The sequence below is a fragment of the Anarhichas minor genome, unplaced genomic scaffold (genome assembly GCF_050575085.1).
Source record: "Anarhichas minor isolate MPS153535 unplaced genomic scaffold, ASM5057508v1 ptg000011l, whole genome shotgun sequence".
Lineage (NCBI taxonomy): Eukaryota > Metazoa > Chordata > Actinopteri > Perciformes > Anarhichadidae > Anarhichas > Anarhichas minor.
This window is the reverse complement of record NW_027466457.1, coordinates 7,551,545-7,623,633: the sequence shown is the minus strand read 5'-3', so window position 1 is coordinate 7,623,633 and position 72,089 is coordinate 7,551,545. Positions and strand designations below refer to the sequence as shown.

Below are 72,089 nucleotides of genomic sequence, written 5' to 3'. Positions count from 1 at the left end.
CCCACGATACAATATTATCGCAATACTTAAGTCAAGATACGATATTATGGCAATATGCTGACTATTGCAATATCAAACATTGCGATATATTGCCATTTATTACTGCAAATTATGCAGTTTGTATAATGAGGGTTGAATTAATGACACTGAGCTACATTCACAAATATTAATTATAGTACCATACACAGATAATAAGATCACCCTTTGTAACGTGAAGTTAGCCATCCTCTTTTACTTTTTCTGCTGTGTTAGGTCTGAAAACAAACTATTTAGAACTGAACAACATATATTGGGCTAGCGCAACACAATACTGCCGTGATGACGGGACTCACAGCGTTGGGGAAGTTCAGATAGCAGATCTGACATGGCATGTCCTGTGCCGATGATCTAGTGTTGATTGGAGGACGGATGCGAGGCTTCTTACTGGGGTTGATGACATGACACTCGGAGAAAAGCTTGTCCAGATTGCCATCAAAATACCTGTATAAATTGAGACAAAAAGGTGTTGAAGAAAGCATTAAGAAATGGGTTATTTCGGGGACTACTATGCCAGCTTCTTAACTTGTATTTCAGAGATTCTTACCTTTCCATAAGCTTTTCCTTATCCCAGTTGAAGTGACTGAGAAGGATGCGTGTTATTGTCGCAGGATTCTAGAGGAACAAGAAAAGAGTTGGTCAGAAATAAAACTGAAATTTACATTTAACTACTGCCAATTTTCACTGCAACAACAAGGAGTAAATGTGACATGAAAAGCCACTTTCACAAATCTTTCGTGGAACAACAGGAAGCCTAAAGGCCCAGGCTTTTAGGAAATTGATTAAGCCTCGTAGTAAATTAATGGAGTGATTTGAAATAGCTAAAGCTAGTTGTAGATTCAATAGTCCTCACATTACCATTTATTGTCCACCGATGTAAGTTAGTAGAAACATCTGAAACACCTTTACTCATGTTACGATCCAGTAAAATACCACCACAAACTACAACCATAGAAGTCCAAAATGTGGAAAGTTCTCGATTCTAAGGTGCACTGCGATGCGGACGACTCTGCATCGACGAAATATAATAAAAAGTATGGCTTCATGTCGGCTTAGGTTGAGTCTTTACTGCTTTTTGCCCTGTGTCGCGCTTCTTTCTCTCCCCCCTCTCTCTCTCCTCTACTGATCTTGGTGTTTCACCGAGCGGAGCTCTCACACACTGTGTGCACGGAGCACGGAGCACACAGGAGACCTGTGATGTCACTACCAACAGCATCTAAAAACCGTACATGCCGGCTGAAATTCAACCGTGGTGTTGTTAACCTCGTCGGCAGAGGCAGTAAGAGCAGAAGAGCTTATATTACTTCTTGAAAAAGTAGCCATGTGCATTGTTTTAGAAAATTGAGAATATGATACATTGAGAATTCAAAAGGATTGCTGTGACGATTGAGTGATTAATTGAATCATTGTATGTCATAACAACCCTGAACTGGAAAGCCAGTATTCATTTACGTAACTACTTGAATTGCAACTTAAGATGATGCTGGGTAGTTTATAGCATCATATTGTAATAGTTACATTTTGTGAGCTAAATCTGAGTCTGCAACACAACCAGTAACATTTCTCTGTCAGGTAAATGTAGTACGACAATGTTTTCATCTGAAGTAGTTGAGCTGCATATTTTGAAGTGCCTTGGGGGCCTTTTGCAGGTTACTTTGTGGAAGAATGAGTTAGAATAGTAACATAATTCAATATTTAATTAATCTAAACAACATAGTAAATGCCGCTATATAAAGCGGTTTGTGACCCTGAACCAGTGTATTTCACTGATGATATTTCTGACAGCGTAGACATGACTTTAGTTTGTGACGCAACAACTGTATGTCATGGCAGATGTATTACTGAGGACCTAAGAAAGCTCAGTGTCAAGTGTCAAGTTGTTTGTCTGACAGTTCTCGAGAAAGCTGCAGAACCAAAACATGAAACATGAGGCCTCATTACAGAAACTTCCTAAGTCTGAAATCCTAACGTATCTCAGTTTAGGATGACATTTAGGTATTTAAAGTAGTAAAATGCACTAATCCCCCCACACCCCCATCAAAACTTGCTGTTGGTTTATTTTATGTCAAACGAACTTGTTTACACCTTTTGCTGTATGAACAGTAAACTGATGAAAATGACTTTTTCTGGCTACTGAAGTCAGATGAGAAGTGTGATGATACATATCAACCTCAAAGAGTAGTAAACACACATATGTATATTACATGGTGATAATACAAGAGAATAAGCATTTTACATACCATTGTAAAATCAGAATGATGGTGCAACAGTAGAGTACATTGTATCACCGTGCCATAGTTCAACAGAGCACCTATTGTTTTCAGCAATTGCAAGATTAGATAAGGGAATTGTTTTATACACAATGCTTCTTTTTTTTTTTTTTTTTTTAATGTAGCCACTTTCACAATAAGTCTCCACCACATCAATTAACTTAGCTGCTAGGTGCTCAGCTGTGTGTCTGCCGGCATACTCGGTCAATGTTAGCAAGTGGTCAGTCGAGAGAGACAGAGTGTGTGTGAAGTCCACCGCTGTGTGAACGTAAATTTGTCGATTAATAAATGCTCCACAACTGCTCATGACCCAAGCGAAGTGTGTGCGTCTTGCTTGCCACCTGTTGATTAAAGTGAAGGAGGTTAGCCCCCGAAATTAGCAATATTTTCGACTACTAGCCCACTTAAGGTGGGTTGAACTTTAAGGTGGACCAGCGCTAGACTCTTTAAGTGACAAGTTGCTACTCTACTACTAATTCTAATATTACTTTTAACGGTTTAACTGATAGCATTAATGGGTCAAAATACGTATTGTCGGTAAACGGTTAAAAGGTTTATCATTAACATCCCAAGACCGAAACAGACCTGGTACCAGTAGTATCAAACCGTCAAAAGATACCTGCATTTGATCCTTTTTTTAAACCCAGATTTTGAAAAAAAAACACTATGTGTAGGATTTTTATCGCAGCCAATGACCGCAAGCACTCTTTGATATAATGCGCCATGTGATTGGCCCACTACCGCAGCAGCTTCAACCCCCACAGTCCGTGGTGTGGTGAAGCCAAGCACTGTGTATCTGACGGAGTTGGCAGTTCAGCGTGCTGAGATGCCACCAAAACCTTTGAAAGTATGACTTCATGCCTGTGGTGTCTGATAAAATTGAATGCGGTAGTGGAGTCATTTCAAAAAATTGAACGCTTCCATTTACATGAAGGGCATCACCTACTTGAGTCACCTACTTGCAATAAATCCTACCTTCATAAAGGCTACAACGATGTTAAGAGAGAGGTGTTGATTCAATGTGATACTCACTTTAGAGGCTGCCGTTTGTGGCGTTGTTGAACTGTATTGGTGGGAGTTGTTCCTACAATTTGGTCTACACTCACTGATATAAATGGGGTGGGAAATATTGGAAACATCTCTTAATATATTCATGGACAATCTTCCTTCAAGTGTTGCCTGTGTATCTGAAGTTTGCAGTGGAATCTTTTGACAGTCAACAAGTTTCTTCATATGAAATAAATCCATCAGCCGCTGTAACTTTACCCCTTCAGAGGCACATCCAGTCACTCCACATGTGAATGCACAGTCATGAGAGGCATTCACAAGGAAATTAATTTCCAGTTAAGTTAATTATCCTTCTGTCTCATACTACACATCGAAAACTTAAAATTCTGAGAACAGATGTGGTGGTTATTTAATTTGCTTAAAAGGTTATTTGTTGGTGCCAAAAAAAAAACACCTTAATATTAAGTAGGTAGATGTAAATCCTATTTTTAGAAGAATGACCATGTCAGTTGTTTCTGCTGCCATGCGGCTGTACCGGATCCACTGGACTGATTTTTATTTTTTTACCAATTTTGGGTTTGGTTAATAATGGCACTCAAAATCACCGCGTTGTATAAAATATAACGTTATTTCTCAAACACATTAATAGTGCCCGGTCTATCAAAATCACTTTTTATTCTGTACTCAACTGTAAGTTAGTTAGCTAAGTGAAATGAAATGGAGGCCCAAACCGAAACCGAAGGGCTCCAATGAGTTTGCCCTTATATTTAATAAACGCTATTAACTATTAGCGGTTGACAGATTATAACGTTCTTGCGATCCATACAAACGTATGTGGACGCGATGATAAGATAGTGTGTTAACGTTCACGTAATTAACCCTGTGGCATGTTACGCTAACTTGCTAACCAACTCGATGACCAAGCCTTTCGTGCAACATTAAAATATCGTCAACGATTGTTATTTTAAAACATTTGACACGTTAAATATAGATTGCTTGGTTAACACACTCCGCATGTCGTCTCGCACGAGTTAATAGTTAGCGTTACCTAAATCTAACACCAAAGACGTGACGCTTTTTGCAGTAAGGTGCTCGATTAACGGTTACATATGGCTAGTTAGCCAGCTAGCTGACATGCAAGCTAACATTAGCTTAGCAAACGGAGCTGCCAACTTCTCAATTGGGATTAGACTACTTCCTGGCACTCGTATGGAAATTATTACTTAAATGTAAGCATTTAACATAGTCAATACCTAAATTGTAAACACTACCCACACAAAAAGAGAGCTACATTGAGAAATAAATCATTTTAGTGTTGTGTAAATCGTATCACTTGTGAAACCGCCAACTTCCAGCAAGTAAACTACTCCTTACGAGGCTAATGGCTAAGCTAACGTCCATGGCCTGTTTAAGCTCCAACCAAGCCTGGACCCCGGTCTTTCCTGACGCCGACACACCAGAATACCTACCTGGATGACCTCGTTGACCTCCCTGATACACTCCACCATATGCTGGAGGATCAGCTCGGCAGTCAAAACCTCGAAGCGGTAGTCCTCCTCCTCTTCCTCGCCGTGACCGTGGCCACCTCCGCCAGTCTCACCGCACTCGTCTCGCTCTCCACCGGCCACCACGGGATCGACCAACTCCACCTCTCCGAGCTCCAGGGTGTCGTCCTCGGGCTCCTCTTCGGCGCTATCCTCGCTACATTCCTCCTCTTCGTCGTCGTAGTCATAGTTATAACCCTCGTCTGAGTCCATTCCTAGGGTGGTTATCAACTCGTGACAAGCACACCTAAGTCTACAGTGTGTGAAATGTTGATTGCGGAACAATACGAAAACCAAAATTATCCGAGCCTGTTTTTCGGCTGCAGCGAAAATAACAACAAAACGTCGCCGCTGCTAAGCCAACAAAGAGACACAGCGTCACCGACTGACGACGTCCTTACGTCAGATGGGCTGTACAGGAACATGTAAAAAAAAACAAAAAAAACAAATTGTACTTATATGGAACGCTCTTGTTTCACATTAATATGTATCGAAACTATTTTTCAAATACGCAATATATCATTATTATTATTATATGCCAATTTTACAACACTTGCAGCTCAAGTCAGCGGCAAGTGAACACTGCTCCCTCATAAAATGTAGGCAGGGTCTGCGGTTGAAACAATTACACGAACTATACGATTCTGAGCTTGCTCATAACTTAAATGCTGCACACATGTTTTGACTTTGTAATAACTGTCATCAACCAGTATTTGTCAGCCTTATTTGCCCACCTCATGATAGTTGTATCTCCCACAGTTTCACTTTACATTTGCGTCAATCGTCACATTACGTTAATGTACTCGTATAAGTAGAATTAATGTTGTGTGTTATGTAACTATACAATAACTAAATATAGATATACGACAGTTGCAAACCGTATAAACCATTTACTTTACCTTTAGTATAAAATAATAATAAAAAAATAAAATCACCCACACCGTGTGGCCCCAGTCATGTGACTTTTATGCTCTTGTCCACCTGACTGGCGCTGCGTCACAGTGCAGTCTGCCTTTGAGTGAAGTAGGATGGAAGCTGTGTGTATGGTTAGTTTTGGACGATATACTCGTCCACATTTTTATTTACTACTTATTATCCTCCCGCTTGGCCTACACACAGTGGAGGGAGTGTGGCCATTACCGCAGACTTTCACCTCCTCAATCGAGCGATACCCTCTGAACCCTCAGGCTTTCTACTTTGGATACGGAAGACAGTCAGCCGCACAGCAGGGCTGCTCTGTTCTGGATTCTGCATTCATAAGATATTTTTCTCTTATCTTTCCAGACTACACTGGTAAGTGATAAAGTGAGGTGTCTTAAAGACTATTGCGGGAGTTAAAAGGTCCAGTCATACTAACAAAAATGGTAAATATTAACAAAGGGTTTCTATGATTCAAATATGTAAGTATGATTTATTGCGACTGCGGTCAAGTCAGCAGACACTCAGATCTCCGTGGTCAACTCAGCAGACACTTACATTTTAGTGCGCCTATATGCTGAAACGTTATATATCATAGGACCAGAATTAGCTGTGCCATGAATATGTCATTATAAACACAAACAATGTTCAAACTATGCATGTAAATCCTGTGTTTTTAAATTGTAGTGTTAACATTAGGAGTGTGATGATCTGAAGATTCACACATGTAAGATTGCATAATGGATGCACACAAATGTAGAACAAAGTGCTCACTGGTTTGGTTTTGAATGTTCTGTTTGTCATGTTGGCTTTTAAAGAAGATCAATGGGCTTTGTAGAGACAGCAGTTCATCAGTCAGCCCGTGTAGGCCTACCTACCCTAAAATCCCTCAATGACAATGGACCAGTACAGCACAGCGTAATGTTTGTGTTTTAAAAAATACCATATTTATAGAATGATGGCAGTCTTACCATTGTCAAACCATTTGACCATTGTCAAAATGAGAGTGCAAAGGCAACACTTCTACAACGATCTGTGCATGAAGTATAATTAAAATTAAAAAGATAAACTATAGGCCTACTTCATGCACAGACCTACAACGCTACAAACTGTGATAATCTCACTTTTATGATCAACAGGAAATGGTGTTCTGCGATTCTTTGAGGATAAACCATTTAACATTGAGATCACTGTTGACCATGATGATTGTGAGAGTTACCCAAATGAGGACTCATCTGAGAGATGTAAGTATCAACACATTTATCTGAGACAGAGCATGACATGCGAAGGTCACAGTGGCAACAACCATTCCCAATCAGTGGGGTTTGATGCGTTATCTAACTCGCTTCTATTTGCGTTTCAGATAATCTGAGTGTCTCTGCAGGACAAGCATCACTGAATGCGGAAACCGTGTGGGGTGCATTAAGAGGTGAAAAAACATGTGTACAAAAGTACACATGAATAAAACAGACATTTTAACAATCAGCTACAGTTAGCAAAGGAAAGGCTATGGTTCCATCAAAGCCTGTTAGCAAGTTGTACTGGATTCCTCATACCACCCAAAGTTTAATAACTGATCTCTCACTGTTATCTGTGCAGCTTTAATTGATTGCTTATTATATGTTATATATCCTCTGATTAAGCGCAGGTCTGGAAACCTTCAGTCAGCTGGTGTATCAAGATGATTTTGGCTCAGTAAGTCTGAATTGTACAATGAGTTCTCTAAAGCTTTTACTTATTGAATACACATTGTTACCATGATATAAAGATTGATTCGTGTTTGTAGTAGATCAATCAAGCATTTTCTCACCGTTTGTTTCTCCTTTTAGTATTTTGTGAACAAGACTGAGATTGACGACTTCCCCAGCTTTCAGTTCAGGGGAATTTTGTTGGACACTTCACGTCACTATTTACCAGTGAAGGACATTTTGAAAACTCTGGTAATAAACAGATGACATAACCTGAAATGCAGCCTTCTGTTTTCATTCAGTGGTACTAACATATATCTTTCTTGTTAGGATGCAATGGCCTACAGTAAGTTCAATGTGTTTCATTGGCACATTGTGGATGACCCCTCCTTCCCTTACCAGAGCCAGACCTTTCCAGACCTTTCCAGTAAGGTATGTCTTGCGGATGAAGTAATGAGAACGAACAAGCCACCTAGACTCATGTGCACCATTATTCTGCACATTCTAATTTGAAAATGTATCAGCGTTTTAATGATAATAACTTTGTTAGTTTATATTATCCTACATTTTTAACTAGCCTACTGCATGTGGATTCATGATTTGAAATACTGAAAAGTTGCATCCATCCTGAACAAAAACTTCTGGCTCTGATTCAGGGGGCTTTCCATCCAATGACTCACATCTACACACAATCGGATGTGAGAAGGGTGATCTCACATGCCAGGCTGTGGGGAATAAGGGTTGTTCCTGAGTTTGATTCACCCGGCCACACCAAATCATGGGGAAAAGGTAAAATTTACTCTTTAAACAACTGTTTTGTCCAAATGATCCCAGCTTCTTGATCTTCAACATATAAAGTATTTGGCATTATCCCTGGTTTGGTCAAACCTGCAAGCCAAGACTACAAATGCTAACAAGATACTGAATCTTGTGTTTGACTCCCTTCTTATGGGACTTGTATGGCTACATCAGTAGCAACAAATGTCTGCACTCAACAGAAAATACAAGAAATGTATTTTAACAAAATGCTGAACTAAATCTGATTGATTTATTTATTCCCTAGGGCAGTCTGACCTGTTGACTCCCTGCTACAGCGGGAGCACCCCTTCAGGTGCTTTTGGTCCTGTTAATCCAGTGTTGCCCTCCACCTACCAGTTCATGGCGAGACTCTTTAAGGAAGTGTCATCGGTGTTTCCTGATTCCTACATCCACTTAGGAGGGGATGAGGTGGACTTTTCTTGCTGGTAGGTTGAAATGTGACTGATCATTTAAATTCCTGCTGACTGTTTGCTCTGGTTTTGATCACTATTGTTTGTTAATATTGCTACTAAATTTGCACACACACACACATCTGTACATTTGTTTTTATCGTTTAGAATTGGGGGTTTTTTTAAGCAAGGGGAAGGTAGATGATGTAGGTACATGTTTTTAAATTTACCAACAAAAAAAAAAAGATTGTCACTGCTTATTTCCATAGGAGTTCCAACCCGGATGTCCGAGCATTTATGCAGAAGATGGGATTTGGAGTAGACTTCACCAAACTGGAGGCATTCTACATGGAGAAGTAGGTTGTGAAGGGGAACATACTGTGCAATGTAAAAAGCTCGGGGATGTACACCAACCAACATGTTTAAGTTACAAATGTCATTAATGTCTCTATTATTATATATTTCCAGCATTGTGAATATCGCTTCAGCCCTCAACAAGACAGTTATTGTCTGGCAGGATGTGTTTGACTACCATGAACGAGTAAGTACACCCCAACAAATATCAACTCTGTGATATAATATACAGTATACATGAATACAATTACATGAATATAGTAGAATATGTATCAGTGGTGTTCATATAGGCTCACATACATTTTAGATATTGTTTATAATATGATACATTTTTTTCTGCTAGTGCAGGGTTGCATTATATTGCTTTTTACAGATAAGCAATGATTTACATGCTCACAAATGTTAATATTTTAAATGCTGAAAATGTTCATATCATTGCAGCACCACCACGTGTTTACTTTACACCAATGAAGTTTGTTATTACAAATGCATTTAACCATTACTTGTAGCTTGGTGCAGATCAACGCGTCTAAAACAAGGCCTGCTTTATTTTGTAGTACTTGTCCCATTTAAAAAAAATATTTCAGCTGTTTCATATTGTGTCAAAGTATGTGCATTCACTGAAGGAGATATTTAAATTTAAACACGTAGCATTTAGTTTGTCACAAATATTTCACACATCTTTGGTCTGCATTTTTTCCCCATCTGGTCTTTTCAGTTCACAGGCTAGTAATTGTCACATAATATGGATAAATACATTTTTACTTATGTATGACTGTAATGTTTTTGTTAGATACCGATATATAATGTTGAGCTCAGCAGATTCAGTGGTGACCAACCATTTTTAACAGTATATTGTCTTATAAAGAAAAGCTAATGTATCTCACAATCATTTATCGTAAGTCTGATAGTCGATAGCATTGTGTTGCAGCGTAGCTCTCTATCAGTGGTGGAGAGATGGCTGTTACCTGTGTGAAGTGCACAGGGTGGTGAAAGCGGGGCTCAGGGTGATTCTCGCCGCTCCATGGTATCTGGACCAGCCAGGGCCCACACACAACTGGGCCCGCTTCTATACTGTGTGGCCCCTCGCCTTCGAGGGTCAGAAAAGATTGTGCGTGCTGTGTCTAGTTGAAGTCGTACTTTCTGCTGTGGTTTTTGTCTCTAATAATGACTTGTTTCCTCTAAAATACAGGATATCCACGACCAAACCTTTTTGAGTGTGCAACACAGAATGTTCTATTTGTAGCTATATCACTAGGTGGCAGTGAAGACTGCATTCATGTTACAGAGACATCGTCTGTGTCCAAATTTCATATGGTATACTAATTCTATACAGAATGTACAGTACAGACATTTTAATAGCATATAAATCAATGTACTTTTTAATAACTTTTCCAGTGTGAACACATTACAAACAGTACTCAACTTAGAATTAGTAAGTAGTATGGAATTGGGACACAGCGACTGAGAGGTCTGATTGCTCTGGTACAAGCTCTGAATGCTGTCTTATGCTCCCATTGAAACATGCACAAGCTTTCCCTACACACAGAAGTATAAAAATATTGCCATTGGCAGTAATTTCACAAAGTTCCTTGCTTCAAATTATTAAAGCAAAGGCCCAGCACAGGAGAAATATGTAAGTCAGTCAAAAGTGGTCCGTAGTTGTTTCACAGTCAGGTTGCTTATTAGATAAACTACCGATAAATCATGTTTCATCATGCTGGTTACTACATTTTCCAGCTAAAAACTGTGACTTGCCTATTGGGCATTTCTGTTGGTTTAAAGATTGTAGTCAGCTCTGCTAACTAGATTGACTAATTCAAAATAAATGAACCAATTATCAATTTTAGATTTACACAATCTTGCAAGCATAGATTTATACAATTCAGTTCCCATCTTCTTTGGTTAAAGTAACATCATGTACTGTGCACACTGTATCCTCCAAGAAGGTCATATTTTGTAAAAAGGATATTCTGGGCGAGGCTTTTAGTTTTATTAACAGACTAGTTTTGGAGAGACAATGCCTTTGCGGCATAAGAACTGATTTATGAATCCATCTGAATCCAAAAGTTCAGATGCTTTGCCCGATTGGAGGGCTACAAATTCTGAGAACCATGCAAGTAAATGCTTGCCCTTGTTGATAAAAGCTCATTAAGGAGTTTTTATATGTGCCTATTTTCTGATATATAAAACACTATATGTAAACAGTCATCAGATGCAATATAGCACAGAAGGGCAAGACAGCATGTTGTTTATCACCCTGTTCAGATTCCTAAGGACACAGTGCTGCACATCTGGAAGGGTATCCCAGCTAGTTATAAGGCAGAGCTCAGCAGGATGACCAAAGCTGGCATGAGGGTCCTGCTAGCTGCCCCATGGTACATCAACCACATTTCCTATGGCCAGGACTGGCGTGACTACTACAACGTGAAGCCACTGAACTTTTCTGGTGTGTGCATGCCAAAGTAATATCATATTGTATAACCTGCCTCAGGTATGTGCTGGTGATGTAGAGGCATATTTAAACATTGACTTGCAGTTTTTATGTGAAGTGGTGTGATACATTTGAAGTGAAGATTCTGATTGATTGTAAATTCATTAACAGCCATCATATAATTGAAGCAAAGCTTTTCACCATCCCCTTGCAGGTACTGAGGAACAGAAGAAGCTGGTGATAGGGGGTGAAGTCTGCATGTGGGGGGAGTATGTGGATGCCACTAATCTCAGTCCACGTCTTTGGTACAAGATTAAAAAAATCTCTGAATGCCTAATACTAATCAATTTAATATAATAAGTGCAGCAACAATTGCATGAAATTACTCTAAATAATCACTGGTTGCACCCACAATTACAGGCCAAGGGCGAGTGCTGCGGCAGAGAGACTTTGGAGTGAGGAGAAGCAGACCTCCAGTCTGGGCAAGGCGTTTCCTCGCCTGCAGGACTTTCGCTGCAAGCTTGTGAGGTAATTTACCATTTCTATCCAGGACGTGTAAAGAGCTATGGGCTGGCATACCTCAACAAGACACGGGGCACTTTTTCACATGTTTACTTGTTATATACTGGTGTTTCTGCTTCCCTTTCTCCTCAAGGCGTGGCATCCGAGCAGAGCCACTGTATGTTGGACATTGTAAACATGAGTACCAAGGTGTTTGAAGATGTTGGATGGATTAACACTGAAAGGTTTTTCCCAGGGGATTAAGTTCATAGTTGCCTTCTTTTAAAGTGGTGTAAAATCTTTGATAAATTGTTTCTATAGTCTTAAATACAGAATTTGAACATTAAAATGCTTTCTCAGGGACTTATCTCATACCTATAATTTCTCTCTCCTTTTTTATAAAAACTATAGTTATTTAATTGTGCTTGAATTTTGCATGTTTAGCAAATCACAATATAGAAATGTTCCCAAACACCTTGTTTGGAAGAACCTGAGGTGCTTCACTGTAATGTCATGTTGAATTGTACTTGATGACGGCAAAATATAGAATGTAGATTTTAAATTTAAAACTTGTACTGTTGGACTGCAACATGATAAAATAATGTTGTTGTGCAGATGTTGTCATTTTTTTTTTCTGCAAAGACAACTTGCTTGAGACAGATTGCTAGCCTAATCCCAACGCTAATCTAATATAGAAAAATAAAGACATTGACAGCCTTTTTCCACACATATTCAATTCAATACAATTTATTTTTGTATAGCCCAAAATCACAAATTTGCCTCAGAGGGCTTAACAATCTGTACACATACGACATCCTCTGTCCCACGACCCTCACATCGGAACAGGAAAAACTCCCCCAAAAAACCCTTTAATGGGGAGAAAATAGGAAGAAACCTTAGGGAGAGCAACAGAGGAGGGATCCCTCTCCCAGGATGGACAGAAGTGCAATAGATGTCATGTGTACACAATGAACAACAACAGAGTTACAACACATTCAATGCATATGACAGAATCACGGCAGGAGGCAAGAGCATGGTCCAGGTATAACCAGGATCCACAGAAACCTGCGAGGCGAGAAAGCACAGACTTTAAACAATTTCCCCGTAAAATAACGGTAATTTACTGGCAGCAGGGATGACGTTTTATCTCGTCTATTTTCTTGTTTGCATATATGAAAGGCTTTTTAAATGACAATAAAGTGATTTAGTATTTACTGATGTGCCCTATATATATATATGTATATGTATATATATATGTATACCACTCTGATTCAATGGCATATACCAATAATATGAACTTTCAAGCGGCACCTGCCTTCAGGAAACGGTGTGCCGTTGGAAAAGTACTGGCATACCACTCCAGGGATCGGTACCTCCCGCTGAACAACAGTAGCACACCACTCTAGGGAGACTCCGGTGAAGAAGCAAAGTCAGTAATGCGCGTTAATGGTATGGGTAATATAAAATAGTAATGTGAGTAATAATAAAAATGATATTAGCAGTGGGAGTCAGCAGGGCCATGGCAGGAGGAAGGACCAGGGTCCAGATGTAACCACGATCCATGGAAACCTGTGAGGAGAGAAAGCACAGAGACTCCGGGGAAGAAGCAAAGTCAGTGATGTGCGTTAATGGTTTCGGAAATAGAAATAATGTCAGTAATGAAAAATGGTAGAAGCAGAAGGTGTCAGCAGGGACACAGCAGGAGGCAGGACCAGGGTCCAGATATAACCACGATTTTGGCATATATTGGCAGTTTAGGTTGTCAATCCTTTTGTCTTTTTGGAGAAAACAAGTAGGAAACCCAAGCACATGAAGAACAACATGTACATTTCACACAGAAACTGAACAGAAGGTGAACACAAGAGACCTTCCAAGGCTTACAGGTGTCTTCACAGTGACAATAACAGATATTTAAACATAAAAAATGAAAATATAATGGCTATTATGAGACAACTCTCTAGTGGCCAAGAAATACTCCAAAAACTATATTTTTGTTCGAAAATATTTCTTGGGAAGATGAACACAAGAGAGACCTTCTTCCAAGGCTTACAGGTGTCTTTACACTGACGATACGATATATTTAAATATAAAAAATGAAAATAAAATGGCTGTTATGACACAATGGCAAGTGGGCAAGAAAATCTTCCAAAAATATATAATTTTTGTTAGAAAGTATTTCTTGGGAAGATGAACACAAGAGAGACCTTCTTCCAAGGATTACAGGTGTCTTTACAGTGACAATAACAGATATTTAAACATATCAAATGAAAATATAATGGCTATTATGAGACAACTCTCTAGTGGCCAAGAAATACTCCAAAAAATATATTTTTGTTCGAAAATATTTCTTGGGAAGATGAACACAGAGAGACCTTCTTCCAAGGCTTACAGGTGTCTTTACAGTGACGATACGATATATTTAAATATAAAAAATGAAAATAAAATGGCTGTTATGAGACAATGGCAAGTGGGCAAGAAAATCTTCCAAAAATATATTATTTTTGTTAGAAAGTATTTCTTGGGAAAATGAACACAAGAGAGACCTTCTTCCAAGGCTTACAGGTGTCTTTACAGTGACGATAACAGATATTTAAACATATAACATTTAAATATAATGGCTGTTATGAGACAACTCTCTAGTGGCCAAGAAATACTCCAAAAACTATACTTTTGTTAGAAAGTATTTCTTGGGAAGATGAACACAAGAGAGACCTTCTTCCAAGGCTTACAGGTGTCTTTACACTGACGATACGATATATTTAAATATAAAAAATGAAAATAAAATGGCTGTTATGAGACAACTCTCTAGTGGCCAAGAAATACTCCAAAAAATATACTTTTGTTCAAAAGTATTTCTTGGGAAGATGAACACAAGAGAGACCTTCTTCCAAGGCTTACAGGTGTCTTTACAGTGACAATAACAGATATTTAAACATATCAAATGAAAATATAATGGCTATTATGAGACAACTCTCTAGTGGCCAGAGAAATACTCCAAAAAATATATTTTTGTTCGAAAATATTTCTTGGAAGATGAACACAAGAGAGACCTTCTTCCAAGGCTTACAGGTGTCTTTGCAGTGAAAATAACAGATATTTAAACATAAAAAATGAAAATATAATGGCTATTATGAGACAACTCTCTAGTGGCCAAGAAATACTCCAGAAAATATACTTTTGTTCGAAAATATTTCTTGGGAAGATGAATACAAGAGAGACCTTCCAAGGCTTACAGGTGTCTTTACAGTGACGATACGATATATTTAACTATAACAAATGAAAATAAAATGGCTGTTATGACACAATGGCAAGTAGGCAAGAAAATCTTCCAAAAATATATTATTTTTGTTAGAAAGTATTTCTTGGGAAGATGAACACAAGAGAGACCTTCTTCCAAGGCTTACAGGTGTCTTCACAATGACAATAACAGATATTTAAACATATAACATTTAAATATAATGGCTGTTATGAGACAACTCTCTAGTGGCCAAGAAATACTCCAAAAACTATACTTTTGTTTGAAAATATTTCTTGGGAAGATGAACACAAGAGAGACCTTCTTCCAAGGCTTACAGGTGTCTTTACAGTGACGATAAGATATATTTAAATATAAAAAATGAAAATAAAATGGCTGTTATGAGACAACTCTCTAGTGGCCAAGAAATACTCCAAAAAATATACTTTTGTTCAAAAGTATTTCTTGGGAAGATGAACACAAGAGAGACCTTCTTCCAAGGCTTACAGGTGTCTTTACAGTGACGATACGATATATTTAAATATAAAAAATGAAAATAAAATGGCTGTTATGACACAATGGCAAGTGGGCAAGAAAATCTTCCAAAAATATATTATTTTTGTTAGAAAGTATTTCTTGGGAAGATGAACACAAGAGAGACCTTCTTCCAAGGCTTACAGGTGTCTTCACAATGACAATAACAGATATTTAAACATATAACATTTAAATATAATGGCTGTTATGAGACAACTCTCTAGTGGCCAAGAAATACTCCAAAAACTATACTTTTGTTTGAAAATATTTCTTGGGAAGATGAACACAAGAGAGACCTTCTTCCAAGGCTTACAGGTGTCTTTGCAGTGAAAATAACAGATATTTAAACATACTGTATACAATTTAAATATAATGGCTATGATGAGACTACTCTCTAGTGGCCAAGAAATACTCCAAAAACTATATTTTTGTTAGAAAATATTTCTTGGGAAGATGAACACAAGAGAGACCTTCTTCCAAGGCTTACAGGTGTCTTTACAGTGACGATACGATATATTTAAATATAAAAAATGAAAATAAAATGGCTGTTATGACACAATGGCAAGTGGGCAAGAAAATCTTCCAAAAATATATTATTTTTGTTAGAAAGTATTTCTTGGGAAGATGAACACAAGAGAGACCTTCTTCCAAGGCTTACAGGTGTCTTTAAAGTGACAATAACAGATATTTAAACATACTGTATACAATTTAAATATAATGGCTATTATGAGACTACTCTCTAGTGGCCAAGAAATACTCCAAAAACTATACTTTTGTTTGAAAATATTTCTTGGGAAGATGAACACAAGAGAGACCTTCTTCCAAGGCTTACAGGTGTCTTTACAGTGACGTTACGATATATTTAAATATAAAAAATGAAAACAAAATGGCTGTTTTGACACAATGGCAAGTGGGCAAGAAAATCTTCCAAAAATATATTATTTTTGTTAGAAAGTATTTCTTGGGAAGATGAACACAAGAGAGACCTTCTTCCAAGGCTTACAGGTGTCTTTACAGTGACGATACGATATATTTAAATATAAAAAATGAAAATGAAATGGCTGTTATGAGACAACTCTCTAGTGGCCAAGAAATACTACAAAAAATATACTTTTGTTCAAAAGTATTTCTTGGGAAGATGAACACAAGAGAGACCTTCTTCCAAGGCTTACAGGTGTCTTTACACTGACGATACGATATATTTAAATATAAAAAATGAAAATAAAATGGCTGTTATGACACAATGGCAAGTGGGCAAGAAAATCTTCCAAAAATATATTATTTTTGTTAGAAAGTATTTCTTGGGAAGATGAACACAAGAGAGACCTTCTTCCAAGGCTTACAGGTGTCTTTAAAGTGACAATAACAGATATTTAAACATACTGTATACAATTTAAATATAATGGCTATTATGAGACTACTCTCTAGTGGCCAAGAAATACTCCAAAAACTATACTTTTGTTTGAAAATATTTCTTGGGAAGATGAACACAAGAGAGACCTTCTTCCAAGGCTTACAGGTGTCTTTACAGTGACGATACGATATATTTAAATATAAAAAATGAAAATAAAATGGCTGTTATGACACAATGGCAAGTGGGCAAGAAAATCTTCCAAAAATATATTATTTTTGTTAGAAAGTATTTCTTGGGAAGATGAACACAAGAGAGACCTTCTTCCAAGGCTTACATGTGTCTTTAAAGTGACAATAACAGATATTTAAACATATAACATTTAAATATAATGGCTGTTATGAGACAACTCTCTAGTGGCCAAGAAATACTCCAAAAACTATACTTTTGTTTGAAAATATTTCTTGGGAAGATGAACACAAGAGAGACCTTCTTCCAAGGCTTACAGGTGTCTTTACAGTGACGATACGATATATTTAAATATAAAAAATGAAAATAAAATGGCTGTTATGACACAATGGCAAGTGGGCAAGAAAATCTTCCAAAAATATATTATTTTTGTTAGAAAGTATTTCTTGGGAAGATGAACACAAGAGAGACCTTCTTCCAAGGCTTACAGGTGTCTTTACAGTGACGATAACAGATATTTAAACATATAACATTTAAATATAATGGCTGTTATGAGACAACTCTCTAGTGGCCAAGAAATACTCCAAAAACTATACTTTTGTTAGAAAATATTTCTTGGGAAGATGAACACAAGAGAGACCTTCTTCCAAGGCTTACAGGTGTCTTTACAGTGACAATAACAGATATTTAAACATACAGTATACAATTTAAATATAATGGCTATTATGAGACTACTCTCTAGTGGCCAAGAAATACTCCAAAAACTATACTTTTGTTTGAAAATATTTCTTGGGAAGATGAACACAAGAGAGACCTTCTTCCAAGGCTTACAGGTGTCTTTACAGTGACGATACGATATATTTAAATATAAAAAATGAAAATAAAATGGCTGTTATGACACAATGGCAAGTGGGCAAGAAAATCTTCCAAAAATATATTATTTTTGTTAGAAAGTATTTCTTGGGAAGATGAACACAAGAGAGACCTTCTTCCAAGGCTTACAGGTGTCTTCACAATGACAATAACAGATATTTAAACATATAACATTTAAATATAATGGCTGTTATGAGACAACTCTCTAGTGGCCAAGAAATACTCCAAAAACTATACTTTTGTTTGAAAATATTTCTTGGGAAGATGAACACAAGAGAGACCTTCTTCCAAGGCTTACAGGTGTCTTTACAGCGACGATACGATATATTTAAATATAAAAAATGAAAATAAAATGGCTGTTATGACACAATGGCAAGTGGGCAAGAAAATCTTCCAAAAATATATTATTTTTGTTAGAAAGTATTTCTTGGGAAGATGAACACAAGAGAGACCTTCTTCCAAGGCTTACAGGTGTCTTTACAGTGACGATAACAGATATTTAAACATATAACATTTAAATATAATGGCTGTTATGAGACAACTCTCTAGTGGCCAACAAATACTCCAAAAACTATACTTTTGTTAGAAAGTATTTCTTGGGAAGATGAACACAAGAGAGACCTTCTTCCAAGGCTTACAGGTGTCTTTACAGTGACAATAACAGATATTTAAACATACAGTATACAATTTAAATATAATGGCTATTATGAGACTACTCTCTAGTGGCCAAGAAATACTCCAAAAACTATATTTTTGTTAGAAAATATTTCTTGGGAAGATGAACACAAGAGAGACCTTCTTCCAAGGCTTACAGGTGTCTTTAAAGTGACAATAACAGATATTTAAACATACTGTATACAATTTAAATATAATGGCTATTATGAGACTACTCTCTAGTGGCCAAGAAATACTCCAAAAACTATACTTTTGTTTGAAAATATTTCTTGGGAAGATGAACACAAGAGAGACCTTCTTCCAAGGCTTACAGGTGTCTTTAAAGTGACAATAACAGATATTTAAACATACTGTATACAATTTAAATATAATGGCTATTATGAGACTACTCTCTAGTGGCCAAGAAATACTCCAAAAACTATACTTTTGTTTGAAAATATTTCTTGGGAAGATGAACACAAGAGAGACCTTCTTCCAAGGCTTACAGGTGTCTTTACAGTGACGATACGATATATTTAAATATAAAAAATGAAAACAAAATGGCTGTTATGACACAATGGCAAGTGGGCAAGAAAATCTTCCAAAAATATATTATTTTTGTTAGAAAGTATTTCTTGGGAAGATGAACACAAGAGAGACCTTCTTCCAAGGCTTACAGGTGTCTTTGCATTGAAAATAACAGATATTTAAACATATAAAATTTAAATAAAATGGCTGTTATGACACAATGGCAAGTGGGCAAGAAAATCTTCCAAAAATATATTATTTTTGTTAGAAAGTATTTCTTGGGAAGATGAACACAAGAGAGACCTTCTTCCAAGGCTTACAGGTGTCTTTAAAGTGACAATAACAGATATTTAAACATACTGTATACAATTTAAATATAATGGCTATTATGAGACTACTCTCTAGTGGCCAAGAAATACTCCAAAAACTATACTTTTGTTTGAAAATATTTCTTGGGAAGATGAACACAAGAGAGACCTTCTTCCAAGGCTTACAGGTGTCTTTGCAGTGAAAATAACAGATATTTAAACATACTGTATACAATTTAAATATAATGGCTATGATGAGACTACTCTCTAGTGGCCAAGAAATACTCCAAAAACTATATTTTTGTTAGAAAATATTTCTTGGGAAGATGAACACAAGAGAGACCTTCTTCCAAGGCTTACAGGTGTCTTTACAGTGACGATACGATATATTTAAATATAAAAAATGAAAATAAAATGGCTGTTATGACACAATGGCAAGTGGGCAAGAAAATCTTCCAAAAATATATTATTTTTGTTAGAAAGTATTTCTTGGGAAGATGAACACAAGAGAGACCTTCTTCCAAGGCTTACAGGTGTCTTTAAAGTGACAATAACAGATATTTAAACATACTGTATACAATTTAAATATAATGGCTATTATGAGACTACTCTCTAGTGGCCAAGAAATACTCCAAAAACTATACTTTTGTTTGAAAATATTTCTTGGGAAGATGAACACAAGAGAGACCTTCTTCCAAGGCTTACAGGTGTCTTTACAGTGACGTTACGATATATTTAAATATAAAAAATGAAAACAAAATGGCTGTTTTGACACAATGGCAAGTGGGCAAGAAAATCTTCCAAAAATATATTATTTTTGTTAGAAAGTATTTCTTGGGAAGATGAACACAAGAGAGACCTTCTTCCAAGGCTTACAGGTGTCTTTACAGTGACGATACGATATATTTAAATATAAAAAATGAAAATGAAATGGCTGTTATGAGACAACTCTCTAGTGGCCAAGAAATACTACAAAAAATATACTTTTGTTCAAAAGTATTTCTTGGGAAGATGAACACAAGAGAGACCTTCTTCCAAGGCTTACAGGTGTCTTTACACTGACGATACGATATATTTAAATATAAAAAATGAAAATAAAATGGCTGTTATGACACAATGGCAAGTGGGCAAGAAAATCTTCCAAAAATATATTATTTTTGTTAGAAAGTATTTCTTGGGAAGATGAACACAAGAGAGACCTTCTTCCAAGGCTTACAGGTGTCTTTAAAGTGACAATAACAGATATTTAAACATACTGTATACAATTTAAATATAATGGCTATTATGAGACTACTCTCTAGTGGCCAAGAAATACTCCAAAAACTATACTTTTGTTTGAAAATATTTCTTGGGAAGATGAACACAAGAGAGACCTTCTTCCAAGGCTTACAGGTGTCTTTACAGTGACGATACGATATATTTAAATATAAAAAATGAAAATAAAATGGCTGTTATGACACAATGGCAAGTGGGCAAGAAAATCTTCCAAAAATATATTATTTTTGTTAGAAAGTATTTCTTGGGAAGATGAACACAAGAGAGACCTTCTTCCAAGGCTTACAGGTGTCTTTACACTGACGATACGATATATTTAAATATAAAAAATGAAAATGAAATGGCTGTTATGAGACAACTCTCTAGTGGCCAAGAAATACTACAAAAAATATACTTTTGTTCAAAAGTATTTCTTGGGAAGATGAACACAAGAGAGACCTTCTTCCAGGGCTTACAGGTGTCTTTACACTGACGATACGATATATTTAAATATAAAAAATGAAAATAAAATGGCTGTTATGACACAATGGCAAGTGGGCAAGAAAATCTTCCAAAAATATATTATTTTTGTTAGAAAGTATTTCTTGGGAAGATGAACACAAGAGAGACCTTCTTCCAAGGCTTACAGGTGTCTTTACACTGACGATACGATATATTTAAATATAAAAAATGAAAATAAAATGGCTGTTATGACACAATGGCAAGTGGGCAAGAAAATCTTCCAAAAATATATTATTTTTGTTAGAAAATATTTCTTGGGAAGATGAACACAAGAGAGACCTTCTTCCAAGGCTTACAGGTGTCTTTAAAGTGACAATAACAGATATTTAAACATACTGTATACAATTTAAATATAATGGCTATTATGAGACTACTCTCTAGTGGCCAAGAAATACTCCAAAAACTATACTTTTGTTTGAAAATATTTCTTGGGAAGATGAACACAAGAGAGACCTTCTTCCAAGGCTTACAGGTGTCTTTACAGTGACGTTACGATATATTTAAATCTAAAAAATGAAAACAAAATGGCTGTTATGACACAATGGCAAGTGGGCAAGAAAATCTTCCAAAAATATATTATTTTTGTTAGAAAGTATTTCTTGGGAAGATGAACACAAGAGAGACCTTCTTCCAAGGCTTACAGGTGTCTTTACAGTGACGATACGATATATTTAAATATAAAAAATGAAAATGAAATGGCTGTTATGAGACAACTCTCTAGTGGCCAAGAAATACTACAAAAAATATACTTTTGTTCAAAAGTATTTCTTGGGAAGATGAACACAAGAGAGACCTTCTTCCAAGGCTTACAGGTGTCTTCACAATGACAATAACAGATATTTAAACATATAACATTTAAATATAATGGCTGTTATGAGACAACTCTCTAGTGGCCAAGAAATACTCCAAAAACTATATTTTTGTTAGAAAATATTTCTTGGGAAGATGAACACAAGAGAGACCTTCTTCCAAGGCTTACAGGTGTCTTTGCAGTGAAAATAACAGATATTTAAACATACTGTATACAATTTAAATATAATGGCTATTATGAGACTACTCTCTAGTGGCCAAGAAATACTCCAAAAACTATATTTTTGTTAGAAAATATTTCTTGGGAAGATGAACACAAGAGAGACCTTCTTCCAAGGCTTACAGGTGTCTTTACAGTGACGATACGATATATTTAAATATAAAAAATGAAAATAAAATGGCTGTTATGACACAATGGCAAGTGGGCAAGAAAATCTTCCAAAAATATATTATTTTTGTTAGAAAGTATTTCTTGGGAAGATGAACACAAGAGAGACCTTCTTCCAAGGCTTACAGGTGTCTTTACAGTGACAATAACAGATATTTAAACATACTGTATACAATTTAAATATAATGGCTATTATGAGACTACTCTCTAGTGGCCAAGAAATACTCCAAAAACTATACTTTTGTTTGAAAGTATTTCTTGGGAAGATGAACACAAGAGAGACCTTCTTCCAAGGCTTACAGGTGTCTTTACAGTGACAATAACAGATATTTAAACATACTGTATACAATTTAAATATAATGGCTATTATGAGACTACTCTCTAGTGGCCAAGAAATACTCCAAAAACTATACTTTTGTTTGAAAATATTTCTTGGGAAGATGAACACAAGAGAGACCTTCTTCCAAGGCTTACAGGTGTCTTTAAAGTGACAATAACAGATATTTAAACATACTGTATACAATTTAAATATAATGGCTATTATGAGACTACTCTCTAGTTGCCAAGAAATACTCCAAAAACTATACTTTTGTTTGAAAATATTTCTTGGGAAGATGAACACAAGAGAGACCTTCTTCCAAGGCTTACAGGTGTCTTTACAGCGACGATACGATATATTTAAATATAAAAAATGAAAATAAAATGGCTGTTATGACACAATGGCAAGTGGGCAAGAAAATCTTCCAAAAATATATTATTTTTGTTAGAAAGTATTTCTTGGGAAGATGAACACAAGAGAGACCTTCTTCCAAGGCTTACAGGTGTCTTTACAGTGACGATAACAGATATTTAAACATATAACATTTAAATATAATGGCTGTTATGAGACAACTCTCTAGTGGCCAACAAATACTCCAAAAACTATACTTTTGTTAGAAAGTATTTCTTGGGAAGATGAACACAAGAGAGACCTTCTTCCAAGGCTTACAGGTGTCTTTACAGTGACAATAACAGATATTTAAACATACAGTATACAATTTAAATATAATGGCTATTATGAGACTACTCTCTAGTGGCCAAGAAATACTCCAAAAACTATATTTTTGTTAGAAAATATTTCTTGGGAAGATGAACACAAGAGAGACCTTCTTCCAAGGCTTACAGGTGTCTTTAAAGTGACAATAACAGATATTTAAACATACTGTATACAATTTAAATATAATGGCTATTATGAGACTACTCTCTAGTGGCCAAGAAATACTCCAAAAACTATACTTTTGTTTGAAAATATTTCTTGGGAAGATGAACACAAGAGAGACCTTCTTCCAAGGCTTACAGGTGTCTTTAAAGTGACAATAACAGATATTTAAACATACTGTATACAATTTAAATATAATGGCTATTATGAGACTACTCTCTAGTGGCCAAGAAATACTCCAAAAACTATACTTTTGTTTGAAAATATTTCTTGGGAAGATGAACACAAGAGAGACCTTCTTCCAAGGCTTACAGGTGTCTTTACAGTGACGATACGATATATTTAAATATAAAAAATGAAAACAAAATGGCTGTTATGACACAATGGCAAGTGGGCAAGAAAATCTTCCAAAAATATATTATTTTTGTTAGAAAGTATTTCTTGGGAAGATGAACACAAGAGAGACCTTCTTCCAAGGCTTACAGGTGTCTTTGCATTGAAAATAACAGATATTTAAACATATAAAATTTAAATAAAATGGCTGTTATGACACAATGGCAAGTGGGCAAGAAAATCTTCCAAAAATATATTATTTTTGTTAGAAAGTATTTCTTGGGAAGATGAACACAAGAGAGACCTTCTTCCAAGGCTTACAGGTGTCTTTAAAGTGACAATAACAGATATTTAAACATACTGTATACAATTTAAATATAATGGCTATTATGAGACTACTCTCTAGTGGCCAAGAAATACTCCAAAAACTATACTTTTGTTTGAAAATATTTCTTGGGAAGATGAACACAAGAGAGACCTTCTTCCAAGGCTTACAGGTGTCTTTGCAGTGAAAATAACAGATATTTAAACATACTGTATACAATTTAAATATAATGGCTATGATGAGACTACTCTCTAGTGGCCAAGAAATACTCCAAAAACTATATTTTTGTTAGAAAATATTTCTTGGGAAGATGAACACAAGAGAGACCTTCTTCCAAGGCTTACAGGTGTCTTTACAGTGACGATACGATATATTTAAATATAAAAAATGAAAATAAAATGGCTGTTATGACACAATGGCAAGTGGGCAAGAAAATCTTCCAAAAATATATTATTTTTGTTAGAAAGTATTTCTTGGGAAGATGAACACAAGAGAGACCTTCTTCCAAGGCTTACAGGTGTCTTTAAAGTGACAATAACAGATATTTAAACATACTGTATACAATTTAAATATAATGGCTATTATGAGACTACTCTCTAGTGGCCAAGAAATACTCCAAAAACTATACTTTTGTTTGAAAATATTTCTTGGGAAGATGAACACAAGAGAGACCTTCTTCCAAGGCTTACAGGTGTCTTTACAGTGACGTTACGATATATTTAAATATAAAAAATGAAAACAAAATGGCTGTTTTGACACAATGGCAAGTGGGCAAGAAAATCTTCCAAAAATATATTATTTTTGTTAGAAAGTATTTCTTGGGAAGATGAACACAAGAGAGACCTTCTTCCAAGGCTTACAGGTGTCTTTACACTGACGATACGATATATTTAAATATAAAAAATGAAAATAAAATGGCTGTTATGACACAATGGCAAGTGGGCAAGAAAATCTTCCAAAAATATATTATTTTTGTTAGAAAGTATTTCTTGGGAAGATGAACACAAGAGAGACCTTCTTCCAAGGCTTACAGGTGTCTTTAAAGTGACAATAACAGATATTTAAACATACTGTATACAATTTAAATATAATGGCTATTATGAGACTACTCTCTAGTGGCCAAGAAATACTCCAAAAACTATACTTTTGTTTGAAAATATTTCTTGGGAAGATGAACACAAGAGAGACCTTCTTCCAAGGCTTACAGGTGTCTTTACAGTGACGATACGATATATTTAAATATAAAAAATGAAAATAAAATGGCTGTTATGACACAATGGCAAGTGGGCAAGAAAATCTTCCAAAAATATATTATTTTTGTTAGAAAGTATTTCTTGGGAAGATGAACACAAGAGAGACCTTCTTCCAAGGCTTACATGTGTCTTTAAAGTGACAATAACAGATATTTAAACATATAACATTTAAATATAATGGCTGTTATGAGACAACTCTCTAGTGGCCAAGAAATACTCCAAAAACTATACTTTTGTTTGAAAATATTTCTTGGGAAGATGAACACAAGAGAGACCTTCTTCCAAGGCTTACAGGTGTCTTTACAGTGACGATACGATATATTTAAATATAAAAAATGAAAATAAAATGGCTGTTATGACACAATGGCAAGTGGGCAAGAAAATCTTCCAAAAATATATTATTTTTGTTAGAAAGTATTTCTTGGGAAGATGAACACAAGAGAGACCTTCTTCCAAGGCTTACAGGTGTCTTTACAGTGACGATAACAGATATTTAAACATATAACATTTAAATATAATGGCTGTTATGAGACAACTCTCTAGTGGCCAAGAAATACTCCAAAAACTATACTTTTGTTAGAAAATATTTCTTGGGAAGATGAACACAAGAGAGACCTTCTTCCAAGGCTTACAGGTGTCTTTACAGTGACAATAACAGATATTTAAACATACAGTATACAATTTAAATATAATGGCTATTATGAGACTACTCTCTAGTGGCCAAGAAATACTCCAAAAACTATACTTTTGTTTGAAAATATTTCTTGGGAAGATGAACACAAGAGAGACCTTCTTCCAAGGCTTACAGGTGTCTTTACAGTGACGATACGATATATTTAAATATAAAAAATGAAAATAAAATGGCTGTTATGACACAATGGCAAGTGGGCAAGAAAATCTTCCAAAAATATATTATTTTTGTTAGAAAGTATTTCTTGGGAAGATGAACACAAGAGAGACCTTCTTCCAAGGCTTACAGGTGTCTTTACACTGACGATACGATATATTTAAATATAAAAAATGAAAATGAAATGGCTGTTATGAGACAACTCTCTAGTGGCCAAGAAATACTACAAAAAATATACTTTTGTTCAAAAGTATTTCTTGGGAAGATGAACACAAGAGAGACCTTCTTCCAGGGCTTACAGGTGTCTTTACACTGACGATACGATATATTTAAATATAAAAAATGAAAATAAAATGGCTGTTATGACACAATGGCAAGTGGGCAAGAAAATCTTCCAAAAATATATTATTTTTGTTAGAAAGTATTTCTTGGGAAGATGAACACAAGAGAGACCTTCTTCCAAGGCTTACAGGTGTCTTTACACTGACGATACGATATATTTAAATATAAAAAATGAAAATAAAATGGCTGTTATGACACAATGGCAAGTGGGCAAGAAAATCTTCCAAAAATATATTATTTTTGTTAGAAAGTATTTCTTGGGAAGATGAACACAAGAGAGACCTTCTTCCAAGGCTTACAGGTGTCTTTAAAGTGACAATAACAGATATTTAAACATACTGTATACAATTTAAATATAATGGCTATTATGAGACTACTCTCTAGTGGCCAAGAAATACTCCAAAAACTATACTTTTGTTTGAAAATATTTCTTGGGAAGATGAACACAAGAGAGACCTTCTTCCAAGGCTTACAGGTGTCTTTACAGTGACGTTACGATATATTTAAATCTAAAAAATGAAAACAAAATGGCTGTTATGACACAATGGCAAGTGGGCAAGAAAATCTTCCAAAAATATATTATTTTTGTTAGAAAGTATTTCTTGGGAAGATGAACACAAGAGAGACCTTCTTCCAAGGCTTACAGGTGTCTTTACAGTGACGATACGATATATTTAAATATAAAAAATGAAAATGAAATGGCTGTTATGAGACAACTCTCTAGTGGCCAAGAAATACTACAAAAAATATACTTTTGTTCAAAAGTATTTCTTGGGAAGATGAACACAAGAGAGACCTTCTTCCAAGGCTTACAGGTGTCTTCACAATGACAATAACAGATATTTAAACATATAACATTTAAATATAATGGCTGTTATGAGACAACTCTCTAGTGGCCAAGAAATACTCCAAAAACTATATTTTTGTTAGAAAATATTTCTTGGGAAGATGAACACAAGAGAGACCTTCTTCCAAGGCTTACAGGTGTCTTTGCAGTGAAAATAACAGATATTTAAACATACTGTATACAATTTAAATATAATGGCTATTATGAGACTACTCTCTAGTGGCCAAGAAATACTCCAAAAACTATATTTTTGTTAGAAAATATTTCTTGGGAAGATGAACACAAGAGAGACCTTCTTCCAAGGCTTACAGGTGTCTTTACAGTGACGATACGATATATTTAAATATAAAAAATGAAAATAAAATGGCTGTTATGACACAATGGCAAGTGGGCAAGAAAATCTTCCAAAAATATATTATTTTTGTTAGAAAGTATTTCTTGGGAAGATGAACACAAGAGAGACCTTCTTCCAAGGCTTACAGGTGTCTTTACAGTGACAATAACAGATATTTAAACATACTGTATACAATTTAAATATAATGGCTATTATGAGACTACTCTCTAGTGGCCAAGAAATACTCCAAAAACTATACTTTTGTTTGAAAGTATTTCTTGGGAAGATGAACACAAGAGAGACCTTCTTCCAAGGCTTACAGGTGTCTTTACAGTGACAATAACAGATATTTAAACATACTGTATACAATTTAAATATAATGGCTATTATGAGACTACTCTCTAGTGGCCAAGAAATACTCCAAAAACTATACTTTTGTTTGAAAATATTTCTTGGGAAGATGAACACAAGAGAGACCTTCTTCCAAGGCTTACAGGTGTCTTTAAAGTGACAATAACAGATATTTAAACATACTGTATACAATTTAAATATAATGGCTATTATGAGACTACTCTCTAGTGGCCAAGAAATACTCCAAAAACTATACTTTTGTTTGAAAATATTTCTTGGGAAGATGAACACAAGAGAGACCTTCTTCCAAGGCTTACAGGTGTCTTTACAGTGACGTTACGATATATTTAAATCTAAAAAATGAAAACAAAATGGCTGTTATGACACAATGGCAAGTGGGCAAGAAAATCTTCCAAAAATATATTATTTTTGTTAGAAAGTATTTCTTGGGAAGATGAACACAAGAGAGACCTTCTTCCAAGGCTTACAGGTGTCTTTACAGTGACGATACGATATATTTAAATATAAAAAATGAAAATGAAATGGCTGTTATGAGACAACTCTCTAGTGGCCAAGAAATACTACAAAAAATATACTTTTGTTCAAAAGTATTTCTTGGGAAGATGAACACAAGAGAGACCTTCTTCCAAGGCTTACAGGTGTCTTCACAATGACAATAACAGATATTTAAACATATAACATTTAAATATAATGGCTGTTATGAGACAACTCTCTAGTGGCCAAGAAATACTCCAAAAACTATATTTTTGTTAGAAAATATTTCTTGGGAAGATGAACACAAGAGAGACCTTCTTCCAAGGCTTACAGGTGTCTTTGCAGTGAAAATAACAGATATTTAAACATACTGTATACAATTTAAATATAATGGCTATTATGAGACTACTCTCTAGTGGCCAAGAAATACTCCAAAAACTATATTTTTGTTAGAAAATATTTCTTGGGAAGATGAACACAAGAGAGACCTTCTTCCAAGGCTTACAGGTGTCTTTACAGTGACGATACGATATATTTAAATATAAAAAATGAAAATAAAATGGCTGTTATGACACAATGGCAAGTGGGCAAGAAAATCTTCCAAAAATATATTATTTTTGTTAGAAAGTATTTCTTGGGAAGATGAACACAAGAGAGACCTTCTTCCAAGGCTTACAGGTGTCTTTACAGTGACAATAACAGATATTTAAACATACTGTATACAATTTAAATATAATGGCTATTATGAGACTACTCTCTAGTGGCCAAGAAATACTCCAAAAACTATACTTTTGTTTGAAAGTATTTCTTGGGAAGATGAACACAAGAGAGACCTTCTTCCAAGGCTTACAGGTGTCTTTACAGTGACAATAACAGATATTTAAACATACTGTATACAATTTAAATATAATGGCTATTATGAGACTACTCTCTAGTGGCCAAGAAATACTCCAAAAACTATACTTTTGTTTGAAAATATTTCTTGGGAAGATGAACACAAGAGAGACCTTCTTCCAAGGCTTACAGGTGTCTTTAAAGTGACAATAACAGATATTTAAACATACTGTATACAATTTAAATATAATGGCTATTATGAGACTACTCTCTAGTTGCCAAGAAATACTCCAAAAACTATACTTTTGTTTGAAAATATTTCTTGGGAAGATGAACACAAGAGAGACCTTCTTCCAAGGCTTACAGGTGTCTTTACAGCGACGATACGATATATTTAAATATAAAAAATGAAAATAAAATGGCTGTTATGACACAATGGCAAGTGGGCAAGAAAATCTTCCAAAAATATATTATTTTTGTTAGAAAGTATTTCTTGGGAAGATGAACACAAGAGAGACCTTCTTCCAAGGCTTACAGGTGTCTTTACAGTGACGATAACAGATATTTAAACATATAACATTTAAATATAATGGCTGTTATGAGACAACTCTCTAGTGGCCAACAAATACTCCAAAAACTATACTTTTGTTAGAAAGTATTTCTTGGGAAGATGAACACAAGAGAGACCTTCTTCCAAGGCTTACAGGTGTCTTTACAGTGACAATAACAGATATTTAAACATACAGTATACAATTTAAATATAATGGCTATTATGAGACTACTCTCTAGTGGCCAAGAAATACTCCAAAAACTATATTTTTGTTAGAAAATATTTCTTGGGAAGATGAACACAAGAGAGACCTTCTTCCAAGGCTTACAGGTGTCTTTAAAGTGACAATAACAGATATTTAAACATACTGTATACAATTTAAATATAATGGCTATTATGAGACTACTCTCTAGTGGCCAAGAAATACTCCAAAAACTATACTTTTGTTTGAAAATATTTCTTGGGAAGATGAACACAAGAGAGACCTTCTTCCAAGGCTTACAGGTGTCTTTAAAGTGACAATAACAGATATTTAAACATACTGTATACAATTTAAATATAATGGCTATTATGAGACTACTCTCTAGTGGCCAAGAAATACTCCAAAAACTATACTTTTGTTTGAAAATATTTCTTGGGAAGATGAACACAAGAGAGACCTTCTTCCAAGGCTTACAGGTGTCTTTACAGTGACGATACGATATATTTAAATATAAAAAATGAAAACAAAATGGCTGTTATGACACAATGGCAAGTGGGCAAGAAAATCTTCCAAAAATATATTATTTTTGTTAGAAAGTATTTCTTGGGAAGATGAACACAAGAGAGACCTTCTTCCAAGGCTTACAGGTGTCTTTGCATTGAAAATAACAGATATTTAAACATATAAAATTTAAATAAAATGGCTGTTATGACACAATGGCAAGTGGGCAAGAAAATCTTCCAAAAATATATTATTTTTGTTAGAAAGTATTTCTTGGGAAGATGAACACAAGAGAGACCTTCTTCCAAGGCTTACAGGTGTCTTTAAAGTGACAATAACAGATATTTAAACATACTGTATACAATTTAAATATAATGGCTATTATGAGACTACTCTCTAGTGGCCAAGAAATACTCCAAAAACTATACTTTTGTTTGAAAATATTTCTTGGGAAGATGAACACAAGAGAGACCTTCTTCCAAGGCTTACAGGTGTCTTTACAGTGACGATACGATATATTTAAATATAAAAAATGAAAATAAAATGGCTGTTATGAGACAACTCCCAATCCCAAAATCTCCTAGTCTCTTTTAGTCACTGAAAGAAAATCAAACTCTTTTTCGAGCTCCATGATATGATTGAGCATCCTGACTGAGAGACTGCTCCTAAAACCAGAATGTATATTTCACACGCCTCAGCTTTTTATGCAAACCTGCATATAATATATTTAAGAGCAATACTACAGGCTACAAAAGCACTTTAAGTATTAACACTATGGGTACATTTACATACCACCTGAACCCTCCAATGTTTCAGTCATTATTGGAGTATTATAGGCTTACTATAGAAGATGCATAGCCCACGTATAATAATGTAACAATAAATAATAATGGTAATAATAATAAATAATAATAATAAATGGATTATGAATGTGGCAATAGGATAAAGAAAGAATACATGAATAGGAATAAGATACCAGCCAATACACACACCAACATTTGAATAAGGATAGAACTGGCACTTTTTTTTCCCACCTCAAGCACTGAATATAACGAAATCACAATAAAACAAAATCAAAGACAAATAACTTACCCCACCAGGTGTGTGTGTGTCTGTGAGAGAGAGAGAGAGAAAGAGAGAGACCGCGTATACCTGCTGCTAGACTTAAACTAATCAACAAAAGCTAATCACGACTGTCATTAAACGCCAAAACATGAAAAGGAGCGTCGTCTTCTCCCTCCACAAACGATGAACATTTCCTGATGTTTCTTGATGATCCACTGGTTTCAGAAAGTTAGGCATAGTGAGTAAAAACTGCAAGTAGTATCACCAATCCTAACAGCTCCACTGTGTGTCTGCCAAGAGGTTTTGACCAATATGTAGAGAATACGTTCCAGAATACTGTGAGTGTTCCATTCTGGAACACAGAATGGAACATGCATAAATTAGAACACAGAACAATTGTCACACACACACATAACTTCTGATACTATATATGTATGTATATATATATATATATATATATATATATATATATATATATATATATATATATATATATATATATATATATATATATATAGTCTCTGCAAGCCTTGCACAATCAGTGTTTTTTGTGATGGCACTATGCTGCTGTAGGTGTGATACAATGTTTCATAATCATCAATGTCTGTCAAATCCAAGGTGGGAGGTTCACTCACTTGATCTGCGCTGTCCTCCCCTGCACGCAGATCATTCGGTTTCCCTTCTGACCATAGTCAGAAGGACGTCTTCCCTCTGGGCAGTTGCGTCTTGGGTGGCCAGGTAAGTGGCACAGGAAACAACCTGTTCTCTCGACAGTGTGTGAAGGCAGAGTGAGAGCCGTCTTTACAAATGGAACAAGGCATCTCATTTTTAAATTCATGTAAATAAAATAGCCGAAATAGAACAGAAACTGTCTCTCTCTTACAAGTATGAGGAGAAATACAAAAAAATATATAACCAAAAATATATTTATACAGATGTATCACACTGGACTGTTACCTTTTTCATTTTATAATAACAATTATACAACTGAGTAAACATGTAGACTATAGAAAATACTCATCAGCATTTTTAAAATAGTATCACACTCTATAGAACAACATACTGTAACATACCTGCATTTATGACAAAGGACAACAGTTCATCAGTTCATCACTTGTGGACAACAGCGCGTGCTCTGTTCAGAAAGACGGCATTACGTTAATGTTAACTGCTATATCGGAGACATTTTTACTGGCAATAAAACACATAAAAAACGTAGAGCTAACTTAATGAAAACATGACAAATATAATCTAAGACAAATAATATACAACAAAATAAAGCCAGCTCAACTCTTTTGTACTTTTAAAGTTAGTTAACATTATATTGTCCACGGACATTCACGGACCCGTTACCTAGTAGTGAATCCTCCGTTGCTATGACGATTACCCATAGTCCTTTGCGTCTTCTATTCAGTGCAGGTACAAATTTATAACAGCAGGTGGCGTAGTTTTCCCATTTAGCGGGATTTAACCTGAACCTTTTCAACTATGTTACACCAGCTGTATTTTTTAATTATTGAGTTGTGTTAACATAATTACCTTGCTATTACTGAGAGTAGAGTCCTGAATATAATACATTATTTCAGACTTTAAATTTTGTTGTACTTTTACTGTTAGGCTGTGGTTTTAACATTTATTCACAGAACCATAAGTTAACACAAAAAAAACAGTCAATGGCTAACGGTGTGAAACAATTACTTTAAGAAAACTAAAAGATTTCAAGTTAGAAGCAATGTAATCATGTCAATGTTATTTCACATTAAAGATTTCCGTTATTTATTTTGAATGTTCTGTTTTATTCATGCCAAAGAGTATGTGCTTTTATTTACAAGACATAACCAAATAAGCTGTTCAGTTCTTTTGTCAGCAGTAACATGGATTTTCTCTCACTGATGTTGATTCTCTTGTTGAATTGAGCTGACATGACTTTAGGACTTAGACAACTAATTTCTCATTGTCTGGATTACAGTAGTAGATAGCAGCAGATGGCAAGGCGGGGCAATCCCTGGTTGCCATTGTGCTGACACCTCAATCCTTCCACTTCATCTGACTTGGGGGTGCCCACAATTGCTGAAGTGAAACTACAAAGCTTAACCATGCTTTCGTGTCCATTCTCCACAGCTACTTGAAATCAGATAGACATGCTGAGTGCAGAGTAACAGAAGCTTACGATGGTATAACAGAGCATGCAGGAGATTATCCTGCCAGATCATACTGCCTTCATTCATTAGAAATTGGTAATTTAGTAATTTATAAAGTTTCGTTTCAGAATGTTGTCCAGTTTTGCTTGTTTTTTTTATACCAAAAGTTGTCTATTGTTTTATCATTGTCCTAAATGTACATTAATTTAGCTCATAATTAGGTAACAAAAGAAGAAAAAAAACACAAAAACCCCTCTCAATTAAGACATACATATGCTTTTGGAACTTGAGGCACCTGCTCCATGTGCATGAAGAGGGAGCCAACAACTTTAGAAGTTAATCTCACTCTAGCTGTCATTAATGGAGATTGTATAAAAAAAAAGCTGCTTAGACTGATACAAAGATTTGTGTACAGCGTTCAAGGGCATCATCTGAAGGACAAAATGAATCATGTCTTACACATGTGTGCCTGCTGCGGTGCATGTACCTTTTTAATGTTTGATGCACTGCAGCTGACGACAGCGAATAGTACTTGAAACTTGTAATGTGTAGAAAGATAACGACACTGTTAACTAATCAACAGCTGATCTGCCAAGCAACTGAGCTAGAGTTTTACTAGTGACGTGTGTTCATATTCACAATCACAGAGTAGGTTTAGATGGTGTTTTGAATGCAAATGTATACTGCCACCAAAGTTTAATGTAAATGCAAATGCAACGTGGACCGCAGTGAAAGACTGTCTAGTGTGCATAAACTTCCCAAACTTTGTTTATTATGTCAAAGTTGCGAAATTAAATCGTATCACAAGTAGTTATTAAAGGTGCATTTGAGACATTCGGATGCCACCTTTGAACTACTGTAACTCTATTCAACTGTTTTAACTAGTTTCACATCCAGTGGATACAAGGTACTGTAGGTCACCTGCCGGGCCTGTTGGCCACAAGTGTGTATATCTGTATAAACTCTGGCAGGTTAATTTGCTTTGAGCATGTATGCTATAGTCAAATTGCTGTTTGTTGTACACAGGGAAAAGCGAGGGAAGTTTGTGTGCCCCTTTAAAACACAAACACTGCTTTACATAACAATAAATGTAAAGTGCTTTACATAAAGCGACGACATGCATTACAACAACACTCTGAACTAAATGTACAAACACAATAAATGACTGTTGCACCTGCAGTCTATTATAACTTGCCGCGATAGCGATGCTGGTATTATTTTTCTGTGTCGTCATGGCAAAATGTCCTGGAGACACTTACTGTGGGGGGAACTACCCCAGAAGCGGTTTTGAGTACTTTGTCAGGTGTTTATTTGTCTGTGGACGGATTCTGTCATCACGACAGCGTCACAACCGTGAAAGATGCAGTCACAAAACTTTACAGGTGTGTAGGTAAGATCAAAACAAATGCAAAATTCAAAGATGGTTGTGGGCCGAGTAAAGACACTGAAAGTAGGTGTTAGGAAGTGGAGAAGTGGCCATCGGTCCCCCCAACTTTACATCCCTGGCCAGATTTGGCGTTGCAGCTGGTGCGATCCCATCTGGTCTCTAGTTTCACTTGTGATGACGTACTGTATTACTGAGGTGCATAATACAAAGCCAATTCAATGCATACTATTAACATACATTCCTACACATAACATATCTGTACCTACACCACTGATTCAAACAAGTGCAAATGTCTCTGTGTGCATAGCCCTTGTACTGCCTCTATTGTAATCCTTTTATACACCAATTTAGGCCAACAGAAGGAGCTCTGTTTTCCATACTACATTGTTTTCCTAAAATCAAGAGTGACTTAAAGGGATTACAGAAATCATTCTGTGGACACAGCAGGCAGTCACATTGTATCTTTACTGTCTTTGCTACATTTGATCTGATTAACGAGCTGAACTAGATGCCATTAGCTATATGCTATAATGACTTCAGCCATAGCTTGAGAGACCTGTACAAAAAATAACGAGCACAGGTGTTGATGTTTCTGATATTTCTTTGTGGTCATCCACTGTGTAATATCCTAAAGTGAAGAGAAATGAGAATATTAGGATTTGTGCTATGCAATAACAGTTAATTGCACATGGGTTACTAGTTAGGCAGACGGAGGCTCCTCACCATATGGCAGAAGAATGGAATTAAGGGTCAACTTGTTGCTGCTCTTTCAATCTCTGCACTAATTGTTTTTCTTCTCATCACCCCCTTTCGTGATCCCCCTCCAAGAAGGAGACCACATTTCATGGAGGGTTAAGCTACTTTGCTGATTTGGGGTGGCTGTATTCTCCTGAAGCCATTAGTGTCATTGCCAGGGCCAATATGGCGCAGAAGGAATGTCTTAAGTGAGGTGTAAGACTACACTGTTAACCGGATGGTGAGGATCATACATACATGTGTACTATGAGTGGAACACATAGTCCATATTGCTATGTTTTGTGTCTTGTTGATTAGTTAATTGGTTTACTTGTCGTAAATAACTTCTAAAACCTCAAGTCAATACTGTGGGCAGTAGTAGAATACTCTTTATGATTTTGGCCAGCAGACTTACAATAGGCTAGACAACCATAGAAGCATCTTTGCTTGTAGACTTACTTTATCTTTTCTTATAATAACTGTATGTTTACAGTGAATTAGCTGATTTGAGAAAGGCATTATAAGTAAACAATTAACAGGGTAGAATTTAAACAGATTGCTCTCTGGAGACTCTGAACTTTACCATGCAGTCAGCAGCCACATTCATGAAACCATTTTAAAGTAGTGTGAGTGAGAAGTAAAATGTTTTCTTTTTCTTTTTCAGTGGTCTCCTTTGTAGATTTGAGTTGTGCCTGTAAGTGGAGTGACTGATTGATTTACCCTTATTGACAGTAAAGATTAAGAAGATGACAAATCAGCATTTGCTTACACAGCGCCTGGTGCTAATCTCCTTGTCTTCCTTCAGAAAGCCCCCAGACAGCTCGCACTCATTCTGGCCGGGAGAAAGAAAGAAGAAGTAAAGAAGTGACTCTGTTGACCCCCCCAGTACATCAGAAACGACCAGAGAAAGGACAACAGCACTGGATCGATATCATCGAGCATTCCTGGAGTAACTCTCTGATGACCTCTGAAGAAATTAGGCTTTAATTACAAGCTTTAATGCAAATAACTACAATTTTGTGTTTTAGGGGACTGCCATGTGTCAACACTTCACATGAAGGATGTTTTGATCCAGCCAGTCAACTACACAAAAAAATACTTTATAATCTTTTGTTTTCTTCTTTCTATTTTCCGAGTAATCTTCTATTTGTCTAAACACTGTTTATTAGGCAAAGTTTAGACATTAGAAGATATCTCAAAATGGAGGACCACATGACCAAAATTAACATGTTTTCTTCTGACATGTCTAATGACTTCACTGATGGACCTCAAGCAGGTGAGCCAATGCTTGTTGTAATATGGAACTGTTTTAATATAAAAGATCTCGGTGTGCACAATGACAACTAAAAAAAAAACTTTAAATATCTTAAAATATAAATATTTTTCTGTACAGCACATAAAAGAGTAATGCTATTGATAATAGTTGTGTTTATTGCATGTATAGTTAAAATAATGTCTAAAAAGAAAAAGAAAAAAAACTATCTGTACAATTAAGACGTTTGTTGAGCCTTAAAAGGATGAGAAAAATGTTGATTATTTATTTCTGCTAACTGTCCTCTACAGAAATAAGTTCAGTCCCTGGTAAAGCACATGGCCAAGGTCTGCTATGTAAAGTGTGTTCTGATTCAAGCAGTGGTAAACACTATGGGATCTATGCCTGCAACGGCTGCAGTGGCTTCTTCAAGCGCAGTGTGAGACGAAGACTCATCTACAGGTGAGCTGAATTTTTATCTAACAGGGCAGTCACAATTACAATTAGTTTAATGGAGAAATACAACTTGTGTAACAAGAAATTCTTCGTATATTTAAACTTTTAAGATTTTTTTTTTTTCTCAATATCACAGGTGTCAAGCTGGATCAAGCAGGTGCCCCGTTGACAAGGCCCATCGGAACCAATGCCAAGCTTGTCGACTAAAGAAGTGTCTCCAAGCTGGCATGAACAAAGATGGTGAGAAAAATCTCAATAACTTGACAGTGGAGAGTATATTATATGTGCATATATAATCTCTGTCATTGTACAATGTTTTCAGCCGATATATTATTTACTTGTCCTTTTGGCAGCTGTGCAGAATGAGCGACATCCTCGAAGCACTGCACATGTCAGTCTAGACTCCATAAATGTAGACACTAAAAAGGAGCACCTGGCCACCACAAGGGAGCTCACCTCCTCAGCCCCCGACTCATCAGTCATCTGCAAACCTCTGGTCACCACCTCTGCCGCCGTACAGCCCCGCAGCAACCCCAGTAACTACCACCGCTTTATGGTCAGCCTGCTTACTGCAGAAACCTGTGCAAAACTGGAGCCCGAGGATGGTGAGATCATAAGACATACATTAACTTATACAACAAGTACCCACTTCTTTGTAAAAATACACTGTATGATTTGCTTTAGATGTCCGTGATAAGTAGAGTTTGCTTTTAGGATTATACAGTAAGTCACAAATATGTAGAATTTTATTTTCTAAATTGTAATGATTCATTTAAACGTAATAATATAAGATAGATAAGATAAGATAATCCTTTATTAGTCTCACAGCGGGGAAATTTGCAGGCTTATAGCAGCAAAGTGGATAGTGCAACAAGAGACATCATTAGAAAACAGAACAAAATACTAAAACAAAACAAGTACAATAGATCATCAAACAGTAAAGGTATAATAAATAAATTAACTGTAAAAAACAACAAAAGCTAAAAATACAATATAGTACTCCTATTAGCCTAAACATTTGTGTGACTCTCTTTTTAATGCACAGTGGAGGAGAATATTGATGTGACAACCAATGATTCAGAGAGAGATCGGACTCCCTCTGACTGCCGTCTGTCCCCATACATGTCCAGCTGTCCAGAGAGTATATATGAGACATCGGCACGACTCCTCTTCGTGTCTGTGAAGTGGGCAAAAAATCTGCCTGTTTTTGCTCACTTGCCATTTCGAGACCAGGTGAAACTGACCGACACTTCTTTGTATATTCACCGAACCGATTTACGTAAATCGTGTGTGAAAGTGATAACATTCATTTCTGTGACCTCCTCAGGTGATTCTCCTTGAGGAAGCTTGGAGTGAGATGTTCCTCTTGTGTGCCATCCAGTGGTCCCTGCCCATGGACAGCTGTCCTCTTCTGTCTCTGCCAGATCTCTCTCCCACACAGAAGGCCAAGATCAGCCTCCCCACAGCTGACCTGCGCATCCTGGAAGAGGTCTTTAATCGCTTTAAGGCCCTGGCAGTTGACCCTACTGAGTTTGCCTGCCTGAAAGCCATTGTACTGTTCAAGCCAGGTGAGGAGTTAATCCTCCAGCAATATGCATTTGTTACTGAATGGACATTGTGACTAATGTCATGCTGTTTGACTTGCAGAGACACGCAGCCTCAAAGACCCAGAGCAGGTGGAGAATCTGCAGGACCAGTCACAGGTGCTGTTAGGTCAGCACATCCATTCACTATACCCCAGCCAAAGTGCCAGGTAAGCCTGACTCTCTCTCTGATTGACTACAAAGATCATTAAACATAAAAACATCACACAAGTTTGTTACATACAAGCTTAAACAGAAACAGAAAGTTCACTCTCCTTTGTTCTCGTCCATCAAGGTTTGGGAGACTTTTACTTCTGCTGCCGTCCCTCCACTATGTGAGCTCTGAGAAAATAGAGCAGCTGTTCTTTCGCACAACCATTGGCAGCACACCCATGGAGAAGCTGCTGTGTGGCATGTTCAAAAACTAAGACACTAACTAAACAAGAACACAGGAAAGACAAATGAAACCTGCTAGGAAATCGCCATAAACCAACCCTCAAGCAACATGTTTTCTGGTTGTTTGTTTCCAATATTGTGGTTATGACTTCTTTCAAATTCATTACAGTGTCTGGCATTCTTATTAAAGCTATACAAGAACCTTTCTTTTTGTGTTGATTTTGGCAGTCCCTGTGGACAATAGTGGTAGTGTTTCCGAGCGCCTCTCATTTTACTGCAGCTGGGTCTGACAGTCTGCTACTCATAGTCCTGGTTCTGATTCAACGCTGCAGCCAAAGATGCTGCTGTGAAAGATTTAGCAGCTCGGGGCTGCACAGTGAAATATCGGACCTGTACGCCATGAAGTCTAAAGCCACTGCTACTGCTGAGGACATCACCGGAGAATATCCATCAATCCATGGTGCTTCCAGCAGCGTGATGTCAGTGTTGGCTCCCAGCAAGTACAGGAAGAGCAGCGAGGCGAAGCTCTGCTCCTGGCCGTAGGAGGAGACGCTGCTGTTAACTGCCTTACTCACATATCTTGGTCACAATTTTGTGTTCCTTATTAAAATTCTTAAACATCGATATTTGTCCCAAAAACCCAATACTGGTCCGGATCTATTATGATTTGTCTCTTGACTACTATTTATTAAGGCTACAGCATGTACTTAATGACAGGATCACTGGTTTTCTTCCATCCTTGGGGACATTTCAGACGAAAAAAGAAATACATCTGACTGTAAAAGCTAGTAGAGTAACATCTGAATGTAAACATATCTGAAACGGGAGACCATGAAAGAAACAGGTTTATCAATGTGGGGCTACAGTATGTCCTGAAATGTAAACTGCAGTAGATCTACAGCAACGTTAGGTGGCGGTAATGAGCATATTTACTGACGAATAGACGAAACTGCACACTCCGGTACAGTAGGTGGCGACCCGCCATTCAAATTTAAAGAAGAAGAAGAAGAAGAAGAAGAAGAAGAGGTGTCAGTAAACAGAGAAGAAGAGCTGAGCAAAAACACGGAAGAACTTCACGTTAGCTAGCATAGTGAGCTAAAGCATCCTGCATTTTAGTAACAGTACATACTTTGTTTACTTCTACAGGGTTTGGCTGATATCATGTACTGATAGTTAACATGAAGTGGCCTTAAATAAGAAATAGCAGTTGTTTTACCCAACAATGTTTAGCAAGTCGTATCAGCTGCTCCCTCAGAAGGACACCACCAGTCCGAGGACTCCTGGCTTGTTTGTGGACACTGACAGCTTCACACAGCGCGGCTACTACCAAGGCTTTTCTTTTGACAACATCCCCAATGTTCCTGTTAACAACTTCACCGGTAAGTACCTAACATTAGTTATGGTAGCTCTCTTTGTGTGGGGTCAAGAGAGCTATTATAATGTAATATATGTCTGTGAGGGGGAAGACAACTATCTAACAAACTAATAAATAGTCTAATTAAAGCAATAAGAGCATTGCTCTTTAGCTATTTTACTGTCTAAATATGAGATTTGTTGGTAGTATTAGTGCGATTAGTCGATCGTTTTTTTTGTGTCAACGTTCCCTTTAACTCTATTGTCCTCAAAGGAAACCTTCAGGTAAAATACAATACACACTCATGATCAAAAATAAAGTGCATACAATATATAATAAATGTATGTAAAACATATGCCACACTACATAGCATTGCAAATTAACTTATTAAAAGGTTGGCGGACTTGCATGAGACAAATGAAAATAACAACATACGACATATCCTGTAGTTAAGTTCCTAGGATGAGTCAAGCTCTAAAACACTAGATCCTACATATCCCATAATGCATTATCATGTTTCCTGAAGTCCTTCCTGGTAAAATCCCATCTCTCAAACGCCACACACCCAGTTTGTAGTGCAGGCTTTGTAGTAGTCTCCAATCCCAAGTGGGGAGCTCCCCTTAAAGCCACAGATAAGATGACATCATAAACTGAAAATACCTTAAAGACGAAGACTTTTTTGTTTCTTTTCTTTTAAGATGCCTCCCAAGGATGGCTGTCCTGGATCTGCAACCTGATTGTCATCTTCCTTGTCTACATCTTCACCTTCATAACATTTCCTATAACAGGATGGTTTGTACTGAAAGTAAGGTGAAACCTGTCATCAGTTATTCCTACAGCACGTCTACTAAACTTGTCAGAGAATAAAAACAACCAACATCTTGTTCGTAGACTGTGCCTAACTACCAGAGGGTAGTCGTGTTTCGTCTGGGTCGAGTTGGTCCTCCCAAGGGCCCTGGTATTGTCCTTGTGCTGCCCCTCATTGACCAGTGGCAGAGAGTAGACCTGCGCACCCGTGCTTTCAACATCCCTCCCTGCCAGGTAGACCACTACACCGAGTTCATCACTAGTTACCGAAGCAGTTCTGATGGACAACTTGTTTAAGCGCTTACTTTCTGAAACATTGACAAATGCAGAAAAAAACCTGTGATCAGGAGTGGTTTCCCTCACATTGTAGAAGTCTTAACCAAACAAACCATTCAAATATAATTAAAGAATAGGTTCACAATGTTCCAAGTCTAGTCAGTCATGTTACCTTCAGATAAACTTCTGAACAGAGGACTGTGGAGTTTGTTCCCCATCACGTCCATTTAAAAAGTGCATTTGAAGTGAATCTCTTAATGACCTGTATAAACAGGTGGAATGATTACAGCAAGCAAAATCTGTTTTTATTTATTTTGTCCTGCAGGTGGCACTCTTGGTTCATGTGCTGAATGTTTTGTCTTTGGTCTCATATCTTTGCCCCACATAAACTTCAGAATTAAATGCCGATGGCAATGTTTTGTTTTTTAAGCTTAAGCATTTATCACAGTTATGAGCTGTTTTATTTTTATTTTTTGGATAGCAACTACAGAACCATCACTGAAATTCGTTACTGCATTTCAATACAGTTAACGTGTCACAGACTCATCTTCTGCAGGGCCAGCATTTGTCAATTGTAGTCAGCCTTACACAGTAAATATTTCTTAGTCAATACCAGCTTTAAGAATGAAGAGGAGATGTCTCTATATTTTTGACAAATGTCATATGACCAGTCGTGGTTGTCCAGCCCATATAAAACATACTTCTGCTGCTGTAGGTGATTACTCTGGATGACGGCATGCTGTCAGTGGGAGCAGACATCCAGTTCAGGATCTGGAGCCCCGTCATGTCAGTGCTATCAGTCCAGGACCTGAATGCCTCAACCAGGATGACTGCACAGAAGGCTTTGACCTACAGCCTGGCTAAGAAGACTGTCAGGGAGATCCAGACTGGGAGAGTTAAACTTGGAGACTATCTCGTGGTGAGAAAACACTGGACCTATTCTCTGCTGGCTTTTCACTGTATCACGTCAAACTTGCATCCTTTTATTGCTCTGTACAGATGGACATAAATGAGATGACTCGACCCTGGGGGCTGGAGGTGGACAGGGTAGAGCTTACCCTGGGCTCTCTACTAAAAGCACCCGGGGAAGGCCCCTCTGGACCCCTCATCATGCCACCTTCTATGCCTGGAGTTGAAGGCCTCACTGGCTCCATTCAGCAGTTGGCCATGCAATTTCTGAGCCAGAGTGGCATTTTACAGCCTCAAAAAGGTATGGCCTCACACTAACATGTTTTTGTACAACGTGTACCCAGTCTGATAATGTTGTATAATACACCTACATCTTTTCTCTTCAGACGACAGCATAACGTTTACAGATGAGCTCAGCAGTGCCCCTCAGGAAGTTGTGGCCACATCAGGTTCTGTTGACGAGCTGCTCGGCCGGGTCAAGCTCGTGCTCTCAGAAACTTTGGTCCACCAGGTTGGGGCCTGCTTTCAGTTTAACATAAGCTCGGAAGATGGACAGCATCACAGTTATTATGTGGATTTGAGCCAAGGTGATAGTTCATTTATTACTTTAAATATGCCCCAATTATCAGAGCATTTTCATTCAGATAAGTCCAGCAGCTCAATGCAAGTTGTGCTAAATCTGTCTAATAAAGCTGTTTAAGTTAAATAGAAAACAAAAGTAAAGTGAGATATTAATATTAAGTATCTCCATCGCTCTGTGTGTGTGTTCTGTAGGAAGCGGTGCAGCTGGAGCAGGGTCCTTGTGCAGAGAGCCAGATGTGACACTGAGCTTAAGTGACAGCGACCTTCTGGCCATGTTCCAGGGCGGGCTACAACCATTTGCTGCCTACACCAGTGGCAGACTCCAACTCCAGGGAGACATTAAGACTGCCATGAAGCTGGAAGAACTCATAAAGCTACTTAAAGATAGGGTTGGAAATGTTGATAAATTAGAAAGCGTACAATAGATTTAAAAAAAGGATCCAGCAGAAAACCCAGCCCAGTGTTGGCAACAATGAAGGCAGCTAGCAGCACCAGCTCCAAAAGTCACTAGAAAGTCAGCCTGTCCCTTCAGCCCTCCCTCTATAGCGTCTCCATATGATTCATAATGAACATAAACAACATTTACTCGTTTGTTTGGCCCGGATAAAATGATTGGATGGGCTTATTACAGTGCTGGTGGGATGTGAAGAGAATTTCAACAAATATAACAAACTTTTTTTTTTTTTGAGCGTGATCAGATTATGCATAATCAAACAAAATGGACTTTAACATGGTTACATTGCGAATAACCAGAGGAATTTCCCTTACAATTACCAACCCTGGCTTTCATTGCATTTGTATGTGTATTTATTAAATCTTTAACTTTAGAGGCACAGTACTGTATATGTTGATTACATTTGTTATAAACAGAGTTTCTGTTATGACCTTGTCTTTCTTCACAAATCAAAGCAAATGCTTGTTTACAAAGACAACAGACCTTCTGAAGGTCTTTAAGCCTAATGCTAGTTGGAATAGTCTCACTTTTTACATACAGATGATTGCAGGGTGCTATGACACAAGATTACATATTCAGTAAGTAATGCTGAATTCACTGTGGTGTTCAACTGGAGAGCCTTGATCAGCAAAGTGGGGCAGACTATTTAGACCAGCCTACTTGTTTTGCACCAGATGTCCCTGGGAGAGCCAGCGGAGCTGTTGAAGGTAGAGCAGAGCGAGAATTGTTGTTGTCGGGATGGCCATGTGGAGTGTGTGGCGCAGCCCCGTGACGGTGCCCCTGTCCTGGATAGGAGAGCTGACAACAGGTGTGCGCTGCGGCAGCAGTATGCCGGTGGTCAGACAGGTGTACTCGGAGAGCAGCAGCATTGTCAAGCCTTTCAGTGAGATTCCTGGACTGTGGAAAAATGGGGTGGCCAACTTGTACAATTTTTGGAAACTGGATGGCTTCAAAAACCTTCACCGCATCATGTTACAGAACTTCAACACTTTTGGACCCATTTACAGGTACGGAAGGCAAAGCAGTTTGCATAATTCTTAAATAAAATGATTCCGCATGACACTTATCATCAAGGTCTATCTTAAGTAAACAGTAACGTAAGTAGACAAAACAAATGAGTTCAGTTTGAAATGAATGTTCTGGCCCAAATATAAACATTTTTGTGTTTTAAGTATTTGTGACAGAAAAATCACAAGGTCATGTTTTCTGAAAACATCTGATATGGTATTTCCAACCCTTTTTTTCCTCTCTGTATGTCAGAGAAAAAGTAGGTTACTATGAAAGTGTGAATATCATCAATCCTGAAGATGCTGCTATCCTGTTCAAAGCGGAGGGCCATTATCCTAAAAGGCTGAGAGTTGAAGCCTGGACGTCATACAGAGACTACAGGAATCTCAAATATGGAGTTCTATTAAAGTACGTGCTCTAATTATCCCGATCTACCTGTATAAACTCTGTTTTACCAAAATTTCGACACTTTCGTGGAACCAAGGGTGCTTGGTGCTGCTGTGACTATTAATTTCCTCGCTAGTTGAAGTTAACGGACAATCTTCTCACAGGGATGGAGAAGACTGGAGATCAAACCGTGTGATTCTCAACAAGGAGGTGATTTCCCCAAAGGTGCTGGAAAACTTTGTGCCTTTGCTGGACGAAGTGGGGCAGGATTTTGTGGCCAGAATTCACAAAAAGATCGAGCGAAATGGCCAGAACAAATGGACCACTGACCTTTCTCAAGAGCTCTTTAAATATGCACTGGAGTGTAAGTCTGACTTTAACCACTTTTATCTCCGTGTAGAATTTATCTCACTCAGTGTCTCGGTAAGTGCCCTTTTTTTTTTCACCCATATTATTGCTCATCTTTGTCTCATGTTTGCTCTGTTCTTCACAGCGGTGAGCTCAGTGCTGTATGGGGAGCGTCTGGGTTTGATGCTGGACTACATCGATCCTGAAGCGCAACATTTCATTGACTGCATCACCCTCATGTTCAAGACTACCTCACCCATGCTGTACATACCTCCCGCTCTGTTGAGGCGGATTGGAGCGAAGGTGTGGCGGGACCATGTGCAGGCTTGGGATGGCATCTTCAACCAAGGTAGGACTCAGAAAACAAACGGGATGAACATTTGAAGTATTGCTTTCACTGGCAAGGTTCTCACTTCTGTTATTTGAAAATCACATTTTCTATTTCTTATGTTTGCACTGTATGTGGAGCAGTTTATTACTTCGTTGATATTGTTTTGGTGCATCAGCGGACCGCTGCATTCACAACATCTACAGGCAGTTGCGTCAGGAAGATGGCATTCCAAAGAAATACCCAGGAGTCCTGGCTAGCCTGCTCATGCTGGACAAGTTGTCCATTGAAGACATTAAGGCCAGTGTCACTGAGCTAATGGCTGGAGGAGTGGATACTGTAAGAAAAACAATATTTATCTTCCAGAATGTGACTTCTTTTTGGCTCTCTGCATAATTCTGTTTGTGTGTTTCAGACTTCTATAACGCTGCTGTGGACATTGTATGAACTAGCTCGGCACCCCAACCTCCAGGAGGAGCTGAGAGCGGAGGTGGCTGCAGCCCGGGTTGAAAGCCAGGGAGACATGCTGGAGATGCTGAAGCGGATTCCACTGGTCAAAGGAGCTCTGAAGGAAACACTGAGGTGTAAAAAAAATGGCAGTGTCAGATATGTGATGATACTGTAGAGATGTTAGATGTCAGTTGTTTAGGGAATAGTTTCCACTAATTCATAGTTGCTCTGAAAATGGCCTTTTGTAGTTTTGTCCTTTAATGTAGATTTCCCCCTGTGATCCCTCAGGTTACACCCAGTTGCAGTGAGCTTGCAACGATACATAACACAAGATATCATTATTCAAAACTACCACATCCCGGCTGGGGTGAGAGGCACTTAAAAATATAAATTGTTACAAACACTAAGCAAGTGTTAAGCATAGTGTTGGGGCCCTGTTCACCTTTTTGTGTTTGTGTTTAGACTCTGGTTCAGCTAGGACTGTATGCAATGGGCAGAGACCCCAAAGTGTTTTTTCGTCCGGAGCAGTATCAGCCCTCCCGCTGGCTGAGGACAGAGGCCCACTACTTCAGGAGCCTGGGCTTCGGCTTCGGCCCCCGTCAGTGTTTAGGACGCAGAATAGCCGAGGCAGAGATGCAACTCTTCCTTATCCATGTGAGATATATAGAGAATAAAGTACTCGCTGAACTCATTTACACTGCATATTAACTGTGTGCATTCTCTTCTGTCTTTGCAGATGCTTGAGAACTTCCGAGTGGAGAAACAGCGCCATGTGGAAGTGCAGAGTACCTTTGAGCTCATTCTCTTACCAGAGAAACCTATAATATTGACTTTGAAGCCTCTACAGGCTAGTCGGTAATGCCAAGTTTGAGAGACAATCTGTGGTGCATGATAAGCCAGGCTCATTTCTAGGAAGGGCTTCACAAAGCACCACAATATAAACACTAAGTTAGATCTTCCAACCTTAGATGTTGATGGACAGCAAGAAAACATTTGGAAAGAAAAAGCCCAAAACGTGCATGAATCAATAACCAGTGAATAGTAACTATATGTACTGTTTCATATTCGGAGAGTAATTTGAACAATGATGAAAATGTGTAGCGCGTGTATACAATATAATAAAAAACCTGGAATGTACAGATGCTTTATTCCACATGTATAATGGTGACATATTCTAAACTATGAATAAAATAATACAACTGATTCAAAACATGTCTTGTAATATATAATTTTATTACATATTTTAATATCAACATATATTAACATTAAATCAAAGAAAACTGTGTGTGTGTGCGTTTAGTCTGGGTAAATAGTTCAGTTGTTATGTCATTTTACAGGCGTCTGCTTTGCTGATATAACGATTCTGATACAGATCTCTGTAAGAAGCAGATAAAATAATTACACACAGCGTTATGTAAAAAGAAGGCTAACTGCACTCAACTGACCGAAGGAACATTATGTCGGATTGCGGTGGATGTCCGGACAAAGCTATGCCTGTGCTCACTCAGCTTGGTCAACATTTCTTGTTTCTGTCTCCCCCATAATTTAGAGTTCCCCTTCAGCTGTAATAAATTCAAAGCCAAAACTTCCACTTCACCACGAATGAAAGACTGATCAGTGACTCCTAAGTTAATAAAGCAAATAGATTTATCTATTTTCTTTGTATTTTCACCTGAGCCTCCAGTGTTTGGACTCTTGCCTCGGCCATCTCCAGTTTATTTAGTAAACTCACTTTCTCCTTGACTGGCGGTGCTTTTTTTGTCTGAGGGGAACATGACACAAGACAAATAGAGATTTCAGTAACTGCAAGACAATATTTGGGTGGTACAATTTTTAAATATATTCCACCAACCATATCTGAACTGTACACCATTTTTACATCACACTGTGTAAATACTGGCTTGAATGTGTAGGAGTACCTGTGCTATCTGCTGTATGATGAATGGAGCAGGCTGCTGCTGCCGCATCCTGTCCATCTCTCCTCTGAGACAAGTGTTTTCTGCTGCCAGGGCCAAATCTATCTCTTCCTTTCTGCGGCCAGTCTCCCCTGCACAGCATGAGGGGATGTTCTGGCTTCTGCAAATGCTTTAAAAAAACAAAAAACATATTGTTCCTTCACCACACTGAATCCTACTTCTTTGCTTTTTCACCACCAGCCTTTTATCAACACGCTGTTTATTCTTCTCTCTGAGTTTGCTATCTAAAGCTTTCTCCATCTTCTCAATGACCTGAGAAAAAAAGGGGAGGGGGGGGGCACAAGTACACAGGATATAATCCAAACATACATTTCAAGCTATTATTCATAGAAAGAAGCATTCCCCGTTGTGATAGAGATGGGTATACCAGTAAGTGTAGAGCGGACATTGTAGTTAACTGTTCACCTTTTCCTGCTGTTTCACTGTGACCTCCAAAGTTGCCATCTCTGCAAAGTGACTGTGGTGGCGCTGCAGATTCTCCGGTTGCAGCTGGTGAACTCTCTGAAGTCGTAGTAGCTCCTTCTCACTGTCATTCTTCTGCACAACACACACAACATGTTAGTAGAGTAGAAAACTATACAAACACTCGGTACACACCGACATGAATGAATTAAGTTGTATTTGTGTAACATGTGTATGTGCATCTTCTAACCTTGATCAAGTCATTCTGCAGCTGCTGGATCCTGCCCCTTTGAGAGGCAGCCTTACTGGTCTCACTGGCTAGCTTGAATTTCAGAGAGGCTTAAAATAAAACAGGAATACAAATCACACACAGGAGCGTACATCGCGGAAATAATACATGTGCTAGTTATTTGTGCAGATTTTTATAGGTGTAGGAATGTGCCGTTTTTTTCTGGCTACATCCATATGTCTAAATCAGAAAGTGGCATTTGAGTTTGTCAAAGCTTTGACTTATCTGTAAAGAATAAAAAGTTAAGTTTCAATGACTTTTCAAATTTAGAATGATTATTATGTCAGTTCTGAGGCTTAGATATTTGAACTATGATGATCAAAACAGCCATCAATAAAGCTTTTGAAATGTAATGGAGTGTCTGTTGGATGGGACTCAAATCTGGTCCCTTTACTCTGATGCCAGCAGCGGGACCTTCAGGAACATCCTTTCACTGAGGGTCACAGACTGTCCTTCAGGAGATAAGGGAGGCACTACCCACAGAGCTTATCAGGGTCCGTGGCCTAAATGAGCTGCCTTATCACAAAACGGCACAGTCTGCTTGGGAATAGACACTCGCAAGGATTAGCAAACACACAGTGAGCCACCTTTCACCATCACTACTTCGTCTGCCAATGAAATGCCCTTAAATCCATAACAACATGGACTGCTGGCTGGATAGTCAACTTTCTGACGTTACCGAGTCTGCAGAACTTTTGGTGAAAGGATGTAAATCCTTACTTTTGCATGGTTTTGGTTCAGGCACATTTTGGATGTAGATGAATGGCTAATATGTGGTCGAGTAACTAAACCATAGTGCTATGCTGTAGCTTACCTATACGGTCAGCAATCTCAGCCTTGGTCATGACGTCAATGTCTGTGTCATCCAGCAGGTCTCGGCCGAGGTCCTGCTGCAGAGACAGATCAGTGCGGAGCTGACTGTTTTCTGCCTCCAACGTCACCACCCGTGTCCTCAGGGCTATGATGTCTTCAGCCATCCTACTCATGGCTGAACGATAGTTTTCCATCTCCTAATGGAGAGGACGACAGTTGCTTGAAATGGGATATTTGTTAATGTAATTAATAATAATAAAAGACTAACCTAATCCCTTTAATAATCTTTGAAAGCGAATCCCCTGTAGAGCTCACGGTACCAGTTTGAGTTTCATGTGTGCCATTCAGGATGGTGTTACGGGAGAAGATGACTAAAAACTACCCACATAATTGAATACCTCAAGGTTATTTGTAATCCAATATCCAGAAACACCTTGATGTACTTCCTGTGCCAGCTCAGGAAGTTCAACCCGCCACAGGAGCTGCTTATCCATTTCATCACTGTGTGGTTTGGATCAGCCACCAAACAGGACAGGGACAGACAAAGGACCATCAGGACTGCACACAAAATATTTTGTGCCAGCCTGCCCTCCATTCTGGACTTACACACCAATAGATTCAGGAAACGGGCCGGTAACATCACTGCAGTCCCCTCATCACCCTAGACACAACCCGTTTAAATTTCTCCCTTCTAGGAGCTATAGGGCACTATAGGGCCTCCTGTAGGCCGTCACTCTGATGGACAGTAAAGATCAGTTCAATTAATCTGTATCTTATATTTTATCGTTTACATATATACAGTTTTTTGTAACATGTACATATCACGACCAAATATAAACCTAAGCTTCTGTATTTACTGAATATACTGTAAACTGACATGCATGTATATACTATGCACATCCAACTATGTCATGTATATAAGCAACCTGTTACATTAGTAATTAAAAATGAATTCCAGCATACTTGCACTCTGCACTACCGTCTTATTATCTTATACTATATCTATATTATATCTGATGGGACACAATTTAAAGCCGAGTGGTTCTATGTGATCACCACCACTAGATGTCTCTTCAGAGCCATCTTTTTAAATGATCCTCCAGGATGTAGTCGACAACACATTGCTGTACACTAAGATCATTTAAAAACATTCCAGCAGCAAGTACATATTGCATGAACAGTTTATCACGACGTCTCAGCATCTCGATGAATAATTGATTTCTCTTGGGTTCGGATAAGCACATTACATGAGAACTGGATGCCAAAAGAGAACATTATGCCATAAAGTGTGATGCTCTTGTAACCGATTGTCTAAGGTTAGGTTACAATGAATTCCTGACTCCAGCTCCTCAAATCCAAAGGGACAATAACACCCAATCCTGTGAAGCTCCTTTGTCATGGGAGCTTTAAGCAGAATGAATCCTCGTTGTGCATCGACGGAGCGTCCTCCTTTCAAAGCACATTTGCTGAAATATAAAGGCAAAACTCATGCCATATCCATGGAAGTATTTCAGCAAGACAGACTGAAAAAACATTGAATACAAAAATGTATTTCTTGTACATTTTCTCCTTTCTGTTCACATTCGTGTTGCCCTTCCTCACTGACTTTAGCTTCAGAATCGTATTGCTGCAGAGCTCTGTTATCATGTCTCTGTGTCAGGCACGTGCGTGTTGTCTAGCAGCTTCTACGTGTTCATTGTTCTCTGCTCTGTCACATGCTCCGCTATCACATTCAATAGACAGAATTGAATGGAGACTGAGAGCAGGGTCCAGCTGCATGTATGAGGAGGGGGCGACGATTAGGGGATTCCAATCTCGGATGGTGTGGTTGTGACTCCCGTGGGACACAAGGGTGAAATTGAGCATCTAATTGAAAGGGCAGGGGCGAGGTGACAATCATGACTGTCGATGAGATGGTGTCTCTGCTGGGGGGCCCACAGGCCTGATGGGACGGCCGGCTCCCTGTGATGAGTCTGGAAAGTCCCATCATGTGTCAAAAATAAAAGCAGAGTTTCTGTCTCTGCCTGTGAATACTGGATGTTTCATCCCCTCGCTGTGATTGGAAGACATTAAAGTGGCCTTGCTGTCATACATACTGTCACTTTGAGACATCACAGACCGTCGGCAGCTGGATTTAAACTGTGATGATGATGAGATATTTAATTAGGTTCTTCCATACCGGTATCATTATCATTGTCCATGTACAATTTTAGTATTCCACATTAAATGTATGCACTGAAACTATGAAACTGTCCAATTAATACCCAGATCTCTGCTTTTCTATCATAAAATCATCCAAACTCTACACAAATTAACAACAAATCTACCTGGATGAACATAGAAAGTTTCAGCCAATTCACAAATCTAAGCAGCAAATATAAATAAATAAATGACATTATAGAGAAAAGCTCACAGCCACAAGAGATAAATGTCAAGATCTGCATAAATAACACCCTCACACAGGGTTTAGCCTCATCATTCTCGATTCTTGAGTGCAATCAGTCTGAGAAATGTTAATCTATTCGACTTTCTGCCATTTTGTCTACCAACTGTGCGTGTCTGCTTTCCCATAATGTCCCATCTCATCCGGACTTCCCGTGTCACTGTTCACTAACTAAACGTGACAATGGGGGTTGCTTCACTCTGTGATTCAAGAGTTTAAGTATTGATTATGTCTTATCACCTTAGTTTGGAGGTCGGTGATCTCTGCCATGTTGGGATCATCCTCAAAGTCATGAAGAGGGGGTCTAAAGCATGAACACATTTAACAAAAGTAACTCATTAGTTAAGTGAATCCAGGAAATTCTTTGTTTTCGGCGTAACAAAATATCATTCATACAATAACGATCATAACGTGTAGTTGTCTTTCTTACCGTTTATGTGGATGATGGACTTGATGGGTGTGGTTTATGTCGGGTTTGTGGGCCTGTGTCACCTCAGGCCTCTCAGCTGGTCTCTCCTGGTCTCGTTGGGCTGCTCTGTGCAGCTCAGGCTTCGCTCCCTTGAAAAGACAGCGGCCATTTGGTAGGATCTGTGCCAGGGCATCATGGGATGGGAGGTCGTATCCAACCTTCAGAAGATGAGGAAATATTGTCTTCATTGATAAAATGCATCTCCACAGTGGGCTAGAAACTGTCTTAGAAATAGCATCACTCTAATGCTCAGTTAGACCCTCTTTAACCACTAAAAAAAACATACTTAAAGTTGTTTTATCAGATTGATACTTCATAGTTTTTCTAAATTGAGTCTAATAGGGGGTGTGACCTCTGTGGGGTCTAATTGAACCCAAGAATATCTACAGGTAACACCAACTTTTTCAAATCTGCAACTCCAGTTTGTAGCCAAGGGAGCGGTTATCAACCTCCTTAGCATGACATTTTCCTATTTATTGGGTTTCAACTTGATTGATCTCTTGGACTCCAGAGCTTGAGGCAGAAAAGCCAAATGTAATAGCATGCAAGGATCAAATACACAACAGAAACCCTGTTCAAATGTTGGCCGTTAGTTGTCCAAGCAAAATGCTGAATAGTCTTCCATAACAATGTTGGAGGACTACCGTACATCTGCAATGTCAACATTAAATCCACCAGTTGTGTTTTTACAGAAAAGCTTTTATCCCAAAAACATTGTAGCTACTGTATGACCTCTCAGTACTCTCTGTGCTTGTGTGTGGCCTGTTCTACCTCTTCATCTCCTGAATATAAAGGCTGTTACATCACTATGCATACAGTACCCACTCTATAACAAGAGAGCTCTCAGTCAGTAGCCCTAAAGTCCTTCAAGTATGAGCCTTGCATATACAATGCACACTTAATGACCGTGGTTGCTAGGTAGCACACATTGAAAGAATTGACATGAGATAAGAGTCATTATCTATTATTCTCCTACAGGCTCTCCCTCCGACACACATACCTCCGTACTATCAGACTACCTTTACAGATTCACGGTTGCCAGTGGATATTGTCTTCTTCGAGGCCTTCATCCAACAGAAATCCAACAGAGTCCTTAACAGAAGAGCGACTGACGGTGGATGTAAAAGTTGAAGCTCCGTCATTAAGTCAGAACAATGAACCTGTAACCACAACACAAGCTTTAGCAACTCTCGAGCCGACAAGAGGGATTCCTGCTCCACTGTAGTGCCATGTTTCATATTCAACAGAGCTCAAAGCAAAACAATGGTAGACAATCTATTTTTTGGTGTTTGGTAAATACCTCTTTTGCAGTGGTGGAAAGTAACTCACTACTGTACATTCACGCAATTACTGTACTACTGTACAATCTGCATAATAATACTTTTAATTTTGGTACTTTAAGTATATTTTGATGCTAAAACTTTTTACCTAAATCAAATTCTGAATGAAGGACTTTTACTTGTAACAGAGTATTTTGCACTATTGTATTGTTACTTTGACTTAAATAAAACATTTCTGCCACCATTGTACTTCTCTATTTAACAATATGAAAACAAAATCAAACCTTATCTTTATACCTGTAGGCAGTGTGTAACAATCAATGGAGGGGGGGGGGGGGGGGGGGGGGGTTCTGCTCAGTAAATACCAGCCCCCACATGAAGTCTGTCCTAGCCTGGACGAGGACTGAATAATGATTTCTAAGTGATTGCTGTGCAGCACCTGTAGCTCCCTCTGAGCATCTATTCACAGCTTCACTCAACTCAGTGAGTCTGTTGTCAAATCACCAATACTGAGCAAAATAAATATTTCCAACTGTAAAAATGATTAAAGACATGCAATGAAATTAGGGTGGATTTCCAAAATTTGAACTTTTCAGAAAAAGTTACTTACGTGTGTACAACATGATTATATGCAAATGTGGAACCTTCAATAGCAGGGATCAATAACTCTCCTGCTTGGGAGCTCATTAGGCTGGAACCAGGTCTGATTGAGACTAAATGATAAAAGAGGGGGCAGGAAGAAAGATTCATCAATTATATATAATACTGTGCCCGACACTCACTTTATCTCCATATATACTTGATCAGCATCACCTGGAAACAATGTAAAAAAGATGCTGAATACATATGAAGACAGTGAACTTTAACCCTCATCCTACCAACATATCTAACATACAAGGACTAACAACCAGGCAGAACTGGACAGCGACAATGTGTAGTAGCCAAACCCAGTTTACACAGTTCAATTTAATACTAACAACCACATGCATGAATATCTCAGTTACAGCTTTGCATATAAAGAGCCCACTATGTTCAGTTTTTAGATAAATATTTTCATAACCGAGTGCTTTAATTCATGATAAATAATTCACTGGATGCTTGCAGCTATGTGCTCTGCTAGAAAACATAAACTCTTCTAATCCAACATGGGAAAACCTGTACTGTACAAGTGAAAACACTTCCCGCAGAGTCTAATATCACATTAACATGTATGAGATTGCCCGACAAATTTACAAAATACTTGATATCCACATTTTGTGCTTTGCAGTCACTGCTCGTGTTCAGAATGCCGCCGACCGTGTTACATATGATCTGTGGGGGAGCTTGGGAGTGGGCTGTGTGTCCCCATGCAGGATATGCGGGGTGGGGAGGTGGGGGTCTTAGTGTGTCTGTCTGTGGTCCGGGTCTTTGGTAACATCATCAGAATTCAGCACACAGCCTGAAAAATGCAGCAAATGGGCTCTTCATTGGAGTGACAGCTCAGAGCCGGCTGCCACACAGAGCTTCAATTAGCCTGCCAGAGCAAGGCGGCTCCCAGGAGCTTTCTATTCCACCTTTCCCGTCCACCACCTTTTAGTTTTTTTCCTTTCAATCCTTCATCTGACCCAAAATTCACTCTTTTCCAGCATTTGACCTCAGCATCCTCCCCGTCCTTCCCTCCTATAAAAGCACCATCCTCCTCAACCGTCCCATGATGCCATCCACATGACAAGCCGAGCGGAAATACTTGTAGCGTGCTAAAACACACTCAAGTAAAAGAGGTTTTGGGGAACTGAAGCAGAAAGGAGAAAAAAATAAAAATAAAAAACAGAAATGAGGATGTAGTGGTTTACACAGCTGGTCTCTGGTCTCCACAGGAATCCCGCACAGCAGTGAAGCGGTTCCTCTTTTTAGTGTGTGCTGCAACAGTGGAGGTCTTACTCAAGAAATCACGTGATTAAAAGAGAGAAGCAAGAGTTGCATAGTTTGACTTTTGTTTTCCGAGAAGTAATTTCTCACGGCTCACAAATATTCTAGATCCTAGTGATACACTCTGTGTGTGGTTGCAGATGGAGATGCGATTCCAAATGGACAGGATGTGCTGGGAACATTTTAAAAAGCCTCATTAATATTGATATCCAGTAGAGACATTGGTAATATAGCATAAGATAATAACCACAACTTGTACACATTTCATAGTTATAACAAATATGCAAAGATGAACAAAATGCATAATTCTGTTTTACAATTTACACCCCAAACAATAAAAGTCCTCATTCATTGTAGCACTGAATTATATCTGAGAACATTCCCATTCAAATTCAGTCAAATTGGTAATTTATCAGCATTTAGGCTTTACATGCAATACGATTAAATTATGTTAAATTTAATTTCAACTAATTGTTGTTTCAGCCAGCTGCGACAAAATGTGTCACCAAACATTTACTCTATTACTCAATAGAACGCTTGCCCCTGAGAAAATGACATTTTGCTCTGCATGTAATCATATCTGTGCCCTGTCAGCAAAATAAAATCACATCTGCCCTGAGACTTTATGTGAGTATAAAAGGTTTATAAAATATTGCACTAGAGAGAGAGCGACAGAGTGAGAGGAGGGATGGAGAGAGGGGTGTATGTCAAGGGCAACACGCTGCTTTGACTCAAGGACGTGTGGGGCTGGCAGCCAAGCACTCACCTTATGGGGTCCACAGTGAGACCAGAGCCAAGGATTTTCAGTAAATCAACATCTGTCAATCCCGCTTATGCCGTCGTGAAACCACAGTGCTCCATAAACAAACAGGGCGCGCACGTAAAAGCAGGGTCGGCCCTGAGCGCAATGAATAGTGTGGGTGAATGAGTGCAAACAGCTCAGTAATAACAGTAAGGTGGTGAAAAGAAAGATAACATATCACCTCCAGATTTTAACAAACTACACGTTGACACCTCAAATTGTTGAAAGTATCTAGTATTACTGAATTGTTTAAACTTCTTTACTAGATCACACTAACTGGTAATATCTGCTTATACACTGAACTTGCACGATGAAGCGCTCCCCTTAATTCTCACCAGAAGCAAAGAGGAGCTCAAGTATCGCCGGATATAAAATGTGAATTTAACTGACTTTTGCTTCTGGCTGGTAGCACCCTGAAGGATTCCAAGAGACTTACTATAAAGGCAATGAGTAGAGATAATTCCTCCCCTTGTTTCACCCCCAGTATCACGTCTACCTACAGTTAAAATCGGTCAAACCTAATCTCTCCTTGAGGCTTTAGTGTAGAATAAAGAGCACAAGGGTCCTTTACTGTCCCTTTACATTTCCAATCAAAGCCATAACTGCAGCATATAATCATGAAAGAAGAACTAGACATAAAGTTGCAAGACTACAGAATCGAAGACTTCCTCTAGGCGTTAACGAGTATTTACAGTTAAGATTTTGACATTGTAATTAGTCAGTGGTGAAGGAGGTACAATACTACAATGTAAAAATACTCCATTACAAGTAAAAGTCTGGCATTTAAAATCCTATTTAAGTTAAGTACAGAAGTATTATCAGCTAAATTCACTTATTACAAGTAAACGTACTAGTTTAGCAGAAAATCGGACCCTGTGGCCAATACTATAAATTGTATTGTTAATATTGATGTATCAATGTGTAAGTGACATTATAATGTCATGATAGAGCATTTTTATATACAGTTAGGTCGTTTAGTCTTGTGGTTCCAAACAACCTTTTTAATCTTTTACCATGTGTTGTAGTTTATAAACGGAGTACATATTTTATTCATGTAACATTATAATCTGGAAAGTAGCTGCAGAAATGAAACACAGACAGGAGTAAATACTCTGAAATGTATGCAGTAGAAGTAGCATAAAATGTAAATATGCAAGTAAAGTGCAACTATTTAAAATGTGTACTTAAGAACAGTAAATTAGTCACATTCCCCAAAACCAAAAAGCAAACCAAGTCTAGAATGTATAGGCCATTGAATCTCTAATGTTTACTGTAGTGTACATTCTGTGCTTCCTGTGAATTCCCTGATCCTAATCAAACATGTATAAGCAGTATGACTAAGCCTCTGGGGACAATGAAGCAATCTCAACCAGCCCTAAAGCCTCGCCAACAGCAGGCCGGCGTCCATGTCGCAGTCAGCCACAGCACAGCAAGTATCAGTGACTGCTTTTCCCCGCCGGCTCAACATGACCTTTCCAAAAAGCTATACAACCGAAGCTTAATGACTAACACACCAGTTGACATTTACCGAAGCCAGCTTGCTGTTGAATAGTTCAGAGAAACATCAAAAACGCTAATGTTGCTTGTACCCAAAAGGGACCCCCAAGAGGGAAAGATACAGAGATATGTATGAAACTTTGCATATTAAACAGGAAACACAAACTCTAACAAACATTTCAGTAGGTTTTGGAAAAATTATTCAACGGAAAAGTAAGGCTTCTAGTTGAAAGTCTTGCTGTAGCTATAACAACGATTGTCCGGTAAAAACAAACAACTCCAAATTAATTGAGCTATATCTTAGCTCAAAATTAAAAGCACGCCACATCGTGTGAGGCTGTGAAAAGAGCATGAAGATTGATGAGAGAGCGGAAGGCGTGCCTGTTGTGTAATACATCATTCCTATTTTGGCAGGACTGTCAGTTGGATTGAATTTACACCGGAGGAAAGACGAGTGATGCAATGGTGTCAACACCCAGCCACACACCCCTTACCGAAAACCCGGGTCTGAGGTCAGACAACTCGACTGATGCGATTACGAAGCTTACAGAGAAACGCAGACTTCCAGCCCAGATCCAGGAGATGGAGATCTTGAGATCACTTTGTGTCAGAAAGCAAATGGCCTGCATCTCGATTATCCCAGTATGGGAGAACAGGTCAGGAGAGCAACTGCCATTAAAATAAGGGTCAATGGACCCAAATGATGACCACATAAATTGCTCCCATTCCAGCGTGTACATTACTGTGGAGAAGATGGCTATTTAGAGTGCTGGTTGGTATGCATTCATCAGTCATAGCTACCTTCGAAAAGACCATTTGTCATGTGCAGAGTGGAATAATCGCATTAGCCAGGGGTCCATCAGAGGGTTAAAGACTTACATTAGCTCCACATCGACCGAGACAAGCAAAGGCACGTGGGGCTGACGGGACATTGTGCATTCTAGGTACATCATTTACGTTTCTAAAATCAGATAAGAACGCGCAATAGAGAAGTTAACCCTCAACCCCCTTTTTTTGTGCAGGACAATGCTCTGATCTGTAATGACCAGGCTGGGTTATTCAGCAGGCCTGTTAAGATGGACAGATGATAGGCCATTAGCTGGAGCTGAGCGGATACAAGACAAGCTGGACAATAGCTGACACTGCAGGAACGGCTTCATTGTGAAGCAACCGTGGCAGCACATCTGTATTCAGATCAGAGGCGATTGCGAGGTTACACATTTTATGGTGAGGCGGGAATAGCAGAATAGCTTTAAATCTGTTACGGAGTGCTCCGGCTGCCGGGTACAGATACAGGTCCCTGCATGGCACTTCAAACAGAGCAGCCCAACCTGCACCCCAGACAGGAGCCAAGGAGCTCCATGCACCCCCACTCAGCACTTATCAGCAAACTACAGGAGAAAGAAGTAAACAACTGAGGAATTAGCAGTAAATAAGCCTGGTTAGAGCAGTTTTAATGACTCTCCTGTCTGCTAAATGTAGAATCATGCAGTGCTTTATGCAGAGATTGGTTCCCAGGAAATACCTTTGAGGTAGTCAAAGTGGATATTTACACAAATGTCTCTTTCTGGTATTTTAGTGCCACATTATACATTAGAAACACAGATTAAAATGCCGGTAATTATAAACACGTGCTTGGGTCTCTTCCATATAACAGCCACCAGAACCTTGGCTTTTGATGACCCTCAATGTTCAAGGTCTCTAAAGCTCTCAGCTCTTGTATTTAGACTCAGACTGAACCGCCCACGTTAATGATCCCTCCTCCCACACATTCCGGGTTTGCTCTACAGCCTTTTCTCCAGCTTTTGTCCGTCAAGGCCACCTCGTATCATTTCGGTTTTGCCTACATTTCACAAGACTTACGTATACTAGACATTGCTAACTGCCCTTTGGCCTTGTTGATTACATTATCTACAGAAAGCCTTCCATTTCTGGCACAACACAAAGAGACAGGAAATCACAACAGCATGGCAAAAAGGCATTTATGAGGAAAAGAGAAGCCATATAGTCGTGGTTGGAGTCATAACAGAAGAAGAATACATATTCTAAAGCTTTTAGTTCAGTTAAAGCAGCTAAAATAGCCAGCTTCAACCCAAATTATATTACTTATTGGTCTTCTGACACAGTTTACTAAAACGTAGGTAGATTCTCACTTGACAATCTATTTGTAATGGCCAAAGCAGTCAAAACAAAACCAGACGATCACGATCCACACGACCCCTCACAGTGACCAAACAAAGCCACCAGATGTCACTGTGGCCCCATTTCATCTCCCGTCAGCTGATCGACTGACACTAACCTCTGTGTGTGAGAAGTGCTGAGAGACTCTGCTCACTCTGCTGTGTCTAAACTGCAAAGCTACAATGTGTGGAAGGTGTCTGTAAAGCTATTACTATTCAGGGCACAGTTCCACACTTCCCGTCCCTCTGTCTGCAATACTCTCAAACCACAACAGTGCCCGGCGGCAGCAGGCTCAGAGAATTACTGTACACTGCAGCTCTGCTGGAGTAGGACTGCATACATAATGCTGCATCTGAACCCGGGGTCCTGCCTGTAGGGAGTACCACAGCCCTGCCAATAAAAAATACATAAAAGGATTTCACACATGCACATGTTATTATTGAAATAATGTCAGTGGTGATAATGCTTGGAGACCAGTTTGACAATCAAATGCATGGCAATTCTGAATGATATCATGTGCAGGGTTCATTTTATTTTAGCCAGCAGTAGAAAGATAATTAAAGTAGAGAAACCCCAAGATTAACGAAAAACACACACACCCACACAAAGGAGAACATTTATAAAGATGCTCTTCATCCTGTTCCTCTCGTTCCTTCCTTTCTTTATATTCATATCTGCACCTTTCAGTCGCACGTCACAAAAAGGCAAAGTGGACGTCTAAAAGCACAGCAGATCTACCCGACTGCTGCTCCCAAGCTTCTGTTTGTTCCGACTGATGAGAAAAAAGTAATCAGAGTCTTTTCAGGCCACAAAATCAATACTATATAAGGAGGTCTGATGAATCTGAAATCTGTACTCAGGGAGGATATTGATCAGTCTCAGTCAGAAGACTTTTGAAAGCCCATGTAGATTTACAATCAATATATACTTCAAAATACATAACTCTCCAATTATAAAGCTAACATGAGTACAGATAATGCATGTGAGTGAAATCAACAATACCATTCATCTACTTGTTTTAATATCGCTTAACCCAATCATAAGTGTTATGTTGCATGCAATAAGCAGAGGTGCTGTAACTTTCCTGTTCATCAGATACAGTTTAGACAACATGTAGTATTGATACTCCAGCAGCAGGACTTACGCAGAGCTGGACTGGGCGTGGCGCTCTTGCCTGGGAGGGACAATATGAGAGAAGGACCCCTCCTTTATGTGCCTCAAGCAGGGAAGATGGAGTCATTGGGAGAATGCATGGAGCAATAGAGGTTCTGGATGTTTAATACCACCACATAGTCAATGCATTACCCCTGGGGTCAGAGCTAACAATGCTGATATTAAAGAAATTCAAAGGCGATTAAGAAATAACAATATGGTTTGCAGTGGTAATGTAACCTTGATACGCTTGAAGTGAAAGAATGACGGTGCAGCAGACAGAGCCTGTATCATGTGTGACTGAAACTATCTCCTTCCTTTGGCTCGTCAAAATGAGAGCCGTGTGCTGGAAGGTATTCTCCAGACTCCTATCTAATATCATTAAGAGCGGATACACATTGACTGGACTAATCCAGCTGTTCCCCACAATCACATCTTAGCCTCTTAGACATATCTGACCCAAGTTCATTGCAATACTGCTTTCCAGGCACGGCTTTGTGATCGAGTTACTGGCTGGAGAGGGAGTCTTGTAAAAATACTTAGGAGCCTTACTCATAGCCAATTCAGTTTTATAAATGGGCTTATTTTGATTAAAGAAAGACCTTAGTTTTGAAGGATGGTCCACATTCAGGATAACAGCTCATGTCTGGAAGAATAATACAAAGGGAAATAAAGTTACAGCCGGACTATTTTGTACCTACAACACTTGTACCTAGAGCGGCCTCAGTATGACACAGAAAATTCAAACCAACATAGAAAATCCAATTTCCATGCACTGCAGTAGAAACCCTTTAACGTATTGTGGATCACAAGAGACAATTTATGGAGAAAACAAATACAACATGATATTTATAGAAATGAGCTCGGCCAGCAGGATGAGACTCTAGCCGGACTCTCCGCTCTGCATCTTGTAATTTGAATGTTGGCTCACAAATAGCTCCTTCATTAACCTGGCATCTGGAGGCCATCTAATAAGCAGACTTTTCCTTGAAGCACAATTCCAATCTGCCTCTCTGAAATGAGGGTGCTGAGCTGCGATGAGCACCAAGGACATTTAGTCTGCGTCTGGGAAATACAAGGCAGTAAGCTATGCGTAGTCACACAGTCCTTGTCTTCTGAACATTTGTTTGTCCTGCTCGTCTGGGCCACCTGCCCACTGAGACATGAATTATTTTGTGGGGGTGTTACTCTGTGTTCTATCAAATACAGATTAAATGGGCTATTGAACCTTTCGATCTGTCTGGTTGGGCCAGCTCCCTCTATCCAAAGCTGGACTAGTAATTTATGGTGTTGCAGAGTCTAAACAGACCAATCATCTGCCTCAGTGGAGGAGTGTAGTGACAACATCTGCAGCGATAACAACTGTCAGAGTGCAGCAGTGATGATGCGCCTCTCCATCTAGCAGCGGGCAACTAGTAGCAGCGAAGCCCCATGGCGCTGTCCATGAGGCTGAGGAGAACAAAAGCATCAAAGCCAGAGCGCTCCTCCTAGCTCCTCTCGTACGGGGAGGGGCCGAGCCGTGAAGGGGGAGGCACTATGTGTACTTGATTCAATTAAGCAGTCTGTGAGGCCTCCCCTGGGAGCAAGGCTGCAAGAAAAGAGGCTGCAGGCCTGTCTAACAAAGACATTCAACCCACCCCTTTGCCCCTTCTGAATCCACCTCATTAGTCAGCCGAGTAAGTGTTGATCATCTCAAAAAGTGTCTTCACCACACAACCGTATGAGGAGGAACAGATCTTCCTCTGACTCTGTCAAGGCTGATGTGAGGCAACATGAAACACCTTCTTCATTGCCTTGGTGAGTATTTTCACTGCAGAGACTTAGAAACTGAAGAGGATAAGACCTCTATTTTCTGCATTTTGTGTGTACTGTACAGTACATTCTGTGTGTATTTGTTCACTGTATGTGTAAATGTTATGCCTACTAGTTATAATTACATTTCTAACAAAAGTTGTTAAATACAGCCGTCTGTCCACAGTAGTTGAGCCACTGCAGCACAAACAGAAATTGACACATGGATTCAAAATGAAGAATTAAGCCAGCTGAGGAAACGTTTCAGTCCAAGCTGTGTGTGAGCATCAATAGAAATCATATCTCTTGGCAAACATCTGTCACATCAACTATCTGACTCACACCACTGAAAGTCCTGCATGTTTCAAAGTTCCCTCTGTATCATGGAGAATAAGCAGAGCATTTAGCTCTTTTGAATGTCGGACTGATAAATACGGTCCATTGACATTAGTATTCATTTTCCGTTCTGCTGGTTCTTTGAGAAGCAGCAGATGTCTGTGTTTCTGCATTTGCACGTTGTCAGAGTTGCTTAGAAGCAATGGTGGAAAAAGAGAAAAAAAAAAGGAAACATCTGCTTTGGTCTGCTTTAATCAGTGCCACGCCATATCTGTCAACACCGATCTGTTCTTAATATTTTCAACATCATTATAGAGAGTTGCGAAACATGGCAAGCTGAAAAAAAACTGTAAATGCTTTCCTTGATGGTAAAGGAGTCGGTAACACACGCAACATCTGAGGCTGAAAGCGTTCTGACAGTGTTTGATTTCATGGCTATATTAGCATGCAATGAATCAAACTCAAGCTATTCGTACAACTACCAGTGTGCTCTTGTGCTATCGTCATCACAGATTCACAAAAAACAAATCTCGGCACTGGTCTGTTCAGTAACAACCAACCCAACTGCTCATGTGCTCTCACGTCCGCCAACAGGCCCGCCAACCTGCAGCCTGACAGTCACACCTGCTGTGCTCTGGGACCACTTGGCTGTTTTAGCAATCATTGCCACCATAGGAACCAGAGATAATTACGCAGCTTCCACCCACCAGGCTGGCCTGCTTCGCTAAAACCGTACTGCTCCAGTGCAGCAATAACACTCGTCTAAATGAATGCACGGCACTTTACTGCACGACTGACAGCGCCTATTTATTCTGCCATCCAACTGGAAAGAAAAAACAAATTAATTTGGCACTTAAGGCCCCCACCTCTGTGAATAATGTATCACCATTCCCCTCAAACCGCAACCCCCCACCCCCAAATCACCACCATTATTCAACCCTCTTTTTATGATTCCCAGTTTTAGGCAACACAAATGTTAAAGGAGTCTTCCATCAAAGCCTTTTATATTTATACAGAACGAATCGCTGGTGTTTGATCTCAATCTGCTCTCATCAGCATTGAATAATTATTGCATTTGTCTAAAACAAGCATTTATTCAAGGTCTCCCCATGAAATGCTGGGGAAAATATCCATCTGTCAAACTAAAAGAAGGAGCTAATTGTACTGCTGCCCTGGACACAAACTAATTATCTACATAAAAAAAAAAAATCACTCTGAGTAAAAGCTTTATCTTCCCATTGCGTCAGTTTCGGGTTCATGGTATTCATTCTGTATTTGTTTGCTAGCCACAGTCTCTTTGTTCACTTTACACCATCTATGGTCTGGGCATCAGAATAACAGATCGCTAACAATTATCACTTGTGCACCCAGATCCTGGTAACACCTCTCCTCCTCCCCTAGGGGAGGACAGACGTTAGGCTTTACACTCTCTTGTGCCCCATTATATTTATGCAAATGAGACTAAAATCAGGGGAAATCTGGGGGCATCCTTTCCTGTTAGTGCTAATTAGCAATGAATGCTATATTGCATACATTATGCATGAAGTTCCCCTCTATGCAGCTATACATTGTGACCTTGAACACAAGTTTGGGTTGCAACACCAAGAACTCTTGATTTTCTAGCAGAGTATAAAGGAACTCAAAAGTAAAGCTCTGCAGTCATTTCTGATATAAAATTGAAGTAACAGTCTGGGAAATGCCGTTTATGAGAATCATTGTCCGAGAGCATAATGCTTACAAGCATAACACGCAAGAGTGCCGTCCTGATGAAAAGAGATCTATTAATATCATATGGCTACGGCCTGCCAATGAATCAGGCCTCATAAAAGAGCCAAACAGCAGGAGAGAGACCGGGACGCATCACCTCTGAGATTGTCACTCTGCTCCTGAGAGCTAGTAAATGGTATTTTCTTAGATCACATAAAAGGGGGCTGCATTAAGATAATAATGTTGAAAAGCAATTATTAAAGAGCAATAAAGTATGTTTAGTACCCTCTCCAGGCAAGTGGCGCACATCTTTTTTGAGTAACTGAGCTGAGAATTGAGACCTGTGGCCCCACGGCTACCTGGGGGGCTCTATTTGGGAAAAAAAATAAAAAGGAATATTGATTTTTGACAAAGTAGACTTGAATATGAGCTGTATTTTTCTTTTAGGTGATCGTAAGTATTGCAAACATACTTATTGTAACCCAAACCTCGATCTATTTCTAAACCTAACCAAGATATTCCCTGTGAAGATGGAAGTATATTTTGTAAAGAGTGTATGCCCGTAACGAGCGGAAATGTACACGTGTCAATGGTGAAAAATGAGGAATAACTTTTCATAAGTTATCATTTGAATTGTTGTATGAGGATATGTTGGGTTTCTAACATAAAAGCATCAACTGAAAACAGGGATAAAATGTGCCTCTAAGATGTAGACCGTAAGATCAAAAGTATCAATACAGGAAAATAGGGATTAAAGCGACAGCGGCTCAGTAACTCATCTTTTTAAGATGATATATAAATCGTTATCACAGGAGTAAGAAGAATGTGGTAAACTACTATTTATCAAAATGATTGAACCTTTGTAATGCAGGGAAAATTGCTAACAGAGGTTATGGAGTAGTGCTCATACATCAGAGCAGCAGCTCCAGTAAACATGGTGGCACTGCGTCGTTCCAGAAAGTGAAAGCTGTGGTTCAACACAAGCTGCATCTCGAGGGGAACAACCCGGGAGACCTGCAGCAAACACAGGGGAGGAGCTAAGCAACACAAGACACAGGCTCAATTTGGCTTCATGAAATTATCCGGATTCATCAAAAACTCGAACATACTTTGAATCCATCTTTAGACTGCTGTAAATCTATATTAAGCACACCGTGTCATCGGGTTAATAATGAGTGTCTGGGCGGGAATGAAAGGACAGGATGATCAACAGTTGGCTCAGCGAGGCTGATCGCAGCAGGCAGTGCTGTTGTGGCATAGCGGGCGTGAAAGCGTGCCCAGCACCTGGCTGGTGCCCCACGGGGAGCTGGCAGATGGTATTGACGCTGGGGTGTGCATCCGCATATACTGAGCACGACTCAGCCTAACTCCCTGGGAGAGAACCCAAAGAAGGAGGGCGCCTCCAGGTGAGGACAGGAAGCGGTGCCAAGCAAAGGACTCTAATGGAAATGGACTTGGCTGGAGAGGGGCTACAAGGGTCACAATATGCCCCAGGCAGACAGATGTTTCTGCTCATTAGGGCTTATAAAGCAGATCTGCATACTTTACCGAACAACTGAATTATTTATGTCTGCCATATCTGCATCTTTCTGTAACCTGTCTCCAACCTGCAATATTATCTGGCTACATGCTTCTATGTGCAGGCACGGCTTATGTTAAACATACTCTGCGGACTGCTTCGATGCATCTATATGTTCTGCCAGGCTGAGCACTGTTTAGAAACACAGGGATTGCCAAGAGTGTCATTTACACGCCGCCTGATGAGTGCGTACCCACAGGGACCTTTGAGCTTAAAATGTCATTGGCTGGGGCTCCTCTGAGCGCACACAAAGGTCACCAGAGTCTCGAGCTCCTTATTGATTCCCAATCCACCACCATTATTCCTGACAATTACAGAAGGAACTGAAATTCTAATCACGGAAATGCATTCAGTGCGAGGATGTATCTGGAATCATAATGTAGTGCAAATACATGTATAATCCTATCTAAGGTCATGGATTCCCCTGTGTGTTGGTGGACATTTTTCCACTGGCGTATCAACATGTGTTGTGATTTAATGATAATAATTATACTTTTAATATTAACATTAAACCTTAACTGTCAATTCAAGACATATTTTAATATGTGAAAAAAATGGCAGGCTGACCATCTGTGTAACTGTGCTATTGAAGTTAAATTTATAGAAATAAACAAACAGCTAAAGGACAACAATTTCTTTTGTTTCTGTTAAAGAACAACAAAACTCCCACACACTTCTCTTCTTCACTTGCATTCAAAGATATTTCGGTATCAGATAAACGTAACCTGATGAAGGTCTATGTACCGAAATATTGTCACTAAATATCTCTGAATGCAAGTGACAGTGTGTGGTAGTTTTTTGTTGTATATTGTCGACCATATGTATTCTCTTTTTTTTTTTTTTTTTATTGTTTCTGATACAAACCTAGAATTGTCACCTGCGAGCACCTACCTGATTAAAAGAGGTTGAGCACACAGTAGTTCTCATCAATTGTAGTATACATTTAACTTGTACACAATGTCATTAAATGCATGTTGGCATATGATTGGCCCATATTTGTTATTTAGAATTGAAGATATCTTCATATTTTAAAAGAAACAAACAACAACAGAGCTGTGTGGCTGTATGGAGAGGGTGAGTGTGTATTAAGTGGCCTGTTGCCTGCCTGAGCACAGATGGTGGCAGAGCAGGATGTACCGACCTGTACTTTTGCCCACAGGCGCGTGCACACACACACTCACTCATTCACACACGCACATACATACATACAGCATAATCCCATATGCATGGATGCATATGTAAACACTGCCCTCATACATACACACCCACACATAGGTGCTGATCAGCCAAGTTAAGAGCTCATGTTATGGCACAGGAAATGAGTGCAGATAGACATATTGGTCATTTAAGAAGGTGTCACACGTGTTTTACAAAGATCTTTAGTCAAAAACCCAACACACTCTTATTTCTGGAATCAAAACAGCTTCTTTTTCTTCTTTTAACGAGAATGCAAGAAATCCAGACATGTCGATCAAAGACTGACTGCGGTTCACAGAAACATCCAAGGCCAAACAGGATAATCAGTGCACTGGCACGATCAATACTCCTCGCGTGGGGGTTGAATGCAGAGGGGAAAAAAGCAATCTAAGGAACATTTGGAAGAGAGCTGCTAGGGAAAGCAAAATCCAAACAGGCTGCATACATTACAAAGTAAGAGATTTGCATCAGTGGGAGGGAATCCACTCCCTGTATGTAATGAGTGCATACCGGGTGCAGGATGTCATGCTTTTTAGATCCATATTAAAACTAAAATAATTATTTATATTCTAAACAGAGAGGGGACACAGCATATTGATTACTAACAAATGCTATTGAGAGATCCTCAATGAGCAAGACGGGAGACAAATACCAAGGCGTAAAGACAGGAAGACGGATAGATAAGTAGATGAATGAAGGCGATGGTTCAGCCGATCGATCGGTAGAGGAAGAGTAGAGCTCCCTCGGGGGGGAGTGCGAGGCCTTTTTAGCACTGTGCGAGAAGACAAGGATGACATGTTTCCCTTTTGAGGTGCTGAGTATGTTAGGGAACGTTATGCCATCATGGCCAGGATGGAAAGATGCATGAGAGAAGAGTGTGTGGCCACGGCGCTCTGTGGCGTGACAGACGGTGATAGCAAGTGACCAAACAGAGAGAGGAGATGAAGACATACTGGTTACTCCAGCTCCCCGCCATGACTCTGGGATGTCAGCCATGCCCTGCCCATGCTCGCTCAGTAGCAGCCATCAAGAGAAACACAGAGCTTTTGAATTGATCTGGAGGCTTTTTGGATACATATTCCCGTAGTCTCTCTGGAAGCACTTCAGGGGGAAACCCAATTAAGATGGGCCAAAAAGAGCAGGACAAGCATACCTGCAGTCAGCCCTGTGCAGTGAGGTGTGGAAGGTGGGAGCAGGAGGGTGGAAAATATTTAGTTGTCAAAGCCAATCCTGCCGCTTGTGGGGCGGAAAGCATCATGACATCCTTTAAATCCCAAATGACACATTCAAAAAACTGTTAAATTACAACATTGTTATTGAAAATAATAATTCATTATTTAGAATTCTAGTATCAAAAAATATTTTAAATTCAACAAAATACAAAAATTTAAATGTTCAGCTCTTAGTACCGGTATATGTATAAATACATATGCCATCTACATTAAGATGAGTGATGGAAACATGGCTTCTGTGGAAATAGAAAATTGCACCCGGATTTCCAGAATGATAAGAATTTGTAATGGCTACCCCCACTCACAGAAAGACATAAATGAAAACATGATGTGGGCGTCGACCGCCATCCCCGCTGCAGATTAAGGTTCTGACACACAGCTAGAAAATCCATTTGAGCGAACAAAATAAATAAAACATTGAGTTTCACCATTTGCACCTTGGCAACCGCTTTGCTATTATTAGAAGGCCGGTAGGTGCAGGAGAGACGGAGACAGAAAAGCTCCAACTGTGTCCAGACAGGCGAGACTCACACGCATAACCCAGTCTGAAAACGATATTGAGTTGCTAGAGGCTCCACACAGAACTCTCCACACACACTTTATTCACTGTTATTATCATCAGAGATCAGAAAAGTGAGATAAAAGAGATTTATTAATGGGAAATAATAAATAAAGCCGAGTACAGAATATTGTAGAGGAAATCAATTGAAATAAATCTTCTTTGCCTTCTGTATATGAGCCATACAGAAATAGTTTGACAATTAAGGAAATGCTTATTTGTTTTCTTGGCAAAGTTAGACGGGAAGATAGACTCTATTGTCATATCTGTACACTTATCATGAAGCTGCAACTAGCTGCCAGTTAGCTTATTTTAGCTAAGGACTGGAAACCGCTAGCCTGGCTTTGTACAAATGTAACAAGATCCAACTGCTAGCACCTCTGAAGCTTGCTATTTAAAACCGCTATAACTCTGTTTATTCCATGCAAAAACCATGCAAATTACATATTGAGGTTTTCACGCAGTGTTATGTGCCAGGCTATTTCTTGTTCGGGAGCAGTGACTTCCTGGAGTCTTGTCGCCATTGTGAGGTTACCAGGAAACCTCCAGTAAGTCACTGCTCACGGCCAAGAAAAAGTTTTGCTTAGCTAAACGGTTGTTGACTGTATATTTGCCCTACAAACATGAGTGTAAAAATCCTGACATCCAACTCCAAATACTGATATTTACTACTCCTTTAAAAAGATTACTCAAATTATTTCAAAAATGACCCAGAACTAAAAGGGGACCTCGGTGGCAAAATGTCACACAACAGAGGTCTAATTGGTAACGGCGGTTCCTTTCACAACGCCCACATTTTTCTTCACACGTTCAAGCTTTTTAGCCTGCAATGCACAGGACAGTTGTCCATTGTCTCTCTTAATTGATGTCAGAGCCCTGAGGTGCATTAGTGCTTTACAGGATGTGCGCATGCTGGTGTGCATTTGCCCTCTCTGTAAGAAGCCCCCGGCCTCGCCCACCAGCTGCACAATACAGCCAGAGCATATTGATTATACTGCTCATGGAGGCAGAATAAAAGCTGGGGGATAGTGAGGGTGGGCAGAAGACCTACGGTAAAACGTTCTTCATTGGGCTTTTCCATAGCCTGCAGGAGCGTCTAAAAGCAAGACTGATATATTTAGTCGGAGAGAAAAGGGACGTAAACCACAAATCCATCACACTGTCCAATCTGCAAACATGGCACATCTCTACTGGTCAGTTTAAGTTATGCAGCATCACATGCAGGCATTTGCTATTCAATACCACCTGGTGGGCAGAAGATCAATGGGAAGATTCAGTTGATATCAAATTCTCAATTTACTTGATTAAGTTAGCATCTTTTTCATCCCGCTGGCACAGAATTACGCAAAAAAAAAAAATTTGAGATTGGATATCTTATCAGATATTCCAAGATCTCACTAAAGCAAAATGATTTGTCCACATTATAATTGCTCAAATCCAGAGCTCGTAAACCCCTCCTCGAGTCTCACTGGATATTAATCACTGCCAGAGGATTCTATCCATTTATCAGGCAAATAGAGGGAAATGAGGGGATGATAA

General features: G+C 38.6%; 6 protein-coding genes across 7 annotated transcripts in view; 4 read left to right on the top strand and 2 right to left on the bottom strand.

Moving 5' to 3' along the window:
- arih1 (ariadne ubiquitin-conjugating enzyme E2 binding protein homolog 1 (Drosophila)) overlaps positions 1-5,260 on the bottom strand; it is a 12,717-nt gene extending 7,457 nt beyond the window's left edge. The window contains exons 1-3 of one of the 2 annotated variants that reach the window (XM_076089163.1): positions 4,784-5,260; positions 584-651; positions 333-480 (exon numbers count right to left, since the gene is read on the bottom strand). In XM_076089163.1, coding sequence (XP_075945278.1) covers positions 333-480; positions 584-651; positions 4,784-5,071 — 504 coding nt within the window. In that variant the 5' untranslated portion in view covers positions 5,072-5,260. The remainder of the gene's footprint in view (positions 1-332; positions 481-583; positions 652-4,783) is intronic. The other variant, XM_076089164.1, reaches the window with a different exon arrangement.
- A 571-nt stretch (positions 5,261-5,831) lies between these two features.
- On the top strand, positions 5,832-12,575 carry hexa (hexosaminidase A (alpha polypeptide)). The gene is made up of 14 exons (XM_076089162.1): positions 5,832-6,151; positions 6,916-7,020; positions 7,140-7,205; positions 7,425-7,471; positions 7,606-7,716; positions 7,795-7,896; positions 8,121-8,253; positions 8,528-8,708; positions 8,942-9,028; positions 9,141-9,213; positions 11,295-11,475; positions 11,675-11,765; positions 11,881-11,988; positions 12,116-12,575. Exons 1-14 carry the CDS (start codon positions 5,887-5,889, stop codon positions 12,177-12,179), a joined length of 1,614 nt encoding a protein of 537 aa, XP_075945277.1. The 5' UTR covers positions 5,832-5,886; the 3' UTR covers positions 12,180-12,575.
- Positions 12,576-37,547: 24,972 nt separating this feature from the next.
- On the top strand, positions 37,548-40,066 carry nr2e3 (nuclear receptor subfamily 2, group E, member 3). Its single transcript, XM_076089913.1, has 8 exons — positions 37,548-37,623; positions 37,911-38,061; positions 38,192-38,321; positions 38,378-38,660; positions 39,101-39,288; positions 39,383-39,623; positions 39,703-39,808; positions 39,934-40,066. The coding sequence occupies exons 1-8, from the start codon at positions 37,548-37,550 to the stop codon at positions 40,064-40,066; spliced, it is 1,308 nt and encodes a 435-aa protein (XP_075946028.1).
- Positions 40,067-41,022: 956 nt separating this feature from the next.
- On the top strand, positions 41,023-44,843 carry stoml1 (stomatin (EPB72)-like 1). The gene is made up of 7 exons (XM_076089159.1): positions 41,023-41,413; positions 42,087-42,193; positions 42,280-42,429; positions 43,187-43,390; positions 43,471-43,681; positions 43,767-43,967; positions 44,155-44,843. Exons 1-7 carry the CDS (start codon positions 41,257-41,259, stop codon positions 44,385-44,387), a joined length of 1,263 nt encoding a protein of 420 aa, XP_075945274.1. The 5' UTR covers positions 41,023-41,256; the 3' UTR covers positions 44,388-44,843.
- Positions 44,844-44,987: 144 nt separating this feature from the next.
- LOC142947511 (cholesterol side-chain cleavage enzyme, mitochondrial-like) lies at positions 44,988-48,147 on the top strand. Its single transcript, XM_076089158.1, is given in 10 exon segments — positions 44,988-45,147; positions 45,149-45,423; positions 45,677-45,832; positions 45,976-46,175; positions 46,305-46,508; positions 46,666-46,826; positions 46,903-47,069; positions 47,226-47,304; positions 47,400-47,591; positions 47,674-48,147. Coding segments are annotated over 10 exon segments (1,614 nt in total). The 5' UTR covers positions 44,988-45,090; the 3' UTR covers positions 47,797-48,147.
- An 86-nt stretch (positions 48,148-48,233) lies between these two features.
- On the bottom strand, positions 48,234-59,445 carry ccdc33 (coiled-coil domain containing 33). Its single transcript, XM_076089762.1, has 10 exons — positions 59,311-59,445; positions 53,291-53,487; positions 53,101-53,164; positions 50,419-50,614; positions 49,566-49,654; positions 49,319-49,450; positions 49,072-49,165; positions 48,835-48,984; positions 48,610-48,680; positions 48,234-48,499 (listed from the first exon to the last, which is right to left on the bottom strand). Exons 1-10 carry the CDS (start codon positions 59,443-59,445, stop codon positions 48,374-48,376), a joined length of 1,254 nt encoding a protein of 417 aa, XP_075945877.1. The 3' UTR covers positions 48,234-48,373.
- Between the last annotated feature and the right edge of the window lie 12,644 nt (positions 59,446-72,089).

Coding starts and splice junctions, on each gene's coding strand:
- hexa (XM_076089162.1), top strand. CDS start 5,887: ATGGAAGCTGTGTGTATGGTTAGTTTTGGACGATATACTCGTCCACAT. Junction 7,717..7,794: donor AGGACATTTTGAAAACTCTG/GTAATAAACAGA, acceptor CTTTCTTGTTAG/GATGCAATGGCCTACAGTAA. Junction 11,766..11,880: donor AATCTCAGTCCACGTCTTTG/GTACAAGATTAA, acceptor CCACAATTACAG/GCCAAGGGCGAGTGCTGCGG.
- nr2e3 (XM_076089913.1), top strand. CDS start 37,548: ATGGAGGACCACATGACCAAAATTAACATGTTTTCTTCTGACATGTCT. Junction 38,062..38,191: donor AGACGAAGACTCATCTACAG/GTGAGCTGAATT, acceptor TCAATATCACAG/GTGTCAAGCTGGATCAAGCA. Junction 38,661..39,100: donor AAAACTGGAGCCCGAGGATG/GTGAGATCATAA, acceptor TTTAATGCACAG/TGGAGGAGAATATTGATGTG.
- stoml1 (XM_076089159.1), top strand. CDS start 41,257: ATGTTTAGCAAGTCGTATCAGCTGCTCCCTCAGAAGGACACCACCAGT. Junction 41,414..42,086: donor TCCTGTTAACAACTTCACCG/GTAAGTACCTAA, acceptor TTTTCTTTTAAG/ATGCCTCCCAAGGATGGCTG. Junction 43,968..44,154: donor TTATGTGGATTTGAGCCAAG/GTGATAGTTCAT, acceptor TGTGTTCTGTAG/GAAGCGGTGCAGCTGGAGCA.
- ccdc33 (XM_076089762.1), bottom strand. CDS start 59,445: ATGCAGGCCATTTGCTTTCTGACACAAAGTGATCTCAAGATCTCCATC. Junction 48,985..49,071: donor GGTGGTGAAAAAGCAAAGAA/GTAGGATTCAGT, acceptor CATGCTGTGCAG/GGGAGACTGGCCGCAGAAAG. Junction 48,681..48,834: donor ACTCCTACACATTCAAGCCA/GTATTTACACAG, acceptor AAGCACCGCCAG/TCAAGGAGAAAGTGAGTTTA.